This window comes from Lissotriton vulgaris, chromosome 8, assembly GCF_964263255.1.
Source record: "Lissotriton vulgaris chromosome 8, aLisVul1.2, whole genome shotgun sequence".
Taxonomy (NCBI): Eukaryota; Metazoa; Chordata; class Amphibia; order Caudata; family Salamandridae; genus Lissotriton; species Lissotriton vulgaris.
The window spans coordinates 397,929,657-398,001,745 of record NC_141696.1 but is presented as its reverse complement, the minus strand read 5'-3'; positions in this window follow the sequence as shown (position 1 = coordinate 398,001,745).

The window sequence follows — 72,089 nt, the reverse complement described above, 5'->3', positions numbered from 1 at the left end:
CTGGCCATGTGGTGGGGGTCAAGGCTCAAGGGGCCATTTTGGACCCAGGCAGTGTGCTCAGGCCTGCACCCAGTTTGCCTTGCTTTCATCCATTATACCCCGGGATACTCAGTGGTGCATGGACCAAGTCTTTCTGTGGGGTCTCTTGAATTTAAACATCATTGAGGGCATGGATGGCATTGGATTGTGGTGATTATTATGTGTTTTCCGACTTTTTGGTGGTGTTGTTGGGATCTGGCCATGTGGGTGGGGGCCATTTTGAGGCCTGGTCCAGGCAGGGCCTGGCCATGTGGTGGGGGTCAAGGCTCAAGGGGCCATTTTGAAGCCAGGCAGTGTGCTCAGGCCTGCATCTAGGTTGCCTTGCTTTCATCCATTATGCCCAGGGTTACTCAGTGGTGCATGGACCAAGTCTTTCTGTGGGGTATCTTGAATTTAAACATCATTGAGGACATGGATGGCATTGGATTGTGGTGATTTCTGTGTGTTTATCGACTTTTTGGGGTGTTGTTGGGGCCTGGCCATGTGGGTGGGGGCCATTTTGAGCCTGGTACAGGCAGGGCCTGGCCATGTGGTGGGGGTCAAGGCTCAAAGGGCTATTTTGAAGCCAGGCAGTGTGCTCTGGCCTGCACCCAGTTTGCCTTGCTTTCATCCATTATGCCCCGGGATACTCAGTGGTGCATGGACCAAGTCTTTCTGTGGGGTCTCTTGAATTTAAACATTATTGAGGGCATGGATAGCATTGGATTGTGGTGATTTTTGTGTGGTTTCCGACTTTTTGAGGTGTTGTTGGGGCCTGGCCATGTGGGTGGGGGCCATTTTGAGGCCTGGTACAGGCGGGGCCTGGCCATGTGGTTGGGGTCAAGGGGCCATTTTGAAGCCAGACAGTGTGCTCAGGCCTGCACCCAGTTTGCTTTGCTTTGAACCATTATGCCCAGGGGTACTCAGTGGTGCATAGGCCTAGTCTTTCTGTGGGGTGTCTTGAATTTAAACATCATTGAGGGCATGGATGGCATTGGATTGGGGTGATTTTTGTGTGTTTTTCGACTTTTTGGGTGCTGTTGGGGCCTGGCCATGTGGGTGGGGGCCATTTTGAGGCCTGGTCCAGGCAGGGACTGGCCATGTGGCTGGGGGACAAGGGGTCATTTTGAAGCCAGGCAGTGTGCTTTGAGCCATAGGCCTGTGACCAGCCTGCCCTGCTTTAACCCATTATGCCCAGGGGTAGTGAGCGGTGCATGGACCAAGGCTTTGTGTGGGGCCTCTTGAATTTAAACATCATTGAGGGCATGGATGGCATTGGATTGTGGTGAATTGTGTGTGTTTTTCGACTTTTTGGGTGCTGTTGGGGCCTGGCCATGTGGGTGGGGGCCATTTTGAGGCCTTGTCCAGGCAGGGCCTGGCCATGTGGTAGTGGCCAAGGGGCCATTTTGAAGCCAGGCAGTGTGCTCTAGCCTGTACCAAGTTTGCCTTGCTTTCAACCATTATGCCCAGGGGTACTCAGTGGTGCATGGGCCTAGTCTTTCTGTGGGGTGTCTTGAATTTAAACATCATTGAGGGCATGGATGGCATTGGATTGGGGTAATTTTTGTGTGTTTTCTGACTTTTTGGGGTGTTTAACTGATGTTCCTCTTTCTTCCTTTGCTTTTAGGTGCACAAGAGAACCACCAGTGCCAGGAAGAAGTCCTGAAGCGGTGTGTGCAGCACAATGTCACGTGATGTCACGTGTGGCCACAGACACCTCTGCAACTCGTGCAACTGCGGCCTGCTGTTCTGACATCTGAAGAAGATGAGCCCAAAGAAAGGTGGCCGTAGCTCCTCTTTGAAGAAAGTTGCACTGCCAGTAAGAAGGAGCAGAAGAAGCAAGTGGTGCCACTTACAAAGGAGACTGGTGTGCCCAGAGACCCTTTTTTCAGGGAAAAAAAAACAACGCCTGCAGCAGCGGAGTCCGCCGGGGACCAAGCTGGGAGCAGCACCTCCGCTTCATTGGGCTCAGTGCCACCACACCAAGTTAGGTCCAAGTCCATGAGTGCTGCAGAGGCAGCCACTTTGGTTGTTCAACCACCATCAACCAGTGATGTTGGCTCATCGCAACAAAGCAGCACCCAATCAACGCACGGTGTAACTCAGCTGACGATTGTTCAACAACCACAGCCGCAACGACAACCTCAGGTGCAACTAGTACAAGCGCAAGTACATGCGCAAGGAGAGGCGCAAGTAAATGCGCAAGGAGAGGCGTAAGTAGAGGCGCAAGTAGAGGTGCAAGTAGAGGCGCAAGTAGAGGCGCAAGGAGTGGCGCAAGGAGAGGCGCAAGGAGAGGCGCAAAAAGAGGCGCAACTAGAGGCGCTGGAGCGGCACAACTGCCCACAATGCTTGTTCCTCCAGAACTAGGGGCACGTCAGGAAATCGAGATTCAAGGGGAGGTATCATCCGAGGAAGCCGCTCCTCCTGAGGATGATCCATTGTCTTCCAGATCCCCAGCAAGAAAAAGGTAAAGGAAGTCCACTACAAGTTCTTCTTCAAGCCCCCTTCCTTCTGATGACCTTGATCTTGATTGGAACCAGTAATGCAGTCTGAGAGGGAGGCACGCCACGAGCCGACAAAGGTAGCTAAGCCTAAAAGGAAGGTTCCCGCAAGGCTTTCACTTATGGCTGATGATGACGAAGAGCAAGAAGTGGTGTATGCTGCTGATGAACAGTCTGACGACGACCCAGTCACCACAGACGTCACTCTAGCCCCAGCGGGCATGCAGCAGACAGACATTTTTACCCTATCCCGAATTGCTGCTGAGCGGGATGTGGACGGCGTGGCACTGGTACCACCACCAACGCATTTAACTAGTACACCAACACAACCTACAGCTTCCATATTTTCTCTTCAGAAGGGCCGGCAGGGACCTCCATCCAGCTCGACCTCCATTACCTCAAGTAGTGGTGCTGTAAGTGCACAACAGAGTCGAATTCAGCCACGCCCATCCTCCGCTTTATCTGGCATTGAAACTAAAAGTAGCACCTCCACCACCAGCAGACATTTCCAGTCCCGAGTTTGGGACTCCTTTAGTGTTAGCCAAAAGGCAGAAAACATGGCCTTTTATTCGATTTGTAGAACTGTAGTTAGTCGGGGTAAGCTTGGTACCAACTATGGTACCGGGGGCCAGAGAGGTCATCTCCAAAAACACCGCACTCTCATTTGGGAGGCGCACCTAAGGAAGATCCAGGGAGCCAAAAGTACAACAAATCCAAATGTATCCATTCATATTGCATCTGATGATGACTAGGGGCTGATCATGCAGGGGGGAAGTGAAGAAGCGACAGACATTTTTTCTGGTACACCCAGTACTACTGGCAGCAGCACTGCAGTGGTAGCGCCCACACCCTCTACCCCTGCAACATGTATGAGGCACACTAAGAGTCTGAGAGAGACACCAATGCGAAAAAGTACATCAATGAGCCTAACTGGTTTGAAGAAGTCTGCATCATCATCATCACGTAAAATGGTCCAGACCACCATTAACAGAATGTTTTGGTCGGATGCGCCATTTGAACGCAACAACCCAACGGTACGTTTGTATAACGCAAAGCTGGCTAAAATGCTAGCACTGGACCTTCTCCCTTTTTCTTTCGTGGAAGGGGTGGGTTTTCTAGAATTTGTGGCAACAGTCTCCCCTAATTGGAAGGTTCCTAGCAGGTCCTATTTTGCCAGGGTTGCTGTCCCAGCACTAAATCAAGATGTGCTGGAGGTGATTGGCGCAGCTATTCAGAAGAGTGCTGTTCACACTATCCACCTGACAACAGACATGTGGACCAGTTGCCAAGCCCTTGATTACATGTACATCACTGCACACTGGGTCTCTTTTGCAGAGGTTAAAAACAAGTTAAAAGTAGGTGTTGACACAGACACAGTTTTTCAAGCTACTCGGAAACATGCAACAATAGCCATGTTTTCCATGGAGAAAACTCATACTGCACCTAACCTTTTGGAGGAGTTTAATAGGAATGTCAATGAAAGGCTGCCTCCAAGAAATCACATAATTGGTTATGTTTCCACAGATAATGGCAGTGATATAGTTAAGGCCATGCAAGATGGTAACTACTTCAGAGTGCCGTGCTTGGCGCACAGTATTAACATGTGGTGCAAGATTTCTTGAAAAAAGAAAACACAGTCAGCAAGTTACTGACCACTTGCCGAAGAATCTGCACACATTTCAGCCATTCTTTTAAGACCCGGAAGCAGCTGAGGAGCATTCAACATTAACGTAGACTCCCAGTCAAAGGACTCATCCAGGAAGTGGCAACACGTTGGAACTCAACCTTTTACATGCTTGAGCGTCTGTCTGAGCAGTGGGGGGTAATAAATGAGTATGTCTATAAACTGGGTTCTACTATGAAAGACATGAGGCTAGAGTTGGAGGAATGAAAGCTAGTTGCAAGCCTGACAGACATGCTTCGTCCTTTTGAGGTCTTCACGCGTGAAGTCAGTAGGGAGGACTGTTCTTTAGGCAAAGCTATCCCATTGTTGCGCATGCTAGAGCTCCAACTGAAGGCGGTGTCTTCAACGTTCCGAGATGATGCTGAAAACCAAGACGCATATCAGTTGGCGGAGAGGTTATTAAGCCGCCTAGTTGCCAACGAAGGCTTCAAAACATACATGCAGAACAACATTACATTTGTGCCACTATTCTGGATCCACGGTACAAAAAGGCAGTGTCCAGCAAAGCATTCATTCCTTTTGATGAAGCAGATGTTTCAAAGTACAAACATTGGCTATCTGTGTCAGCCACTCGGTTCGAAAAAGAGCGGCAGAAAATTGATGGAGCTGGCAGAAGTACAACTGAATCAGCAGGCCATCCAGCGTCAAGTTCCACTTCTGAATCTGTGGCCGAAGGGAGTCACTTTCCCTCACAGCCGTTAACGACACCAGCAACCGCATCATCATCCTCAACTGCACCAGGCCCAGCCATAATATTGTCGGAAGCGGATTGGCTAACTCATCAAGGGTTTGCTCGTTCCAGTGATGCAAAGGCCACAGATGGTACGCAAAGTGGAGCAACCCTCGAGAACCTTCAGTCGATGGTGCAGGCCTATCTGGATGACCCAACAGAGGTCTTTGTTAATCAGAACCCATTGCTGTATTGGTATCGGAAAAGGCCTCATTGGCGACTGATCACGAACCTGGCTCTAAATTATTTGTCTTGCCCACTCGCAAGAGTGTCTTTTGAACGTGTTTTCAGTGCTGCTGTGCCATTGTAACTTCAAAAAGGACCCGCCTCTCACCCAAAAATGTGGAGAGGTTAACACTGATCAAGATGAATCAGCACTTCATACCACCAGATTACAAAATACGTGAATGCACGCAGGAAGAAGAGGACACTGAATTAGGTGACAGAAGTTCTTCTCTGTTACCTGACCTACTCCAGTCTCAATTCATAGAGTATGAGGACGAGCTCTACTTACCTGACACTGAGGCCTGAAAATTACTTCCTTTTTTTTCGTCCTTATTCACTTTTATTCCTGTGTGTCTTTCTTTGTTTTGCAACTTTTACTGCAACAAAACTCTAATCACCTAATCACAACAAGTCCATCAGCAGCACTGTCTTCATCTTCTTTCCTTATTGATTTGAAGGTGCCGCACTCTGCATTCCTGAGGTTCACAAGTTCACAACTCAATCATGTTCCTGCAACCTCCTCCTCCAGACTCCCCCTTTCCATTTCCATCAAGGCAGATGGTTGGATTATGCAGAATAAAGAAACTCTGTCTTCGTACTCGTATACGAGTCCCCTCAAGTGGGACTGGAATTACTGACTACATGCTTGCTGATTGCTGACAATTACTTCTGAAATTGATTGACAGGAGAGGCTGCCCTGTGGTCCCGCACTTTCAGAAGAAGATGCAGACAAAAAGTGGAACAGGTAATTAATTATGAAAAGAAGATGGTATGCAGTGGACATCAATGGCTGTCTGGCTCTGATGAAAGCAATTGCTGTTTGTTTGTTGTGCATGAAATGAATCATATTTCTTCTGTTATTATTTAATCTTTTACACACTAAATGTAACTCAAGTCTACTATGCTTTTTTTACCTTGTTTAATTCAAATTGTACTTCAACTGCAGGGGCCACTACGTTGCATTTTCCAATATGCAAAATGTCCTTGAACTTACTGTCTGCGAATATACCATGATGATGGATTAAATATTATATATTTTTTCTTTACAGTCACTCACTGGGATGGGTGGATCATCAGCGTCGGTTTAGAGAAGAACTATGGCCAATTTGTGAGTGTCAAACAGGCAAACCAGTCTACAACAACTACTACACCAGAACTACATGTCTGTCTAGTCGTGGTATGGAGTGGTCGAGGCAGTGTAGTGTTGTTATGTCAGGCAGATTACAGAGTACAGCAGTTAATGTAAAATTGGGGCTATGTGGCATGCTGCATATAATTAGATATGCTTTGTCTGTCTGTATCAAAGAACCTAGGTATGCTACATCAGATTGCTTCACTCAGTGGTGCCTGCCTTGACCGTCTGCATGGCCCTGCCGCAAGCATGGCCCAAAAATCTGTTACGCTCAAGAGTTTGCGAATTTTCTGCAATTTCGCGAGATTCTCGAATTGTGAATTTGCCGACGAAAAACAGTAAATTTCGCGAGCGGAACTGATTTTTGTTTTTGGCCCATGCTTGCGGCAGGGCCATGCAGACGGTCAAAGCAGGCACCACTGAGTGAGCAACCTGGTGTAGCATACCTAGGCTCTTTGACACAGACAGACAAAGCATATCTAGGGTTTAGGGTTCAGTACAGTTTACTAGGGTTTTTGGGTCTAATTAATAATTTGGTAGGGTTCCCGGAGTCTGGGGCTCAGGGCCCGATACAGGCTCGTTCATAATGATGTTGGCAAGGTTTTAAGGGGGTTTGGCGTATTTTCAGAATTGGCCAAATTTTGGCCTTTTTTGGTGTTTTGTGGGAGCGTGTGTTTGGGTGAACTAGTTGTACACCTTACAGTGGAACAATTTTGTTCTGCCTTGCTGAGATTCTTGGGAATCACTGGAACAAGTGTCCTGGTAAGTTTCAAGAGGATCGAAGTAGTGGAAGTGCTGAAAACAGCACTTTTTTGTCAAGGCGCGATTTGCGATTTCCCATGTTTTGGGGACATCAGTATTGCATGTTTTTGGGGGGCTTCTTAGGCAGGTTCTAGATGTTTGGGGGTGTGTTAAGGGGTCTGGAAGCACTGCTGGGAAGGACTAATTTTGATTGCAAGTGGTTTGAAGAAAATCCATGGTGGGAAAGGGGGGTTTTGGACTAGTTGCAGACAGCGTTTTGGCACAATTTACACTGAGGCCTAGCAGTATTGCATGCTTTTGAGGGGCTGCTTGGGGGTTCTAGATGTTTGGGGGTGGGTTGAGGGGTCTAGGAGCACTGTTGGGAAGGTCTAATTCTGATTGCAAGTGGTTTGAAGAAAATCAATGCTGGAAAAGGAGGGTTAGGGCCTAGCTGCAGAGGGCGTTTGGAGCGATTTTCAGGTAGGCCTCTGTAGATTTTCTAAGTGTGCCATTTTCCATTTTTGCTTTTGGCCTGTTTGGGGGTGTTCTACTTTTTGGGGGGTGAGTTGAGGGGTCTGGGGGCACTGCTGGGAAGGTCTAATATTGGATGCAAGTGGTTTGGAGAAAATCCATGGTGAAAAAGGTTTTATTTTTTAGCTCACTTGCGTGTTTTTGGGGGGCTGTTTGGGGGTGTTCTAGGTTTTTGGGGGTGGGTTGAGGGGTCTGGGAGCATTTCTGGGAATGTCTAATTTTGATTTGCAAGTGGTTTGAAGGAAATCCATGGTGGAAAAGGGGGGTTAGGGCCTAGTTGCAGAGCGTGTTTGGCACGATTTAAGGGTAGGCCTCGCTGAGGATAACACTCCTGCGTGTTTTGGGGGGCTGTTTGGGGGTGTTCTCCATTTCTGGGGGTGGGTTGAGGGCTCTGGGAGCACTGCTGGGAAGTCTAATTTTGATTGCAAGTGGTTTTAAGGAAATCCATGGTGGAAAAGGGGGGTTTGGGCCTAGTTGCAGACAGCATTTTGGCACAATTTAAACTGAGGCTAGCAGTATTGAATGTTTTTGGGGGGCTGCTTGGAGGGGTTCTAGTTGTTTGGGTTTGGGTTGAGGGGTCTGGGGGCACTGCTGGGAAGGTCTAATTTTGATTGCAAGTGGTTTGAAGAAAATCCATGGTTGAAAAGGTGGGGTTAGGGCCTAGCTGCAGAGCTCATTTGAAGCGATTTTCAGATAGGCCTCTGTAGATTTTCTAAGTGTGGCATTTTCCATTTTTGCTTTTGGCTTGTTTGGGGGTGTTCTACTTTTTTGGGGGTGGGTTGAGAGGTCTGGGGGACTGCTGGGAAGGTCTACCATTGGATGCAAGCGGTTTGGAGAAAATCCATGGTGAGAAAGTTTTTATTTTTTAGCTCACTTGCGTGTTTTTGGGGGGCTGTTTGGGGGTGTTCTTCATTTCTGGGGGTGGGTTGAGGGCTCTGGGAGCACTGCTGGGTCGGTCTAATTTTGATTGCAGTAATTTGAAGAAAACCCATGGTAGAAAAGGGGGGTTAGGGCCTAGCTGCAAAGCGCGTTTGGAGTGATTTTCAGGTAGGCCTCTGTAGAATTTCTAAGTGTAGCATTTTCCATTTTTGCTTTTGGCCTGTTTGGGGGTGTTCTACTTTTTTGGGGGTGGGTTGAGGGGTCTGGGGGCACTGCTGGTGAGGTGCCGGGTTTTTAGGAACCCGGTGGTGCCAGGGGATAACACCCAAGGACCTCTGAGTTCTCCCTGTTCCGGACCACAGAAACCAAGAGTCTTCTAGGTGAAGTCAGAGATCGAGTTTTATTGGCTGCAACCAAGTAACAAGTGTCCTAGAATTACAACAGCACGGGTCGTAAGTTCTCAGGAGACTGTTCGTTTTTACAGAACCAGCCTTTTCCTTTTATACAAGAATAACAGCTGCAGGCAAGAATTCTTTAGTTTACAATACGGTCATATACATATTTCCAAAATAAGGCAAAAAGCACAGTCATGTCGGCCAACCCATATTTTAGATGTCCAGTTTGTGATAGATGGCCCAGCCCGGCCCAGAACTAACATCAGATATCGATGAAACCCCAATAAAATCGGGCACCTCCTCGTCGTAAAACTGGCCATAAACAAGAAACATGGACAGGTGTATGTGTGTAGAAAACATGGTCTGTATGTAGTGAATGGTTTATGGCATGTTGTGCCTTGATGCTATCTTACTCGGCCACTGGGCGAGGGGCTGCCCAAACAGGTTTGGCTGGAGGCAGTGGAGTCAGTTCGGCCAGGTCATGGAGAAGTCAGCTAAGGTGGACGTGTCCGTTCAGATCAAAACTCGGCCTTAATCAATTGACTATATGAGGGCAAGCCACAAGATGGATGCCGTTCACAAAATGGAGTCTGAGGGTTCGGGATGGTAACCACGATTTAAAGGTGATAGCATCACTCAATCACGACGCAAATGCATAGGGATAGTGCCCTAATCATTACCGGTCTGTAGACACCAAATTCGTCATGGTACGATGATATTTTGTAACACGAATGTTGGACCTCGGTACCATATTACAGCAGGGTCCAGAATTTCAGAACCACAGACGCTCCTTTTGCCCTCGTATTTGGCAATAACTCATGCTAATCTGAGTCCAAATCTGTATTCATGAAGTCACGGAGATGCTGCTGTAGCATCATTCTGTTGCTCAATTCGTCCCTTGACACAGGCTTCCTTACACATGAAGTAGCGCAGAGGCCACATATTGCAGGTGCGCACTGCACAAACAGGCAGAACATAAACAGAATGGCTAAGATCATCCCAATGAAGATCAGAGTTTTCCATCCCCAGGTAGAGATCAGTTCCCAGAACCACCCTAGCAGGGACCAATCCCCTTTATCCACGTGAAGGGAATCGGAGATTTTGTGCAGTTTGGAGATGGCCTGGTACACTGTCGGAGCATTATCAGGGATGAAAATGCAACAACTGGATTGGATCACTCGACATACACCACCACGGTCTGCAAGTATGACATCTAGGGCAACCCTGTTCTGAAGAGTCATGAGTCGGTCCAACTGGAGCTCAGCTGTCAAGTTACTAAGGGCACCGGCCGTTTTGGTCACGGTGGATTCAACAACCCTCGTTAACTGGCGAATGTTCCTGCTGTTCACCATGGGCCCCCAAAACGGCAGAAAACCCTTTGCGAAGTCTCCAAACTCCTGACCCGCAGTGTCGTCTTGACTCACGACACCCCTAACTGTCCTTGTCCGATGGTAATCTGCCCCGGCCGTGTAGGTGGGTGGCAGCAGAAACGAGATGAAACACGTGCCCGAGAAGTCAGGGGGCAACCATGTGTATGCTTTGTCATGACAGACGAAGTAGGTACCCTTAGCCGCTAAGAATGGAGGGGAAGTTCGGGATGCAAACACGTACGTACCCGTGCATATGCTCTTCCCCAACTGTGCTTTGGGATCCCTGCCAATACCTTGCAGACATAGGTGACCTCGGTGAGGTACTATCCAATCCGGGGAGGATTTCTTTGTTTTCTTGTTCTCACTCAAGGAAATCCCATACTTAGTGATGTTCCATCTACTGTACGGGGTAAACTCATCTTTGGGAATCACTCGATACGTGTCGATATCCCTGCTCAGATTCCTTATTCCTGCCACTAGGGCCTTGTTGCTGGAATTGCTCCCTGTGGGACGCGGGGGATATGGTTCTATGGCAAACAGGAACATCGTCTGGAAAGCCCACAGAGAACCATAGTAACTGAACGGCAGGACGAAGTAAGGGATGCCCTTATCTGTTGTGTGTGGCATAAGTCCACAGATCCAACAGTTTGAGGTGTTCATTATAGACTGGTGCTGGTGTAGGAGCTGGATGAATGAGTTATTTACAAATTCTAGTCTTCTGGCAGACTCGTGTTCAGGTAGAGGGTGAAAGGAGTGTGGAGGAACGGTAGGAGGAGGTGTGGGCTGAGTGTTATTTACAAAGGTAACTTGAAATGTGAAAAAAGTATAGCCAACCATGAACATCATTATGCTACACAACATTAAAATACTTATTATCAAGAATCTTTTTCTGGCCATCACAGTGCATATTTTCTTTTTAAAGTTCGTGGATCTAGCAGGTCTCTCTACCCTTGGAAACTCCATCCTCTAGTTGCTGCCCGCGGTGGGAGATTGATTCTGCCAAAGAGTGCTTTCTGTTTAGCCCAGGGTAATTCCCTCGGGCCAAACAGAACCGTTGACCTAAACTTATCCAGCTGCACTCCCCAGACTGTCAACCGCGACCCTAGCTGCAGAACCGGATGGCGGTTCGAAAATCAAAAATGAGCAAGGTCCCTGGGCGAGAGAGCTGTAAAATCAAAAATAGTTCTTGGGGGAAATAGTTCTTATTAGTTCGTTGTCATTAGTTTGTTTCTATTGGCCTTAGACTATACCGTTGTTTCCCAGGTACGGTGTGGTCTTCAAACAATGTTTCAGGTTCTGTAGTGTCCAACTGCATTGACGGTGGCACAAATCCTTGCAGAATGTGATCACTCTCCTTTTCTGAACCAGTTCCTTTCAATCGTGCATCGCTGAAGGGTGCAAAGCGTGGTACGGACTTGGTCTCAGAGTCAGCAATTCCCTCCTGGACCCACAGGTCATATGGAAGAGGCAGATTGACCCGTTTACAATGGATCCCGTGGATCCAGTTCTTCTTCCCTTCCACCCGAACGGCTGATCTTGTGGATAGAAGGTCGAGGTATGGGCCTGTCCACCTGGGCTGTTCGTTTTTCGTTCTCTGAAAGTTTTTCACCAAGACCCAGGTGCCAGGTTCAATCGCGTGACCTGGATCATCAGATGCTGGCGGAGAGGAACTGTGAACCTGTTGGTGTAAAACACGCAATTTAGTTGTCAATTCGCACAAATAGTCAAACAGTACAGGGTGCTCTATCTCACTTAGTTTCTTGGGCCTTGGCACTCCCCATATGTTTGCTGGGCGCCCAAACACTATTTCGTGGGGGCTAAGTCCCAGTCTAGAGTGGACAGTCATTCTGGTAGACAGGAGTGCTAAAGGCAAGGCGTCAGGCCATTTAAGACCTGTGCTGGCTTGGATCGTGGCCAATTTAAATTTTAACGTGCCGTTGTAGCACTCTACTAGTCCCGCTGATTGGGGGTGATTTGCAGCGTGGAACTTCTGGTGTATGCCTAGACATTCGCACACTCTCTTCATCACTCGTCCCACGAATTCACTTCCATTATCACTCCAGACCATTCTAGGCATACCAAATCTAGGGAAGATTTCCTTGACAAGGGCTTTGGCAGTTGACAAGGCAGTGTTGTCCTTAAGGGGATACGCTTCCACCCATCTGGAGAAGGCGCAAACAACAACGAGCACGTATTTCAGATTGTTGCACCTTTCCATGTGGATGAAATCGAGCTGCAAAACCTCGAACGGATACGTTGGAGGCGCAAAATGACCAGCTGGAGTTGGGGTTCCCCTACCGGGATTGTACTTCAAACACACCATACAGTTCCTGACCAAATTCTCTGCGCATTTCGGGACACCACTATTCTGCCATACTGGGGCCAACAACTTACAGATTCCTTTTGCACTAAGGTGAGCCATTCCATGGGCCATTGTCACCACTGCAAGCACATATGCATCGGGTAACAGCCATCGCTGATGCTCTGACAATTCGATCCAACAACCATTCGCATCCAATCTACCCTTGCTTTCTCTCCATTCATTCACCTCTTTTTCAGTGGCATCAGTTTGTATAGACTTCACACTTTCAATAGTGTCCACACACATACCCACGTCGGCAATCCATCTCGCAGGGCCTACAACATACATCCGACTCATGGTATTCCTTGCAGTCTCTTTCGCAACTTCATCTGCAAATGCATTCCCACGACCAACATCATCTTGAATCTTTCTGTGTGCACTGCATTTTATAATCGCAACTTGTAGTGGCAAGGTCAGTGACTCAAGAAGCTCGTTAACTAGCTGACCATGTTGGATTCTTGCACCATGTGACGTCAGGAACCCACGTTCACGCCACAATCTTCCAAAACTATGGGCCACGCCAAAGGTGTATTGGCTATCAGTATACACATTCACTCGCTTTCCTTTTGCCAACACACACGCTCTCGTAAGTGCAACTAACTCGGCTGCTTGCGCGGAATTGTGGGGAATGCGCGCGGCCTCTACAATCGTGTGCAATGTCGTTACAGCATTTGCTGCAGTCGTATCGCCGTTTGGCAACTTGAAGCATGAACCATCAACCCATAAAGTATCATTACATTCAGGAAGGGGAGTGTCCTGCAAGTCTACTCTCCCTTTTGTCTCTTCTTCTGTCCTAAAGCAGCAATCATGTTTTTCAACCTCATCTGTCTCTGCCGCAATGGGCAACAACGTAGCGGGGTTGAGTGTATCACACCTTTTTATGTGTATGTGACTCGCTAATAGCGTCAGCTCATAACTGGACAGTCGAGCACTAGTTAAATGCTGTGTTTTCGTTCTGTTTAGTAAAATGTCTACTGCATGTGGGACCATAACGATCAGAGTATTATTCATCACTAACCCAGCAGACTGTCGAATACAGACAGCTGCTGCAGCGGTGACCCTCAGACAACTTGGTAATGCCTTAGCTACAGGATCTAGAGTCGCTGAGAAATACGCGCATGGGCGTTGTTTGTTCCCAAAGTATTGTGTCAGGACTGATAATGCGCAACCTTCCTTCTCGTGGACATATAATGTAAAAGGCTTACTGTAGTCGGGGTCGCCCAACACAGGAGCCGAACATAATGCATCGCGCAACTCGTGGAAACTTGTCTGACAATCTCCAGACCAAGGCATAGGATCGGGTGTGTCTTTACAGATTAGTGCCAGCAAAGGTTTAGCCAATAGTGAGAAATTCGGTATCCATTGTCTACAGTATGATGTAATGCCCAAGAAAGTACGTACTTCTCTTTGTGTCCTTGGGGCACTCAATCTTGCAATTGCCTGTATTCTCTCTGGGGTCAGTCTCCTTCCCTCCTTCGATAAGATGTGACCTAAGTAGGTCACTTCTTGTCGACAAAATTGCAGTTTTGAAAGAGAGACTTTGTGCTTCATGTCACATAAATGACGCAACAACGACAATGTGGCTTGCTTGCAAATTTCTTCAGTATCTGCAGCGATCAGCAGATCGTCTAAATACTGAATCAGAGTAGCACTATCATGTAGAACAATCGTGTCAAGTTGTGATTTCAGAGCCTGACTGAATATCGATGGGCTTTCGCAGTAGCCCTGAGGAGCGTGTTTGAAGCGGAAGCTTCGTCCTCCTAAATTGAAGCCAAAAATATCTCTGCTTTCCTCAGCAATCGGGATGCTGAAGAAGGCGTTCTTTAGGTCAATCACCGAAAACCAAGTGGCTGAAGCTGGAACCATTGTCGATAAGGCAGTAATGTCGGGGACAACTGGAAACTGTGGCACAACGATTTTATTCACTTCTCTGAGATCAATCACAAATCTGTACACAGGGGGCTGTGAAGGATCAGTACGCTTTAAGACTGGCAAAACAGGACTGTTACAAATGTTGCCTGTTGTCTCTTCAATGACATCTTTCTCGATCAGATCGTAAACGATCGTTAACAAAGCCTTTTCACATTCGTTGGAGATGTTGTATTGGGGAATACGTGGCAACCTAATGTTGGCTCGCAATGTAATGACATATGGCGCTATCTCCAAAAGACCCACATCATTAGAACCAGTAGCCCAAAGTATATCTGGGAGAGATGACAATTCGGTTGGAATATTCTCCCTTGATAGCTACATCGGAGAAATCACTTTCTTACCAAGGGTAAGTTGTACTCCCGAAGGAGAACAGTACAAAGTTGCGTATAATCTTTTTAACAAATCCAAACCTAACAAATTTTCACCACAACCTGTTGTAAGAATGAGGGGTGCTTCTAATTCACATGGGCCAACAGAAAGGGGCATAGGACTAGAGATCGGGTTTCTAACCGGGGTGCCAGAAAAACCTACTGAAACATTCATTTCGCCAGACAAAGGTGCGCCAGGAAGTTTTGAGTGCATAATAGAACTTTTCGTAGCACCAGTATCCAGCAGAAAAGGTTCTGACACACCTGATGTAATCACCTCGACATAAGGTCCATTCTGATATACTGGAACTGAAACAACTCCCTCTCTTTGTCCATGGCTGTCCTAGCAATTATTACCCTCATTCTCGTTTTCTGCGTAGTAGTCGTCAGCATAGTACTGAGCTGATCTAGAAGACGCGTTATTCTGTTGATCAAAGCTGTTCATAGAATTCTGAGGCGGAAAAAAAGTGGTATTCTGGGGGAAATTTCCACGGCCCCTACCCCTAGGAGCCTGTTGAACACCTCTACCTCTTGCACTGGAAACACCATTTAGACGTCGCGCCAGAGCTGGACAATTATTCTTGAAATGACCCTCTTCCTTGCAGTATGCACACTGATTCGGACCATACGGTAAACGCTGATGAGAAAACTCGTTTCCTTGCGAGTTTCTCGAATACTGCTGTGGTTGCTGATAATTGGGCTGACTAGGAGTGCGAGGCGGATAGGCTTGCTGGAGAAGAACTTTAGTTTTTAAATCTTTTGTCTTTTTGTCTGCCTTATCTAGCTCGTCTTTGCGCCTATTTTCGTAGTACTGGGCTGTGGCTTAAATCTTCGCTGACGTGGAAACAGCCCAAGCACTCTCTGAGTCTTTCAATTTATTACATAGTTCAGGAAGCAAATTATGTACAAATTTGTCTACAAACAATCTTTGGCCACCCTCGGTAGCCATATCCTGACCACTGTGATCGACGAAAGTCTCTTCAAACCTTGTGAAAAAGTCAGACACATTCTCGTCTTTCTTCGGCTTACACGCAGACAACTTGTCCCAATTTACGCGCAATTCAGGCATTAGAGTCTTCATGTACGTGATAATTCTACCAGGAAGTTCAGCTACTAAAGGCTCAGGTTTGGACCCACCAATTTGTCTAGCATCTGCAGCAGTAATATTAGCCCACGTGTCACCCAATTCTTGATCATGATCTGTATGACGAATCTTACTCCATAAGGGCTGCGGAACAACATTCCCAAACAACAGGTCTACATCTGCTAAATTCATTATACAAGAGCTGGCAGTTTGTGACAACTCCTTATAATACCCTGCAGGATTTTTACGAGGATCAGGTAATGTCTGCTTAAGTGCTAAAACTTCGGATCTTTTCCAGGGGACATGTACCCATACATGCTGGAAATGCGGTGGAATGGGTGGGTTTGCATTCGCATCACCTTCCCTCCAAACTGGAGGAACTTCTCTCATAGGGTACTGTCGCGCCTTTTTCCTACATGACATGTCATTCTCATATAGTGATCTGTAAACGTTTCCCTTACTCCTATAGGACAACAGCAAGTCTATTGCTCTTTCAACATCGGCACCTACAATCATGCCTTCATAGAATTTGAATCGCATACGAAATAATTCTTGCATTTTGCGTTTGGGATCATTTGTCTCCAAATCTTCGCAAAGATATACGCACATTTCTTCGAACACATATCTCTGAGTGGGTGCATCCAATTGTCAGAAGACTTCCATTACAGACTGAACATCGTATCTAACAGTATCGGTAACCCATTTGCGTGCTAACTCATTCAACACTTCTCTTTCCTGATAATCAGGCAGTTGACTACGCAACTGTCTACGTCCTGTTTTAGGGGTCGTTTTAGGTGACCCAAAGAAAGGTGAGAACAGACCAGTGACAGTACTTGCCACTCTCTGTCGAACAGAAGGAGAAGCTTGCGGAGAGGCAGATGTGCCGGAAAAGACAGGCTGATGAAAAGAGGAAGTTGAGGCAATAGCAGAGGAAGTCGAGGCAGTGGCAGAAGTAGTATCAGGATAAACAGTTGGAGCAGTAGGCAAAGTTGTAGAAGAAGTAGATGGAGTATGTAGCAAAGGCGGCGGCCCTTGAGAAGGCTGCGCCGGAGAAGTAGGAACCAGCTGAAGAGGAGCTGGTGCTTGTGCAAGAACTGCATTTCGTGCGCCGGGGCGCGGTATAACGAAACGCTTCGGGGGTCCAGTAATACTCGGTGTGTATGGGGGTGGTGAATTCAATAAATGGGACATTAGTGGATCTTTCTCGGATGTTCCCTTTGAGTCTTGTCCTTCATGGGGCAACATCGGGTAGCATTTATCTACTGCTAATTTCTTGCTTCTGAGCATTTGCTCACTTTCCTGCTCTTCCTCATTATCCCTGTATGCAATGGCAGCTTGCACCATTGACATACCCCTTTTATTTTTCTTTGCTAATTTCATTTCTTTCTGTTTGGCTTCTTTTCGCCATAAGCGGAAAGAGTCAAACATCGCCGGCCGGGCTTTCTTCTTAAACAATTTGACCTCGAGGTTATCTAAAATTTCTGCGTCAAAGCTACCATATTGGGGCCATTTTAAAACACCATGGGTCTCATTTATGAGGCCTTGCGTCAGTTTTGCGCTGCTGATGCGTCACTTTTTGTGACGCATCGGTGGCGTAAAACATGCGCCTTGTTGCGCCATATTTAAAAAGTGATGCATCTAGGTAGATGCGTCACTTTTTAAACCCCTGCGCCACATTATACCTGCGTCAGGTATAATGTATGCAGAGGGGGCGTTCCCCCGCAAAAAGCCTCGTAATAGTGACGCAGTGAAATCTATGAGATTTCACTGCGTCACTTTTAGGACGCTCTTGCGTCAAAATCTTGCGCCTGCCTCACAGCAGGCGTAAGACTGACGCAAGCCCTTTCACATGGCGCATTCCCCATGTGAAAGGACGCATTGCTGGAGTTGCGTCACTTTTGTGACACACTCCAGCAATGCGTCACTTTTGCGCTTACAGATACGTCAGAAATACTGACATATCTGTAACTCCTTGCGACATGATGCGTCACTTTTCATAAATAAGGCCCCATCTTTTCTGGTGTACTTTATCCATACCTCATTATATGTGATAGGGCCTACTCCGTGCTTTATATAAAGTTCATATGTTGGAGTTCCAATCAGAGGAACCGGACACAAATCCTCTAATCGGGAGTCCTTACTACAACCAAGACAAAACAAGTTTCCAAGTCTGCTAAGACCAGGCATCTTTGCTCACTAGTCTAGCTTCAAACTAAAAGGGATTATCGATTACGATATTTTCGTGGATACACAAATCCCTCGGTTTTGGCGCTTGCAAGTTCCAAACAAGGTGTATCTCAAAGATACCAAAACTAAGAACAAAACTAAGGACTGGGAGACGCTCCACTTATACTTAACTGAAGTATTGAAGATCGGTGACGTCACTAGAAGACTCGTCTATCGTTTCGCTCTACCAAGGATCACTGGGTCCAAAACAGGGAGATAGTCAGGGCAGCAGTCCTTCGTATCCGTCGGGACGCGGGGAACCTCGCAGCAAAGACCTTCGGAACCACGTCGACATACAGGGTTCGCTGAGGTGGCTGGCTGTCCTCCGGAATTTTCACACGAAGCTCCTCACGAACTTGTGGCTTGGACCGTCACCGCTTGATACCGCCCCGAGTTGGGCGCCAACTGAGGTGCCGTTTTTTTAGGAACCCGGTGGTACCAGGGGATAACACCCAAGGACCTCTGAGTTCTCCCTGTTCCGGACCACAGAAACCAAGAGTCTTCTAGGTGAAGTCAGAGATCAAGTTTTATTGGCTGCAACCAAGTAGCAAGCGTCCTAGAATTACAACAACACAGGTCGTAAGTTCTCAGGAGACTGTTCGTTTTTACAGAACCAGCCTTTTCCTTTTATACAAGAATAACAGCTGCAGGCAAGAATTCTTTAGTTTACAATACGGTCATATACATATTTCCAAAATAAGGCAAAAAGCACAGTCATGTCGGCCAACCCATATTTTAGATGTCCAGTTTGTGATAGATGGCCCAGCCCGGCCCAGAACTACCATCAGATATCGATGAAACCCCAATAAAATCGGGCACCTCCTCGTCGTAAAACTGGCCATAAACAAGAAACATGGACAGGTGTATGTGTGTAGAAAACATGGTCTGTATGTAGTGAATGGTTTATGGCATGTTGTGCCTTGATGCTATCTTACTTGGCCACTGGGCGAGGGGCTGCCCAAACAGGTTTGGCTGGAGGTAGTGGAGTCAGTTCGGCCAGGTCATGGGGAAGTCAGCTAAGGTGGACGTGTCCTTTCAGATAAAAACTCGGCCTTAATCAATTGACTATATGAGGGCAAGCCACAAGATGGATGCCGTTCACAAAATGGAGTCTGAGGGTTCGGGACGGAAACCACGATTTAAAGGTGATAGCATCACTCAATCACGATGCAAATGCATAGGGATAGTGCCCTAATCATTACCGGTCTGTAGACACCAAATTCGTCATGGTACGATGATATTTTGTAACACGAATGTTGGACCTTGGTACCATATTACAGCAGGGTCCAGAATTTCAGAACCACACTGGGAAGGTCTAATTTTGTTCTAAAATCGCAGTTTACACTTTACACCTAGCTTGAGGGGAAAGATCCGCAAATTTTGCCCACACTTATTTATCCTTGAAAAGGAGACTCAGAGTAAGCACTTTCAAAATGATGCTTGTATGTATTGTAATACTGTTGACTCTGAAACTGAAAGTGTTATTTTTGCACTACACAGCGTACCTTATATTTTTTCCTCTGTGGTGTTTTAATATCACTTCCTGTTTTTCCATCAACAATTACAGGCCGGATTTTACCCTATGCAATGGGAAAAAGCATGAACTCTGGCCGACCATTAGTGAGCCCCAATTCAGTATCTGCCAGGCAGGCAGTGGACAAGGTGTCTTATGGTCCCCAACATTGATCGATGGAGCGTCAGATGGAATTGAGGAGTACCGCGAAAAAGAGGAATGGCTGTGTGTATGGAACTTCCCAAATTCAACAGAACAACTACAACAACATACAGTTACAGTATCTAACTTCATTTCTAATTATCTTTTAAGTAATGTTATTGCTGTGAACTTCTATGAGTGTGGCTTCAAGTCATACCTCCAGCCATTGTATACAGTTTTTTGTTTGCTATTTTTTAAACTAATTTAACGTACTAAGTGGTTCTTCTCTCTGAGGGCAGATAGGCAAGTGAAATTGCGTAATTACTGCAGCCCTGTACTGTCACATTGTTTCTTCCTATTTAGTACATTGTTGAAAGTACTATTTACTTTTCAGTAACCTATCCATTTTGCAAGCAACTTCATGCATGCAATAGTGCATGCACTTCCTTTATGTCCCTTAAAATATTTATGGATAGCTTTGTATCCAAAGATTTGTTTATCTTCATTTGTTATTTGTCCATGCTGTGTCTTTTTTCCTCTCTCTACAAAACTTTCCCCACAAACCCCATTCCCATCCAAGTTTCAAACCCTAACCCTCTTCCCCTGGGCTGTGTGGTTTTCATTGAGGTGTGAGTAAATTACAACAATAATTCCACACACTTGCTGAGGAGGATAAGGTACAAGCAACCTCCTCAAATCAATTTTAAGGCAGGTAGGTGAATCCTAGGATATTGTAATTCTGATTAAAAAAACAACAATGAGTATTTTAAAATAAATTCAGAATTTCATGCCCACCATCGATTGGATCCATCATCAACATCATCCTCCTACATGTCAAGAAGACTTGTTACGCTGCTGTGCCACTGTTCTTGTTGTAGCCATAATCATCCATGCAATTCTTTTTCCCCATACTTATCTTCAGCATTGCTTAGGCTACTGTTCCTTCTAATACTCCTCTCAGGCCACTCAATGTATAATTTTTTTTACTTTGTTTTTCATATGCTGCTACTGCTAGTGTGGTACCACAACAACGGAATTTCGGTCCGGGATGGCGCAATCGCCATTTGCCATGCAGCCAGCGTTGTGCCTAGCTCTTTTCTCAAACATGAATCACAGGTAAGATAAGCATTTTGGGGAGGTAGAATAATGGGCTAGGACACGGAGGAGAGACTGACAGTAGTACTAGTAAAGTACTAGTAGGCCAATTCAATTCACTAACTCAATTCAATTCAATTCAATTAAGAAAGCTTTATTCGGGTCTTTAAAAATAACCATAAAAGCATATGCATACAACATCAATATCAATTCTCATTACATTCATATTAGGTTAGTGGCACTTTTGAACATTTCTGGACGTTTTAGATCATTCATGCTGGTAAGTTTGAGGAAACCAAACGTGCTGTAACCCCACAAAATAACATCAACGCGTACACTATGTTGAAGTATGTAAAATAAATAATTATATATTTATCCTAACAAAAATAAACTAGTCCCACCCCTCCCTAACCCAAACAATTGTCCATTTCAAATAGTCCTCTGAAAAGTCCCAAATAATCCCCAACTCCCGATTCCCAACCCACCAACAGTCTTTAAAAAAGGGGCAAGGGACACAGTCACTTCCGGCGGTGTTTGGACAGGTGGTCCCGCCGCTCCTTGCAGAGGTCCCGGAGCTGTTTCTCAAGATTGATCACCTTGCGCTCCAGGTAGTCCACTCTTAGGCGTAGGAGGCGCATGCGTGCCATCCAGGCTCTGGGGGGGCCAGCTGCTATCGTTCATGCAGCTGAGCGGCGGCGGGAGGCTGTCCGAGCACGGCACCGTGCTGGAGGCTGCTGGCTGGTGGACACGGGGGCAGTGCTGGAGGAGGTTGTTGATGTTGACACCCCCTCCTCCAATTACCGAGCCCACAGCCGGCGATATTCCACACAAATGTCCTCCAGCTTGCGGGCCCTGGCCCGGACAGCCATCTCCTGTCTGGTAAGCTTTTTGGGAGCATCTATATGAAGAAAGAAAGAGAAATAATGTAACCAATACTCTTTAACAATAACACAAATTAATTCAACAGAAAGTTGTCTCACAGTAACACTAGCAATTTGCAAGCACAGTATAACATTTTGGGATGTATCTTTCCGCCGTCTTTGTAGGGCTGTAACAGTGGGAGTTTCAGGAATTCTACTACCAGGCAGCACTATGGACTCAATACATAGTCAGAGAGTCTGAGAGTACACCAGTATTCTTCTTTTTTTCTCTAGTTTTGTGAAAGAAATTACTTGTACGTGAACTTGTGTTAGCCGGCATAATGCCAGCTCAGTCAGCTTGCACCCAAGAAAAAGAGACGCAGACTTGCATGCATTACTTTAAGCAGTACATGCAGGTGGGGATAGGGAAGCTCTTAATTTTATATAGGGGTGGCACTGGCCATACTCGGTTACATCTAGGGCTAGTGCTCAATGTAATTTATATTTCGCACTGCCCCCCCTGGGCCTTAAGTACTACAAAAGGAAAATGAAGGTTATTCATTTCTAATCATGGATCCAGCCGATCACATGATCTCTTTGTTATATGATGGATGACTTTAGGTGCTTTGTTGTGATAGAGTGAGTGAACAACAGCGATAGTCCACCCATGATTAACACAGCAGAAAGAAAATTAGGAACATAGGGAGTGAGTGTGGTAACCATAATTGCCGGAGGAAGGGACTTGACTTGATATAATTGGCAACTATACAATACATACACAATATATGCTGTGCTTGCAAAGTAAACTACTGTACTGTTACTTTAGGCAAGGGAGAGTTTCTGAACAATCACAAATTGTAGTATTTGGATTTCCTCTGCTTTGCTACTCTGGCACGGACATGCTGTTTGAAGAAAGTAACACTCTACTGAGCGTCTGCTCTACATACACCTCTGCTATGTATGAGGAAGAAGATACCATCCAGGCTTCCAAAGAAAACGTCTATCATTCTTCTTAATGTCTCAACTGTACCAACTTTATTTTTTCTCAACAACCAAATAACACCCTTTTCATTTTATTTGGTAAACCACCGTCTTGACTTGCATTTGAGTTGCACCCAAATGATATATTGCAATGCACACCACACATGAATTTTCTGATTCACCCACACAGGCAGTCATTTTTTCTTTCTCCTCCAATCAACCTTGCTTCAAGCAGCCATGCATCTGATTCCTGCCTATCAGCCACCTCTGCCTGCATTCTAAAACATGTATCATTCTTTACAGTCATAAATGTTACGACTCGCTCGTCCTTCCATTGAGCCTAAGTTCTTTCCCTTTTCGTTCATCACATCCCTCAAGTTCATCTGATATGACTTGGCTTCACGATAAAAGTTTCCCAGCTGATTTGAAGTCAAATAGCGGAGGCCATTGCTTACTCGAGAACTGCCACCGCTAATGCTATTGCTAAGACAAGGGTGACTGTCTTCTCCGTGATTGGCTAAAATGTAGTTCTAAATGAGTAACTTATCTTAACAGTACAGTGTACTTGTAGTAGTGTACTGTCTACTGTGCAGTACATCATACACTCTTTTGCAAGCCTACTCTAAAATGTCAATAAGTAAGGAGTATAATAATAACTTACCACCGTCCACCGCTGCTGAGCCATCCCCCTCAGCTCCTCCTGGTGGCACTTGTGGCGCCGCCGCATCCACCGCTTGAGTGGACCCCTCTGCGCTGCTGGCCCCCGGCACTGGTGGTGGCAAGTGCTGTATCCGATGTTGTGACGCCTAGAAAAAAACATGTCATATTTGTAGATGCCATACACCACCCCCTACTTCGTCTCAGAATGGAAGAGAAAATGGTAAACATTTTTTTTATAATTGGGACTGAAAAGAAGTCACTGTGTTGGGGAGGGTGTTAACTTATATGCTAAGCCATAACATGCAACTCTTTTTGGCACAACTGATGAATGCTTGCTCTTTAACGTGCAACATTTTTATAATTACAGACAGAACCAACTACTCCTCATCACCATCAGGAGGACTTGAAGTTCCATCAAGGTGAGGGCTCCCAAGTCCCGCACAGTTACTTCTGACTGAGGTATGCGAAACGTCGAACTGCACACATCATCAACAATGTCCAATTTCTCTTGTCCATACTTCTGTATGTGCAGAATAGTCCCTGAAACACTAGCGGTATGGTATGTGCTACTATCAAATCGAAAAAAGCCAACTACTAGCTTATTCTCGGTGGACATTGACATTTTGTTGTTGGAAATTGTCAAAGCACTAACATTAAGAAGACTGGAATAGACAGCAAGGGCAACCTAGAGGACTGCACTGAGCGCCTCTAGAGCTATTGCTGGATCAGAGCTTTGTTTAACACCGTTTGCCGACTGGGCAAGCTTACCTACCTACACAGACCGACTCATAAATAATAGTAAATAGTAGTAGCACAGAGAGTGATGTTGAAGAGACAGGATAAGAATGTAGACACAGTCTACAAGAAGATCAAAGACTTTTGTAAAAAATGGAATTAGGAAACAGTTTGGAATGAATATAATTATATTAACAACAGAACAACTTACTGGGGCCAGCAGAAGAGCCTGCAGAGGACCATTCCTGCCCACTCTGTTCCACCTGAGTCTGGGGTATTGCTTCCTTCTTGCCCCTGGGAGGGGCTGATGATCATGAAATAAACACAAACATGGATGATTGTTCTTTGGAAATATTTGATTTCTTTGACCACAATCTAAAATTATCTTTGGGAAACAAATTAGCAACAATTGCACTACATGTATTGACCTATCTGATCTGGTCAACTAGGAGGATACTAGTACAGTATTGCCGGATTCGCAGACCGTCTACTTGGAAAGTTATGTAAATCACTAACTAAACCAACAACAAAAAAGTTCTACTACGACTGCCAACACTCAGCAGCACGCGACGTGACAGACACAGTCTGTCATCATGATTGCAGACCACTAAAAAATGTCCTACTACTAATAACAAGTCATAATATACTCAACCTATCAATCCATCACTAACTCTTCTTCTTAATGGCAGCAGGAGTACAAAGGAAGGACTAGACTTGAGTCTCTAGTCTCTCTAGCATTACGCAATTCTGTAAAGTACTACACTCATACATATTCAGGCCAAATGAGCACAAAGTTGCAAACAAGTAAGCATAGTAGCAACGCCACTGAGGAGGCGAGCACCTGCAATCACAGAAGCTATTGAAACATTATTCAACCTGCAATGTAACCGAATAGGCAGCATTCTTTCTCTTCGGGGAAAACATATATTAGCAATATAACACAGAGCAGAAGAAAACAAAGTAGTTATTAAATAACTACTCACCAAGGCCAGGGATTTCCACACCTAGCAGGTGGAGCAGGTCCTGTTCCCGGTCGAGGATGTCGGCCCACCGGTGCGTCGCTTGGTCATGGGTGCGCCGGACCCCCGACTCCGTCCGCATGTCCCGGCGCACCTTATCCCACCGCTGGCGACACTCCTGGAGTCATACTCTTGCCTGGGCCACCCCCTGCTGCCACGGTGTTAGGGAGGTGGCGCAGAACAAAAAATATAGGAGCGGCCACCTCCGCCGTGCCGAAAATCTCCCTGGCCACTACTTGCTCCCCCTCAATCACCCGCATGGGAGCCGGGTGCGGGGTGCAGGAGCCTTCCCCTTGCTCCTCCCGGCTCCCTTTGCCATGGTCCTGGACAGCTGAAGAAAAAAAATAGGAAAGAATAAGGACAAAGTAAAGAAAAGAAAAGAGTTTAAAAAGGTAGCTTTAAAAGTAACCAAAAGTAGAAAAAAACACTAAATATAGATGTAGAAAAAGAGAGGGATAGATAATGAGTAAAAAAGATTTTAAAAAAAGTTCAAAGAACAAAGGATTGCAAGGATTAGTGGAGGATTGAAAAAAGCATGCCCAGAACCATAGCAATGAATGAAAAACAAGATGGCCACGCCCATTGAGGACCGCGTTGGTAAGTTCACGCAATATTTCTCCCGCGAGCACGCAAAAACACACGCGAACATGTAATCGCGCCCCGCACACAACGCGAGCTTGCAAATAGCACCCGGAAACGGAAATACACAATGCACACAAGATGGTGGCGCCCATGTACGACCGCATGGGTAACTTCGCAGTCTGTGCGCAGCAAGCAGCTCGTGAATACGCAAAAAACCTAGCGAACACGCAAAAAAAATCTGCAAATTTGCACACATTCGCGGATTTTGCGGATTGCAAATTCGCTTTCGCACAAATTTGCGTACCTCGAATTCGCGCATTTCGCCCATACTTAATGATTACCTACTTTGCCCAGACCTATAGTATGTAAACTTCTAGAGTCTGTTTTTGGTAGAAAGGGGGAATGCACCCCAGATTTTAGAGTTACGCGTGGAATACGGCAAGGTTGTGTTTTAGCGCCTCTTTTATTTTCTATATACATCAACAATGTAGATTCCTTTCTAAAACATCTTAATGTTGACACCCCACAGGTTAAGACACGCCCAATTCCTGTTCTCCTTTATGCAGACGATGCTGTCCTGCTATCAAGTACAGAAAACAGACTACATTGCATAATAGATAACATCGCACTGTTCATTTCTGAAAAAGATCTCCAAATAAGTCTGAAGAAAACATTTGTTATGTCATGTGGGAGATCTAAACAAAAGAACAGGCAGCATCATGTGGGCAGGGTGACCATTGACAGAGTTTCTACTTTTTCATACTTAGGTTTGATCATTAATCAGAACGGATCATGGAATACACACAAGGAATCGTGCATGCTGAAATTTCTAAGAAACACTGAAGGTATTATGAGGTGTTCTGCAAAAAAAGGTAATAAACCAATTAGAGAGATTTTGACCCTGTACCGCAGCAAGTGCATGACTGGCATTTGCTATGGGGTTGCTTTGTGGGGGAGAGCGAACATTGCCCTGCTACAAATTTATGAAAATAATTTCCTAAGAAGATTATTGGCTGTTCCTGTTTCAACTGCAAACCTCATTACACACCAAGAACTCTATGTTCCGTATCTAACTGATTTAATTAACATGGCGGCCTTACCTTCTGGCGCGGTCTATGGGTAAAAGATGAGACCAAATTTACAAAAGATCTAATTGTAGATTGTCTTTCTCTAGACCAGAGCAGTAAGATTCACTGGCTGGTGTATATAAAAAATCTCTTGGGACGCTCCGGGTTATGTATGGATAGGAAGAATCCCTCATCAATTTTAAAATTTACTGAAAGCGACTTGAATATGCACTATCTGAGGGCTATGGAAGACGCCAGAGAGTATGAATCAAGTGAGAAAAATAGTGTAAAAACGTACTATGAATTTCCATCAGTCAGGGGCCTGTAATATTATTTAATACAGGTGAGAAACACGCAATATAGATTTTACCTGACCAGATTAAGGCTTGGTACCCTACACTATTTAACGTCTTTTCCAAAACAAGACATGTGGTGTCATAAATTGTCTAAATGCCTATGTGATGGAAAATCCCCCAATCCACGCTGCATCTTATACTTTTTTGTAGATTTTATATAGATATCCGGAAAAGGATTTTAAAACCATTGTTTTTATCCAATTCACTTTTCCATTACAAACATGCTTTTAATTTAGTACGTAGTATGGAAACCCTGGAATCTATAAACGCAATTATTATGTATTTACTCCCCCATGAAGGGACGAAAGAACTATGCACACTTGGACATCTTGTCATATGAGCAACAGGATGATTGGAAGAGTGTAGTATCGTCTACACTTTATAATTGATTAGAAGGAATGCTGCTTAGAAAGTTTTACTTGTATAATTTAAGCACACAGTACCTTATGCCTATGAATTGATGGTTGCATATTTTTGATTGAACATTATTAAATGGACTGTTATACCGCAATTTTTAAACAGACGTCTTGTAATTCAATTGTACAATTAAGCTCTGTAATCTGAAATTTTAAAGAGCTTTTTATGTTTAGAATACTTTTATGGTGTCATTGTGTTCACCGAATAAAGCTGATTTGATTTGATTTGACTACTTGCCACAACTCTGACACCTTCCTCTCTGAGCTTTACTTTTGCAGCGAATATTGCTCTCACTATACCATTACACCTGACCTCTCAGAGATCAATGAATGCAGCTGAGAAAAGAGACAGAACACAACACTAACAGGGATATAACAAAGATATTATGATAATGGGTGGACTAAATGTATATATATATTTTTGGTCTCCTGAACCAGCACATTTGACCAAATCCACATGTGTGGACAGAAAAAGTATAATAGCAGGATGAATCAAGCAATTACGCACAGATCGCTCTGGGATTCCCATGGCCAACAGCTGCAATCACTCCATCTAACACTGCTAAACCTGCTGATTGCTTCGGTCATGCTGACGGGCTCCAACTCATTCTGATAAGATGCACATTGGCCCATCAGAGTGACCAGAATATTAAGATCTGGTCAAAGGTCAACAAATCAAGGTCGCTCTTTTCAGCTTACATTTCATTCTCTTCTCTATCTCTTTCCCTTTCCTATTAGTTTTAACTTTGTTTTTTTCATCCTTTTCTCTTACTCTCAACATACTCATGCTCTTCATTCACACATACCACTCTCTCTCACCCTGTTGTATCACAACTTAATCTACTGGTCATATTTTCCATCACTCTCTTTTCAGGTTTCCCACTCTCCTAACTCCTGCACTTTCACCTTTACCTTTTAGTTCATTCTCTTTGCTACTAACTCCCTCTGCTGATCCTAGGTCTAACTTACTGATTTTTGCCATCCTACTTCGAGGTACATTTTTCTGTAAAACTCACTCTAGCAATAGGGTCACATTTCCTTCCTGTACTTGTAATATGAGAAATATAGTCATGGGGTTGGAACCTTAAACTGCAGCAAGGTTGGAACAACCGAGTCTTGCCTGAATAAATTAGAACAATTACTTACTGGAAAGATCAAGACAATTAATTTGCATGATCATATTGGTTATTCATGAACTCATTAGATGAATTAGTATAGAAATCGCTCATATATCATGCACAGCATGAACTTTTCATGACAAAACATAGTTCAATATTTATAATCCACACATTATTCACAGAACTCGATTTGTGCTGTACATACACCACTATGTGCTAAAATAAAAATGTTAATGCAGCAACATAAGCGTAATGCATTGCAGTTCAATTCAATACAACATAAGATGATGGTATGGTCAAATGTCCAAGTTGCAATTTTAATATCTGTACTCAATTTTTGAGTAAAGGAGGGGTTAAAATTAGTACCTTGCCAAGGAAATACCCCGTGCTTGTGGGAGTTCACTCCTTATAGAGTTTGTTTTCAATCAATGCCCTTCTGGCAAATATGAATGTATTTTTATATATTTTATCTTAGGATTTAAGAAAATGGCCCTCTCTGAAGGGTAATTTCAAACTTTTTGCCTTCCACCTTCTCAAAATCTTTCCTCACTTGTATTGGCTTTAGGACTCCTAGCATGTTATCACTGCTAATCAATACTAAAGTGCATTCACTCTCTCCTCTAAATATGGTTATTTATTTATTTAAAAAGTTTTAGATAGCAGACACATGACCCTTGGGGGTATCAGAACGCTTTACAAATGTTCAGAGAGAAGAGACATAAAGAACCAATAATATCCTAGTCGAGAATAATAAGACACATTTAATTTACCAATATGCCCCTAGTAAAGTGCACTACACGTGCCCTGTAAATTAAATGCTACTAGTAGGCCTGCAGCCCTGATTGCGTCACCCACCATAATAGTGCTTTAAACATGTCTCAGGCCTGCCACATCAGAACCTGTGTTGCAGTCTACACTGCTATGTCGATTGGGCATTTAAAACCTCTTGTCAAGCCCTAAACTGCCCATGTATTGAATATGAGGCATGCCTAAAATAGGACCTAGGTAGCCTATGTGGTAGGGTGCTGTGTACTCAAAAGGTAGGACATATATATTTAAGTTTTACATGATGTTGTAGTGAAAAACTCCTAAAATAATTTTTTACTACAGAGAGGCCTACCACTCTTATAGATTTACATTTGGGATTCCTCATTACACTTAATACACTGTTATCCTAATTGAGAGAATGTAGAATTGTCATGTTTAGTACCTCTGCAAAGGCAATAACAAATTCTCTTGAATGGTTAATTTGGATTTGTAGTTACCATTCTGAAATGGCAACTTTTGGAAAGTTGGACATTTTCCTGCTCTTAGCCATTTGGTGTCTCCTACCTGTGTCTGTTTACTGGCTGAGTTGGGTGACAGTTCACTTTGTGTATTCCAACTAGACAGCCCCACCCAAAGGAATGCTGGGTGTGACTTCATGAATCTATTGAGAGGAAGAGGGGTAGGAGTTCAGCATAGTCTCACACTTATACCTAAATAGGCGGGACCCTGTCCACACACAAAAGTCTACCCCTGTAGTGAGTCTGGAGCTTGAGCAGGAAGAAAGGCCCTGTGTGCACTACAAACAACCTTCTTTGAAGTCACCCCCATTTCAAAGGGACAACTGAGTATAAGTAATCTACCTCTGACCCTACCAGCTCAGACACTACTGGATCCATGAAGAAACTCAGCCTGGAGAAATAACTACTGTGCTAATACAAGGACTGCCACGCTGTAAGAACTGCTTTTTCTGTTGTACTGCCCTTTTGCCTGCTACCATCTGCCCTGCTGAGGAAGAACTAGACTACCTATTTGAACCTAGAATGATCTCAGGGCATGCTGGCTTGCCTCCTGTTCTAAAACTCATGGATATCAAAGTCTTAACCCCTGCACATGTGCCTGGTCCATTGGAAGTGGATCCAGGTGCTTGTTCTAGGGGAACCAGTGCATCCATAGCTGCATGAAGCAGAATTAATGTATTGCTGCTGTTGTGGTAACAGAACCTGTGCATCCCAATTGGACCCAGCTCATCACATTTGGAACCGCCACATTGGTGCCCCTGAAGGAGAAACAATAGATGTATCCACTCCACTTCATGGAGACACCCATCACATCACACTTGGAAGAAATACATCTTGGAACCAGCACTTCGACTTTAGAACCGGTGCACTGCCACAGTTGCATGGAGAAAATCAACACATCACCTTGAGTGTGGGATCAACACCTACGCATCACTCGGTTGCACCCTGCAACTCACTGTTGTGACAAGGATCAAGGTACTATTGTTCTGCGGGCTATGTGTGACTCCTGTACCCTGCATGTGCTCCATTTCGACCGGTCCAGTGCGAACAGTTAATCCCTATAGGCGCTTATTGCTTCTAAATCACAATTTTTAATTTTAATCTTTAAACATTCATATCTTGACTTCGGTTTACTGGAGTTTGATTATTTTGGTCTTGTTCTCAATATAAAATCATAGTCTGGGTTTCTTAAACTGGTGTAGAATCTTTTTCTGGAGTTTTTATTGTGTTACTGTTTGAAGTGTTGCACAAATACTTTACATATTGCATCTTGATTTAAGCCTGACTTCATTATTCTAACCTACCAGAGGATGAGCACAGGTTAACTTATGATGTGTATCTAACTTAACCTGACTGAGATTGTTGTTCCTTTTTGGATAGGGTGCATACCTTTGCCAACTAGAAACCCACATTCTAACATTTACCTGATTGCATTGGCAGTTATATAGTAAAATAAATACCAACTTTTCTAGTCAATATGAGGCTTGATGAAACTGTAAAACTGTGTTTTTCATGTATTTTGTGTATAGATGTACACCGATTTTTAGAGCAAGGCACATTCTGTATATGTTGAGTTGAAAAAATACCTTTGGATGGTGGCAGTTGCAGTCGCTTCTTCTTCGCAAATTGCAATTCCCTAAATGTTATGCATTATGCATTTGCAAATTGGCGTTTTCGCAATTTGGAGTCGCAAATACCATCAACTTCAAGTTGATGGTAATTTGCAATTCCTTTGAAAAATGAATTTTTCAAAGTGCATTGTGGTGCATGTGTGTGCACCAGATGTGCATACTTATCTTTTTTGGTGTGCATCAGGGTGGTCTTTTGGCCCCCTTACACCACTAGAATTACACGCGCAATTTGCGACTTCCTATTTAATACTTACAAATTGCGAATGGCAATCCCATTTATTCCTATGGGCCTATAGGCCCATAGGAATGAATGGGAAGCCATTCCTTAATAGCGAATCGCAATTCGCAATTTGCTATTAAGGAATATGTAGGAATCAAAAGTTTTTTTTGCAAAACCTCCATCCATAAGTATTTGCGGCTCCTTAATAGCGACTCCTTAATAATCGCTATTAAGGACTCGCAATCCCTACATTTGATGCATGTGCCCCTTAGTTGTGAAAACGGAATATAATGGAACACATTACAATACAATCGAGTTAATGCTAGTACTTTGGTTTTCCATGTGGTGAGAATTAGCCATGACCGAAAAGGACACTTATCTGTACAGCAGCCCTGGTACAGCTGAAGTATATGTTGGCCAGTTGTATCGTTATACTGGTTACTAAAACTGTTTGTAATCTGTGACCAGTATTTTGGGGTCCTGTAGAGGATTTTGCAAACCGACCTATGCAATAACAGGTCAATTAACAAAACACCCAATTGCATTGGGTTGCAATCTTACCTACCTAAATACTATTCATTATGTAGGTGACAAACTTCGACTCACTCTTATTGGTCACAGTCATTGGGATGGTAACCTGCAGGGGTCAAAACTAACACCACGTCAGTGATTGCTTTTGGGTAAACAAAACCATTTTTGAAAGCATGCAGTTTCCTAAAAAGAAACAGGGGTGCTTTAAAAAAAAATCTTTTTTTAAAGATTTTCTCGGATGCTCCTTCAGATACTTTCTGCACAATTCTCAAAGAGAAAGAGTCCAAAGGGGATCCCTTCCCTTTCGCTTATGGTTTACCATTCCCATTTGGGAGTCTGTAACTTTATAAAACACTGATAGGTATGGAACCGATTTACAATTCAGAAGGGATGCCTACTTTAAGCCCCTTATTAATTTCAATGTGGAAACTAATCCAAATCCCAATTTATGATTCTGTCAAAGCTTACCGACCGCTAAAATGGGATTTATACATACTAATATCCTTTTTTGCAGTTCCAAGTTCTCTTATTTCGCGATTCTGAGCATTTTCAACCACAAGATAGACTCTTAAATCTGACAATTTGCTTCAGGTGAACACACAGGTGCCAGGCTCATCAAAAGAAAATGTAACGTACGTGCTATAGGTACCAACCAATCCTAGCCTTGGTGTTGAACCTTTTCAAAATGCTTAGCACCACCAGTTGATCTATCTTCAACCAATTAGAACTGGTGCTTCTATTCTGACTTTCCTGACTTTCTTCCAGATTGCCTATCAAATTAACGACAAACTGTGTCTACCACACTGGATCATAGTGTTATTTAGGAAGGTGTGCTTAGCTAAAACACAAGTGTGTTTTTTCATGTTGAAGCAGGGAATCTACAATTTTTAATGTTGTTCTGCTTGCAGAGTGAAATGTTTAAGTTGATGCAAAACAATATCTAATTCACAGGATACTCAAAAAGGGAAAATTCAGTCAGCCCATCTTTTTATGTGCACTTTTCACACATCAATAGCTTCACCTAAAAATCATCAGAGTTAATTTCAAGTTTAAATTGTAGACCAACTTTGAACTTCTCAGGACCATGCAATGCAAGTTGACTCGCTATTTGCTCCACCAGGCAGAAAGCATTTGCAGCTTGATTTTCTACGAAAGCATTATACAAATGCCACAGTGAAATACAATCCAATTGCATACTATTTCTGAGACTCACACTGTACCTCAGTCATCAATCTGATAAGTTAAGCACAATGAATGAGCAGTATTAAGTCAAGGATGTCATGTGGAACAGCCAAGAGCTCACATATATCATCCTGAGTGTAAAGAATAGAGTATTAGGTGAGGGGGTGAGAACCTACCTAAACTAATAACCTCAGTTCTTCTCAGGGTGAACCATAAAAGTCACTTATTAAAACTAAGCTTTATCCGCTGGTAGCTTGGCACAAGGCAGTCAGCCTTAACTTAGAAGCAATGTGTAAAATATGTTTGCATTATTCAAATATTAATAAATTGGAAACACAACACAAGAAAACTTTAAAACCAATTTAAAAAATAGAAGGTATTGTGTTAAATAAAATGATACCAATACAACAAAAATCCAGTGCAACCGAAGATATGAATGTTTAAAGTTTGAATTAAAAATAGGGCAAATAATCAAAAAGTACCAGCACCAGTTATCTGGTCACTCTAGACGGGATCAAAGTCAAACTTTAAGGTCGAACACAAAGGAGCTCAGTTCAGATACAAGGACCAGGTGTGTGTCAGTGGAAAGTTTACCTTCTGGCTTAGAGACACTTTTTTAGAGAAAAAGTGGTTGTCAATGAGTCATTGGCAGGAGCAAGCTTGGCGATGATGGATTTCTAAAGATCTGAGTCCTGCGTAGTCGTTGTCAAAGCCGGAAATGATCTGAGTGGTCGAAATCCAAAGTCAATGCCCTTGACGGATTTGGCTTCGACTAGTTACTACGTGGCTTCGCTCCTGATGAACCACTCAACGTTCAAACTTAGAAACTTTTTGGGAAGTCAGATCTCCTTCAGCATTGCAACCAGCAATTTGAATCCAAGCTGCAATTCAATAATGATGGCTTCAGCTCGATGGTGGTCCTGGTCTCCCGCCACTTCTCTGGAGGAATAGTTGCCAAAAAGATACTTCTAAGTCCACGTTTTTGTAGTTTGGTAAAGAGTAATGCACTAGGTCTATAACCTGGGAGGCACCACTTAGGGGCTAGGAATCCCTTCAATTGAGGCTATCAGCAGTTTTCAGGGCAGGTCTAGTTTGAATCAGTCAGATGAAGGAAAAGACCTCTGAAACCTGCTGTGTCTCTGTAGATCAAGCAGGAGGTCAGTGAATTGATCCTTGGGGATCACTTTTAGGGACCTTGGTTCAAGGCAAGCAGGTCCAGCTTTGCTTCAGGATTTACACAGCAGGGCAGTCCATCTTCTGATCTTCACATGTCCAGGAAGAGTTCTCAGGAGTGTCATGGGAGTGCCACATTTATGCACAGTGTCAGTCGGTGAGTGGGGGAAATTCTGGGCAATCCCTAAACAAAACGTTCCCCCGGGTGACTTTGAAGCACTTCCTCTGTATTTTACTATAAGCTACCTGTAAACAATCCCACAGTGCCCCTCACTACCTAAACCAAAATGGCAGAAACCTTTTCCTCTGGTCATGGATCCCTATGCCCAGGCACAGGTGTGGTTAGGAAAATGGGCAAATCCTCCCTTGTACCCACTCCAACTATTTTATGGGGCAGCATTCTCCTACCCAATGGGTTTGGAGTGAAGAAGCGCTAGAAAGCTAAATGGAGGCAGCCCTAGGTGTGACCTGCATCTGCCAGTGACAAAGGTAGATTCCTTCTGAAGCTCAGGACATGGCTTGTCACAGCGCCCCAGACTATCCTGCTCATGATGGAAAAACACATACCCACACCCAAGCCTTTTGTCTACTGTCTGGGAGCATTCCAAATTTCACCACTGGGGAGCTATTCACCATGCAGGTGACACAGGGCCCTTTGGCTTAAACAAGAAAATGACAGCTTTTCAAAAGTGTCCTTTTTAAAATAGTATTATAAAATCCAACTTTACTGTTACATTGCTGTTTAAATGACTATTAAAATGAATCCATAAATGTAGCTGCTTCCAAATTTAAATCAAGCATTATAAGTTGCTAAATGGAACCCAATGTATTTCTGTGTGAGAGCCAACCTTGCCACATCGAAAAAATATATTGAGTTTGTTTCACTGCAAGGGCATGTAAAACATTATTTATACATTTCCTACTTTTCTAATAGCATGCACCCTACCCTATGGGCACTTGGTGCCTAATGTAGGAGTGACTTATGAGTATTAAAACGTAAGGATTACGCCAGGTGGAGAAGTGTGGCTCACTGGTTAGAGGAGGCAGACATGGAAGCAGAGGTCAGCCCGGGACCAGGGTTCAATTCCCCGCCTCGGTGGGTCTTGGGCTCAAAAACTCCACGGGCTTGACAATTCTCGCTCCGGTGCCTACTCGATTCAATGGTTCACACTCTGCGACTCTGGGCAATAACTTCCTTAATCTCCACAACGGCCCCTCGCGGTGGGATGCCTGGCTTTCACCTTGTGGATACCCTGCCGGGGTTATCTCACAGGGGAATACCAGGACGGGTTCCCTAAGCAAGTGTTTAGATACTGGGTCGGTGATTTGCGCTATATAAATACATGTACATTTACATTTAAAAGATTTATTTGGCTAAGTCAAATTGGAAGTTTAAAACTGCATACTCGGACTGCAATCCCTGAGGCATACTTATAGTGCTACTTTAATTGGTGGCATAATGAGTGCTACAGCCGGTTATTAGCGTTTTATTTACAGGCAGAAGGTACATGCTATACCATATATTAGGGACTTATAAGTAAATTAAATGTGACAAATAGGAATATGTCAATTTAACCATGCCTAAATGAAGCGCATAAACACTTTACCACTTGTCAGCAGGAGTAAACTGAGCAGAGTCCTATGGCCAACAAAAATGCGGACAGTAAAAAAACAGACATCCGAGGGAATGCCACAGCAACGCTGGTCATTTCCAACACTGACACACCATTGTCCTCATCAATTGTGCGATCTCTGCATTGCGGCAATGTACATTTACTTCAAAAAATGCACATGTCAATGTTAACGCGTTTCCAATGGATGTATCTTTTTTCCTGTTTGCTTTCCTTTTTATTGTGGAGTTATCAATAAGATATTCTTTGTCCCACAAACATTAAACAACTCTACGATCAACCCAGACAATGCTTGCAGTGTTTACTGTTACTGACAATATGATCACCTTAGAATTTGGCTATCTTTATTGAGTCCTACTTTCATGGTGGCTCAATTTTATCCCCCAGTTAAGCCTCTATTCAGTGGCTCCTCCTGCTCTATGGCAGAAAAGCGTCAACCCACTGCTTTTAAGCAGTGCGTAGTAGAAACATAAAATGATAATAACTTTGAGTTATTATCATTTTATGCTTGTGCTGCTTGTGCTGCTTTGAGGGCGGGTGGGTGTGCGGGCTGTTCCGGTCTAGGAGCAGGGCAGGGTTGGACAGTTTGCCCACTCCTAAGTGCACATGACTGTTTCGCCCGGGCCTCTCGGCCACCCAAAACAGCCATGCGCACTTTCCCTGTTCTCCATGCAGGCTTCATTACAGTCTGTTTGGAGAACATACCCAGACCCCCATTACCTGGTTGAGCATCGAACATGGGCGATGAGACCAATCACAACACTGCATTGCAGCATTGTGATCGGCCAGGGGAGCCTGGGTGCTTACCAATCACAACGCTGCATTCCAGCGTTGGAATTGGTCACTGGGGCCTGACTACGCTTCCTGTTCCTTGAGTTTGATGAGGAGAACAGGAGCAGAGATGTAGGACCCGGCAGCAAGGTAAGTTTATTTATTTTATTTGTTTAAATATTGCTCTCCAACCCGGTGCAAACCACCGCGCCCTCCACTTTCCCAGGTGCCTGCCTCACCACCCATGAGTCATGCTGGCAGCCACAAGCTCTATTAGACTTTACGCTGTGTAATATTCCACATACAAATTGCACCCCTCTGGAAATTAATAACAGAGATTTGTAAATTGGCCCTCCCTGTGCCTCAAAGAGCATTCACATCCTTTCTGCTTTGAATAAGTGGATCCTGAAATGACTGAGAGGCAAACTAAGAGTTAGAATATGATGAAGGGGATCCTTGACAAGTGCACATCATTATGGAGGCGAGGCTCCAGTGGAAATCACCATATATTGAACAGCAGTGACAAACATAAACCGGAAAGGCAGGAGAGGGCTGTGGTGGCAACTTGGCCTGAAATTAGAGGGTATCTGCAAGACCATATATAGCAGGTGGTGAGTGCCTTTTAGTTCTCCTGCCTTAAAAAAGAGTTTTTTAGCACACCAAGCTATAGTACAGGTGCCTTCTCTATATGATGGCAATATGATGTAGTAGGACCAGGCCTGGCAGTTCGGTCTGGACTGTTCCCATGGGGCAAGGGTTCAAGACTGATTTGCATATGGCTGGATCTAAACTTGGACGGCGTAGTGGGCAAAATAACGATGGATTTAAACCAGATCTTTTGACTGGGGAGAATGTTTGCATTGTCAGCATTCCCTCCATCATTTGTTTGCTGTAACACTTTTTGCCCTAAGTGGGATGGGTATGCCCAGATGTGGGTTCCTTGCTCCCTGTGCCACTGGATTCAAGCTAGCCTGGCTGAAGAAGGGTGACATACCCTGAAACCTGTCCCAGGCTGCTTGTTTCCGGTCCATGGAGGACCTGGCCTGGCAGTTCGGTCTAGACTTTTCCCATGGGGCACAGGGTCAAGACTGATTTGCATATGGCTGGGTCCAAACTGGAGTGGCGTAGTGAGCAAAAGAACAAAGGATTCAACCCAGATCTTTTGACTGGGGAGAATGTTTGCATTGTCAGCATTCCGTACATCATTTGTTTGCTGTAACAATATGATGTCAGTGTCAGATGAGGCAACAGATCCATTTTACTTTTTGATTCAATATTAATTGCACTGAATTTCATTAAATATTAATTGTGCTGAATTTCATACATCTAAAATCAAGCATATTTGGTGATTTGCGAAAATATGCAATGTCCGCTAACAAACACATGGTAGAACAGTCATCACAAATTACTCATTATTGAGGTTCCAAAGATTGTCAAGAGCAGTGCCCATCTACACATTGCTTCCATTCACATTAACATCACTAATCTATATTTGTTTTTGTTGTTTTTTTGTCCTCATTTGCCATATTTGTTCCACCTGCAAAATCCAGGCTCTCCTTCTATTTTAGTAGTCTGCTCAACCAGCGAGTCTTTGAGCAACGGTGTCGCAGAGAGATATGGTCTTGACTGCCATGTCTTGTCCCCAAATGGCTATAATCCTCAGACCCAGCCGATAGTTTATCAACTCAAGCGCCCTTAGTTTAGCTTACAAACGACTTCCTTCCATCAATTTCAGCCAGGTAGTCAGTGATCACATAATTAGGCCACCTTTTTGAGGACCTACATTTCAGAACCATCCTGTACACATAGAATATTGAGTCAAGCAATTCTGAGTTTGAGGATGGCGACTGTTGGATCCAATATTTACAAATCTGTCTTCTTCCCAACAGAGTCAAGTAAAAGATTAATTTATTGCAATATACTAAATGATCTCCTGCATCTGATGTTAATCCAAAAATAATTAAATCCATACTTACCTGAATTTTGGTATATAAGAGATCATTCACAAAAATACATACATCTTTCCAGAATTCCAAGAAGTTTAGGTAGCATATAAACATATGAACATCATCCGCACTCTTTAATCCACAATTTTTACAGTAGACCTCATCAGGACCCCGCAGTTTTGCTAACCTTTTTGTTGTCCAATAGGCTCCTTGGAGAGAAAAGAGATGATTACTTCTTAAATATGCTGGTTTGACCACAATATAAAAAATCTGAAAGCACACTTGCCATAATTGATCCAGATGTATATCCTTTATTATTTCTCCCCATAGAGAATTAGGTGTACTTTGCCCTTTCTCTGAGTTTTCCATGAATAAGGCATACTACTTTGCCACCACCTTCTTTTGTTGTGGGTTTTTAAACAGGTGTTTTTTTGGGGTTGTTGGTATCATCCTTATCTTCTTTGAGTGTTTGGGTCCAGCTATGTAGTTAGAGAAATTTAAACTTGAGCACAGATTTATTGGTTATTTGTTGGAACTGTATCCAGGAACAGAGCGTCCCTTCCTGGAGGATATGGCCCCGTTCAGTGATGCCTGCTTCCAGTTCACCACCAGCCTGTATTTTAGATATTCCGGGGATTCTGGTGAATCCCACATCAGTGCATACCTACCGTAGTATGACAAGTTTGTTAGACGCCGAATCTGAGCCCATAATCAAACCGCCGCCTGTAGCAATATCAGCCTGATTTTTTTGAAGAACTTCTGGTCCCCGAATGTATGCATAAATTTGGCCTCACCATTTTCAAATTCATTTAGCGGAACATCCCATAGTTGATCACTCCCTGGCCCACCCTTCTCAGACAGCAAAAACTGAAAACATTTTATTTGAAAATCCCACGCATATAGTTGAAAATCTGACAATGCAATGCCACTTTTATCATACTTCCTCCTCAAATTTCATCTTGCAATTTTCAAACCTTTAGTTGCCCATATGAATTAATCTATTCTAATGTGTAGTTTTCGCTACCAGGTCCTTTTAAAATCAAAGGGGTTCATATTAAAAAGGAATTTAAATTTCAGGAGATTGACATCTTAATTAAGTTGGTCATTTTTTGACCATATGCCACAGATAAAGTGGGTAATCCGCTGTTCCAACCTTATTTTCCCAATGAGGGGTTCAATATACAAATTAAAGAGCAGTGGGGAAAGAGAAGAAACCCTGTCTAGTACCTCTTGTTATCTTAAAACTTGATATAAGATTACCATTCAATAAGATCTTTGCAGAGGGGGGCCTATTAATGCCTTGTATGGCCTTACAGAACTTTTTACCCAGCTTTTAGAGCTATAACATGGTATGCAAAAATTGCCAGTTCACCCTATGGAAAGCTTTGCTGGCGTCTAATGTAATGATCGCAAGTGGCACTTTCCTTTCTGTTTCCAGATCAATCGTCCCTATAAGCTCATGACTTATGTGGTGGATATATCTATCTTTCATAAAAACCTTTTTGGTCTTCTAATAATAGCCCTCCTATTACGCCATTTAGTATTTTGGCTATAATAATAGTATAACATTTATAATAACAATTCAAAAGTGAAATTGGCCTATAGGAATTGCAAGCCATTAGATCTTCCTCTCTCTGGTTTTAAGATTAGGGTAATTACTGCTTCCTCCCAAACTTTTGTCATCAGATTTCCTACCTCCAAGATCTCTGAAAAGAGGTGAGTCATTACTGGACATAATATCACTCAGCTTTTGGTAAAATTAATTAGGGAGCCCGTCTAGCCCAGCTTCTTTGCCTTTTTTATCTATCTTTATCATTAACAGGATCTCGTCCTGGGCGATGACCATCCAGCCACTTATTTACCTGCCCTTCTGAAACAATTTAGTCATCTGTATCCAAGGCTTCAAAACAATCAACCAACGCAAGTTCCATTTCTTGGCTTTCTCTTAATCTATTCCCCGTTCTCCTACACTTCACCTCAGTTATCTCATTTTGTATCCATTCTGTTGTGGTTTTCCATGCCAGGAGCTTACCTGCATTCTCGCTATACTCAAAGTGTTCTATTTTGCTAGCTTCCCAACAAGCTTGAATCATTTCTTCTAAAATAATACTAAGGTTGAGTTTCCGATCTTGGATTTCTCTTCTCCACTTCTCTATTCAATCCTCCTCAGCCAATAGATTTTTCTAGCACCACTGTCTCTGTTTCCGAATCTTCAACCACTTTTCAATATTTCTTACTCTTTTGTGCAGAAAACCGAAGCAGAAAACCCCTTATATAAGCTGTATACGCATCCCAAAATATATCTTCAGCTGCCGATAGTCTAATATTCTCCAAAAATTCAAATGTTTTATTTCGTAAAATATCTATTAAGGCTTGGTCATTTAATAGAGAACGATCCAAAGTCCATCTTCTCTCTTTTTTCCTGATTCTACTTTTAACTCTAAAACCACGTCACATGGTCTGAGAGATGGGCAGGTAAATGCTTCACGCTTTTAACGTTTTTCTATTAGGGATTTGTTCAACAAAAAGTAGTTAATTTTAGAATGATGATTATGGAAGGCATACCCATGCGTACCCCATGTTTCTCTCTCCAAATATCACACAGGCAGAGTTGTTTCATCAGGGATCTAACATAGGCATTCAATATGGAGCACAATATTGATGTACTATTATTAGACCTATCCAGGTGATAGTCACCACATTAAAATCTCCAGGCACAATAATCTATGTTGGGAGCACATCAACTTTTCACCTGCAGTTTGTAGTGACTCTATATCATCTACATTCGGGTCGTAATATCCCACCAAGTGTATATCCTATCATACATTTTCATTGTAGCAATGACCCACCTTCCAATCTAATATGGACACCTTTGCTGGTTTTTTAATCAGGATGACGACTACCCTCATATGACATGTTTGTTCCTAGCATACCAATTTCTGTACCCATTTTTGATTTTTAAAAATATTTAGTCATTCAGCGTTCGATAAGTGTGACTCCTGAAGTATCATAATTTGGGCCGAGCATCCCTCAAATATTGGAAAATGTTTGCTTGGCATTCAAAATCTTCTCTTTGACGGTATAGGTAAAGAAGTTCACTAAAATATTACGTGGTTTTATTTTGTTTGCACTTTTCCTGTAGTGATCTCGATGGACACTCTGAATTTCCAGAGTCAAAGTCTCTGCTGATCCTTCCCAAGCAATACTGCATTGAAGCAAGTCCACTATAAATGTTTTTATATCCTCCATCTCATTTCGTTCTGGTACATTCAGCACTCTGACGATATTTTGCCTTGCGTTGTTCTCTAAAGATTCCAGTTTATTTTGATTTAGCTTGACTTTCAACTTCAGCTTAGTCAATTCTTGCCTGACTTTTGCACCACATGAAAACCCATGTTAACCACCTTCAGGCCACAGGGACTGCAGCCATAGACTGTGCCCCAAAAGGGTGCTTGCGTCATGTTTTCTTGTAATTTTACCACTGAGGTCTCTAATGTGAGTGTTCTTTTTGATAAAGATTCAAACTTCTCCACAAGCCCCTCACAAACTCCCTGGATCTCTTTTTGATTAGTTAACGATATGGCAAACCCATTTTCAACTTCTGCTGCAAGTGATTTCATTACCTGTTCCAAGGGGTTGCCCTAGGGTTCCTGTTCCATGAGGTTTTGTGAGGTTAGCACAGACGTGGATTTCTCCATCAGCCATGTTCTTGTTCTTGGTTCTTGTCCTGATCTGCCAAGATCCTCCAACACCTGACTAACAATGATATTCTCCACCTCTTTCTCACTTTCAACATTTTCAATACCATCTTCTTCTGCTAAGCACTGAAACCGATTAGAGTTAGTCAGGATTTGAGGTACTTTCTTTGTATCTCAAGATTCGTTATCCATTGCAGCAGCCATTGCGAGCTGAGACTAATAGTTAAGACTTGTGAGTGTCAGCCCTTCAGGGCTCTTCCCACGCAACTTAAAATAGGACCAGAGAGATGGGGTAATCTTTAGAGATTTGACCTAAGGGAGTGGGTTTGTTTTACCTGATCTCCATGTCTGAGGCTGCCCAATTAGCCCCTGAAAGTCTAAAGAATGCACACTCCCTTCTACCTGTAGCTCACGTGTATTTTTCTTGCCTTCCCTAGGGGCTTTTGTTTTTATTTTTATAGGGCTCGCCTCCATTGTTTTCTCTTGTGGGGGCCACTTTGTAAATGTATTTGCAGTACCACCATCATCACTGCCACCCCATGCTCCTCAATATGTATTTATCTGGCTTTTGAGCTTTACCCCTCATTAGCCAGGATTCTGTTGATTCCCTACCTAAAACAAATCCAGGATTGGGGTCTCCTCTTCTCTCAGGCAACAAGCCTCTGCCTGCACTGCCAGTATTTCCAATACTCACCTCTTCTCTTTTTTCAGGGAAGCATCTGTCAGCAGAATAGTCTTGTGAAACAAAATCTGAGAGGGCGCTCCTAGTGGAGACACCTCATCCGGCCCAAACAACCCTGGAGGTGAGCCTGTGTGCCTTCCCTAGTTCATGGCAGGAAAAGGAAACAAGGGAGACCCTTCTCACAAGGAACCAGGGTAAAAGTATTGAATATAACAGAAACAGTGATTCTTGTGGAACAATGTAAATAATGATGATACTAGAATGTACAATCGCAGTATATGTAAGGGTTAAGTCAATATCCAAAGGAGAAGAACCTTGTACAACTCGATATTTGGTACAAACAATATTTGTTTATGTAAATATAAATGCAATTTTACTGAAAAACAGTGCAATGTGTCCCCAGTGAACATGGAACCTAAAAAAGTAGTGACTTATTTATTATTATATAAATTTGTATCGCGCTACTAAGCCCCAGGGGCATCAAGGCGCCTAACCAAAAATCTAGCAGGAAGTAGAATGCGATGATTACAAGTAGGCCTTGATGAACAACCAAGTTTTGAGCGCCTTTTTAAAAAGCAACATGGATGGTTGAGCTTTAATCTCTAGAGGGAGGGAGTTCCATAGTCTCGGAGCCACATTAGAGAATGCTCTACTGCCCCAGCGAACTTTCTTAATTCTGGGGACCACCAGCAAATCAAGTTCAGATGATCTAAGAGTCCTGCAAGGTATATGACGGGTTATCAAAGAGCCCAAAGGGCTAGAAGAATCATTCGAGAGAGCTCTGAAAGTCAAACACAGGATCTTAAAAGAGATCCTTTGTTGTATCGGAAGCCAGTGGAGGCTTTTTCTGGCTGTCGTGGCAGAAGATACATTGGGTAGAGCTAAGACAAAGTGCGCAGCAGCGTTCTGGACAACCTGAAGGCGCTGCGTGAGTCCCTTGTTGACACCTGCATAAAGAGCATTGCAGTAATCTAACCTGGAACTCACTAACGCAACCACTATCTGGTGGCGTGCTTGAGGGGAAAGATAGTGCACGATTTTTTTCAGGATCTTAATTACTCCCCAGCACGTGGCCACTGTTCGGTTAACCTGTAAGGTCATGGACAAGGAGGTATCAAACAGAACGCCGAGATTTTTGGCTGATTGGGAAGGAGATGGACACGTTCCCAAAGATGGAGGCCACCACTCACTCGACCAAATATCCTGGTCCTTGCCAAAGACCAGGATCTCGGTTTTATCGCCGTTCAACCTTAAGGAGTTCTGAATCATCCACTCCGAGAGACCATCTGCATACAGGTCCTAAAGTTGACGGCGGAAGTGGTGACCGAGTGGGCCAAAGGCACCATGATTTGCGTGTCATCGGCGTATGAGACGACCTCCATCCCCTGCGATTTTACTAACCTGGCCAGGGGTGCCACGTAAATGTTAAATAGGGTCGGGCTCAGAGCCGACCCTTGTGGCACCCCATACTGCAAGGATTTAGCAGGGGAGAGGAACTCTCCAAGCATGACCCTCTGCTCTCTCAGATGAAGAAAAGAGTGCAGAAGGCTCAGGGCCGACCCTGTAATCCCCGCCTCCCTCAGACGAGATGTTAACGTAGAGGGAGACAGGGTATCAAACGCTGCTGTGAGGTCAAGCAATACCAACACAGTGGTTTGGCCCGAGTCCACCTTCATCCTGATATTATTCACAACCATAGTCAGGGCAGATTCCGTGCTATGGGCCTTTCTGAATCCATGCTGGGAACTATCTAAGAAACCAGAGGAATCAATAAAGGCAGATAAATGTGCATTCAGGTGAGACTCGAGCATTTTTGCAGGAGCTGGCAGCAGGGATATGGGCCTGAAGTTCTTAAGCTGTTCTGGGTCCAGGGTGGGTTTCTTCAGGAGGGGCTTCACTATAGCCTTTTTCCACACCAAGGGAAAAATGCCTTGGGTCATGGCCCCGTTCATCACTTCCAGCAGAGGCGGCAAAAGCGTCTGCCTATACACTTTCAGAGTCTTCAGGGGACAGGGATCCAAGGGCGAGGCTGATTTTGTCCGCTCCAACAGGAGATCTAACCCCTCAAGAGAGAGTGGGGGAAACTGAGAGAAGATCCGTGCAGGATCACTGGACCAGGCTTCTAGGTTAGCTAGGGTTTGGGCAGAAGAGTCCCCCAAGGTATTCCTCTGTATCTCCAGGGCAACATAGATGTCCTCAATCTTTTTGTGGAAAAAGTCGGATATATTGTTGCACAGCTCTTGCGAGGTCACAACAGGATCAGGCATTTGCAGAGAGCAAAGAGAATCAACGATTTTGAAGAGTTCTCTAGCCGAAGATAGAGAGGTAGTGAGATTCGCAAAGAACTCCTGTTTTTCTTTAATTACCCTAGACTTATATTCTTTCAGCAACTGCTTATGCATATCTCTTTCTAAAGGGTCCCATGTCTTTCTCCATCTCCTCTCCTGTCTTCTGCACCTCTGTCTTAAGAGTCTCAATGGCTCTGAGAACCAGGGGGCAGAGGGTTTACGTCTTGCTGAGTACCTGAATGATAAATGAGCGAGTTCATCAACGGCCTTAGCAATGGAGTGAGCAAGATTTTGAGCGGCATCATTAGCTTCCCTCAAAGAAGAATAATCACAGGCTTTTAGATACGGGGCAAGGGCTTCATTAGTGATGTTTTTGAAGGACCTTTTGGGGCCTCCAGTATGAACTCTCCGATCTTGCAGCTCGATAGCACCAGCTGCTAGCTCGAGGGGTACAGCTAGATGATCAGACCAAACTAAGGGCACCGCAGGGTCCACAGATAGTCTAGGATCATTAGAAAACACCCCATCTAAGATGTGGCCTGCCCGATGTGTGGGGCTGTGGACCAGTTGGATACAGCCACACGCTCCAAGTACACCAATCAGCGTGACAGTATCAGGGTCCACCAAATTATCCAAATGAAAGTTCATGTCCCCCAATATGGTAATATGGGATTTACCAAAGTAGGGTTCAAGAATCCTCAACAGGTCACTACTAAAATTGGTCCTAGGGCCAGGAGGCCGATAAATGAGGATACCTGAGAAAGAGTCAGAGGGCGCACATAGAATAGAAAAGTACAAAGCCTCAAAAGGGTCCGAGACAACCGAGAGGGCTGTAATAGTACAGGACATCGAAGTTTTACATAGGATAGCTAGCCCACCCCCTCTGCGTTTAGGTCTATCCTGCCTCAACAAATTATAACCCTCAGGGATAGCAAGAAGCAGATCATGACCTGACGACTCGGTGGCCCACGTTTCCGTGACGAACACCCAGTCAGGTAGTCTGTTTGCCACAAACTCGTGAAAAGCAATGTTGTTTTTAACAATTGACCTGGCGTTTATCAAAATACCCTTCCTAGAAGGAGAGGGCGTAGGTGGAGTTGATAGACTCTGAGAGCTTCTCTCACTCTCAGCTAGAGGCAGAAGAGTCAGTTTACAGGTATGACAAATTGTAGAATGTAAGATTCCCTCTGGAGAGAATCTATTATGGCAAGGCAAAGATGAAGGTCTATGGGCCAATAACTCCAAAGGAGTAACGCTACGAAATACCTGCTCAGTAAAACACAAGAGTCCAGCGTCCAGCCCGTCCTCAGCGCGGACGGGCGCAGACGGGCTGAACTCTGGCGTAACTCCGGCGGAAATCCGGCATCCCCGCTGCGCGTAACCGCTGCGCGTCAGCATGACCGTCCTTTTCAAGGCGTCTAGCGTCCTTATGACGATTCGAGCGTCCAACCTAGTGATTGCGCCGGCAGGCGTGCAGAACTACGCCCAATATGGCCGCCACGAAAACGATCCTGATCGGGAAGAGGGCCCGCCCAACAGCGGTGAGTTTCACCAAAGTTATAGTGGAAGTAGGGGGCAGGAATTTAAAAACAGTAGATAATACCAAATAGAAATAAAAATATCACGAGTACATAACTACAAGTTAAAATAGCATGAATGGCCACTTTCCAGTCAGGGACCACTCGTATCTCGCATGCAGCTTACTGTGTCAGCTAGAAGGAGTGACCACCTGATTTTTCCTCCTTTTCAAGGCGTCTAGCGTCCTTATGACGACTAGAGCATCCAACCTAGTGAATGGCGCCGGCAGGAGTGCAGAACTACGCCCTATATGGCCGCCACGAAAACGATCCTGATCGGGAAGAGGGCCCGCCCAACAGCTGTGAGTTTCACCAAAGTTATAGTGCAAGTAGGGGGCAGGGATTTTAAAAACAGTAGATAATACCAAATAGAAATAAAAATATCACGAGTACATAACTACAAGTTAAAATAGCATGAATGGCCACTTTCCAGTCAGGGACCACTCGTATCTCGCATGCAGCTTACTGTGTCAGCTAGAAGGAGTGAGCGCCTGATTTTTCCTCCTTTTCAAGGCATCTAGCGCCCTTATGATGACTAGAGCGTCCAACCTAGTGAATTTCGCCGGCAGGCGTGCAGAACTACGCCCAATATGGCCACCACGAAAACGATCCTGATCGGGAAGAGGACCCGCCCAACAGCGGTGAGTTTCACCAAAGTTATAGTGCAAGTAGGGGGCAGGAATTTTAAAAACAGTAGATAATACCAAATAGAAATAAAAATATCACGAGTACATAACTACAAGTTAAAATAGCATGAATGGCCACTTTCCAGTCAGGGACCACTCGTATCTCGCATGCAGCTTACTGTGTCAGCTAGAAGGAGTGAGCGCCTGATTTTTCCTCCTTTTCAAGGCGTCTAGCGTCCTTATGACGATTAGAGCGTCCAACCTAGTGAATGGCGCTGGCAGGCGTGCAGAACTGCGCCCAATATGGCTGCCACGAAAACGATCCTGATCGGGAAGAGGGCCCGCCCAACAGCGGTGAGTTTCACCGAAGTTATAGTGCAAGTAGGGGGCAGGAATTTTAAAAACAGTAGATAATACCAAATAGAAATAAAAATATCACGAGTACATAACTACAAGTTAAAATAGCATGAATGGCCACTTTCCAGTCAGGGACCACTCGTATCTCGCATGCAGCTTACTGTGTCAGCTGCATGCGAAATGTAAACTTGGTTTCCAACTTTTAGAAAAGTTGACCTTCACTGGTAATGAGTAATACAGGCAGTGTCCTTATATGATAATAGGTGCTGATGGATGGTCCGCTTAGTTTATGTCAACAGAGTTTCAACCCCTATAAAATGAGGGGTCTCTTCAGGACCTATTGGTATAGGGACATCTATAATAAGGAAGAAAAGAGAGTGGTCAGGGTGAGCCGTGAAGGCAACAGCTTAGCTGTAATAGAGAGTATGGGGGCAGTCCATAGCTGAAATGAAGGGAGATCTTCCAGCGTGACTGATGTGCTCCTCAGGGAAGTGAAAAGTGAAAAAAACAGTAGTCACATGGGTCCCAGCCGGGGGTATACACCTGTTACAACGCATTTCTTACAACGCAATACTGTTACAACGCTACTTTTACAACGCATACCATTACAACGCATTGCGCTGGGGGGCGCTCTAGGATAGGGAATAAGTGGAATTTACTATCCAACACCTTCCCTAGGGTCCACGGGGACTGGAGTTAGAATAGTAAATTATACTTACCACTATCCAGCACCTCAAAGCGCTATGCGTTGTAATGGTATGCGTTGTAATGGTCGCGTTGTAACAGTAGGTAGTTGTAATGGTATGCGTTGTAACATGGTACATCCCAGCCGGGCACTGGAAAATGTGGTAGAAGGAATAAAACCAAAGGAAAATGAGACAACAATCTAAATAGAACTTGCAGCATGGTTACAAACATATGTAACTGACCGAAAAAGTCATAAACTTACCCCACACTGAGGAGGGAAGCTGACAGGGAAGAAAGGTATGCCAGATGGTGAAGCTGTGTAAACAGGAAGCTGGAGACACGACAATCTGTGTTGTCTAGTCAGGCTTCTGTGGAGGACAAGTGATTGTTTCTAATCTCCTAGAATGCCAACATGTTGCATGACATATGGTAAAGCAAAACAAATTTACGCAGAAACAAATTTAGCAAGAATCCAGGGTATTGGGAATTATAATAGCTCCGAATCGCGGTACCAGATACTTGGCACTAGTATGGGAGCTGTTTTTGCTCCAAATCTAGTGAACATCTACATGGATTGCCCCGAACAGACCTTTGCCCTAAATACTACAAACAGGTACTGCTCCAACATTTTATGTTAGACGAGGTATATTGATGACATTTTTCTGATTTTCACTATCTAGTGTCATCATTATTTACATTGTTCCACAGGAACCACTGTTTCTGTTATATACAGTCCCCCAGTTCATGGGCCACCCTCCTCCAACGATAGACCTCCAGGATGTCTCCCACGTTTCCCAATCTCTCCTCGGCCGTCACAGGACACACCCTGTCCACCATGTTCTCCCCCATCCCACAACTTCCCTCCACTAATATATATTTGTTGAAGGCAATACTTGTACAGGGTTTACTAATGAAATATCGATGTAAAAATAAAGATGTAAAAAATATTGATGCAAAAATATGGAATGCAAAAATATCGACTCCCTATACTTAACCCCTTCGAGGCTGATGACGAGCTGGGCTCGTCATGGTGTAGCCTCCTCAAACACTGATGACGAGCCCAGCTCGTCATGAACAATGGGAAATGGGAAGATCCAGCACAGGAGAAAAATAACCACAGCAGCAATGTGGTTAAATAGGTAGGTACAAAAATATTAAAAAAACAATATTGATGTATAAAAGATAGTTGTACAAAATATTGAATTGTATATATATATATATATATATATATATATATATATATATATATATATATATATATATATATATATTTCCATCAAGAGTTGTCCCCCAGGTGAGAGCTCACATAACAGACAGGCGAGTGCCACAATTTTCAACAGCACCCTTTATTTCGTTTTACCCGGCATCTCTTTGCTTGTCAAGATGTGCAGCCCAACGCGTTTCAGCGCCACCTGCGCCTTGATCACGGGCTCTGTTTAATGTCTGTGGGCGGAGAAAGGGAGAAAGCAGACCACAATTCTTTTTGTTCTCTGGTGAACTCCCTCCAGTGGGAATGCTGGGACTCTTGGTTTAGCTCTCCCTATTTAATGATCCTCGAGTGGATTCCGCCACCAAAATTGCACAAATGAACCTCCTCGGTGAGTAACAAGTAAAGTGTCCAGTTTATTGAGGTGAATCCTGCACTGTCCTGAAGTCTCCCACACTGCCAGTCAGCATATGACAGCCCGCCTCTGTTTCAGCGGGAGTGCAGCTCTCTTGACCGGGACCGGCCGAATAACATTTCCATCAAGAGTTGCCCCCCAGGTGAGAGCGCACATAACAGACAGGCGAGTGCCACAATTTTCAACAGCACCCTTTATTTCGTTTTACCCGGCATCTCTTTGCTTGTCAAGATGTGCAGCCCAACGCTCTCACCTGGGAGACAACTCTTGATGGAAATGTTATTCGGCCGGTCCCGGTCGAGAGAGATGCACTCCCGCTGAAACAGAGGCGGGCTGTCTCATGCTGACTGGCAGTGTGGGAGACTTCAGGACAGTGCAAGATTCACCTCAATAAACCGGACACTTGACTTGTTACTCACCGAGGAGGTTCATTTGTGCAATTTTGGTGGCGGAATCCATTCGAGGATCATTAAATAAGGAGAGCTAAACTACGAGTCCCAGCATTCCCACTGGAGGGAGTTCACCAGAGAACAAAAAGACTTGTGGTCTGCTTTCTCCCTTTCTCCGCCCACAGACATTAAACAGAGCCCGTGATCAAGGCGCAGGTGGCACTGAAACGCATTGGGCTGCACATCTTGACAAGCAAAGAGATGCCGGGTAAAACGAAATAAAGGGTGCTGTTGAAAATTGTGGCACTCGCCTGTCTGTTATGTGCGCTCTCACCTGGGGGACAACTCTTGATGGAAATGTTATTCGGCCGGTCCCGGTCGAGAGAGCTGCACTCCCGCTGAAACAGAGGCGGGCTGTCTCATGCTGACTGGCAGTCTGGGAGACTTCAGGACAGTGCAGGATTCACCTCAATAAACCAGGAGCGGGCGGCCGTGGACATTCTCAGGTTATGGATGTGCGCCTACCACCACCTTCCTGCATCCAGCAAAAGCCTACCGCGCATCTTACTCCTCCACACCACCCACCCGGATTGGCCGCCACAATGCATTCTGGAAAGGGGCGACCATTCGGTCCCCCCGAACGTATGGTGGAGTACCACGATCCCCCCGGGAAGCCATCTTGGGCGGGAGGCGAGCCTCGGCTGGTATGCCCGAAGCGGCGTAGCCGGGGCGCGCCTTTTTCCCGCCCTGGAGTGGGCTGGCCTAGACACTGACGCGGCCGGCCACGCCCTTTGGGGCAGGCAGGGGCGGGTGTACGCCCGCCCTGAAGACGGATAAAAGGAGCAACAAGCCAAGAGAGCATCCTCTTGTTCCTGTGCTCTGAAGCTGCACCTCCTCGCTGCACGTGAGCTCGAGACGGAACGAAGAGCCAATTTTGAGCGTTGTAATCTTTCTTGTTTGTTTTACAGGTACTCTGTTGGAGAATGCCTAAAAAGGCGGGAAAGAGAATGACTACCGAGCAGATGCTGCGTGTTCTCATGAAGGAGGTGACCGACCTAAAAAAGCGAATGGCGGATAAAGACGAGGAAGGGGGGCCGAAACGGCCTTTGGCAGGAACAGCTCCAGGTGGAAAAGGCAAGAGGCCCAGAAGGGGAGCAACGGGGGGAGACGTCCCAGTTCCCTGTAACCCACGTGAGGCACCCATTCCTGTGCCGGAGGAAGGGAATCCGATTCCCGTAGTGGTCACCCCCGTGTCCGGGGAAGATATGCCGCCCGAACTGGCAGCACAATTAGCAGCATGGTTGGGTAAAGGTAGCAAGGGCGCCACGGCTGACGACGCACGGGTGTTGATGAGGCAGCTGCGGGAAACAAGGGAAGCGACGAAGGCGCCATTGCCGGCTGCGGCAGTCGCAGATACAGCTTCCAGTTCAGGTAAGCGGCCTTTGCCGGTTGCGAGGGATGAGTCGGCACCCTCTCGAAGGGAAAAGTTGGGTCAACATGTCCCTCTAGCTATCAAAGAGAAGATATGGGCAGAGGAGTATATAAACATCTTCTCGTTGCTTACCGATCATTATGAGATGGAGCATGTTAAGAGCCAGAAGGAGCTCATGCATCCGAGTGTTTGGCGCGCAAAGATGGCCGCCTTCAAGGTAAATGAAAACATTGGCAATTGGGGCAAAGCATGGGGGGTTTTTACATCCATCTTGGGTGAACGGAGGCCCGAATTACTGCCTGAATTGCCGATTTATCAGTCACGGATCATGGGGTATTCTGTATCACACGAGGGCAATCATTGGTTCTGTTACGATAATATTTTCAGAAAAGCGAAAGAGCATGATAGAAACTTAACTTGGGATTGTTATGATTCTGTGTCCTGGTCCAAAATGGAGGACTCTGGTATGTTGAAAGTGCCATTAGTAGGGAGTAATGTTGTTGAATCCTCCCGCCAATATGCGGGGACGCCCTTTCGATCAGGTACGGGTAACGAAAATCACTCAAGGCCAATCGGAAACACAGGTAAAAGGGGGGTATGTTGGAACTTTAACAGGGGAAAATGTACTAGGCCCCAGGGGTCATGCAAATTTAGGCACGAGTGTAGTGGGTGTGGGCAATCATCCCATCCTGAGTCCATGTGCAGAGCCAAAAATGGTGATAACGGGGGTAGAGGAGGCGCCAAACAGGTCTGACATAGTCCGTGGGGCGCCTTTACCTACTCCAATTGATACCATGGCAATGATTCCCTGGCTCAACGAATACCCGGATCACGCTTCCGCTCGGGTGTTGCGGAACGGGTTTTCACATGGTTTCCGCATCCCAGTGGGGGATTTTCAGGGTATAGCAAAATGTAAAAACCAGATATCGGTCCTGCAGCATACGACCGTGGTACAAGAAAAGATCGGGAAAGAGGTGGCTCGAGGTCGAGTCGCCGGTCCATTTAATGTACCACCAGTGGCTAACTTTGTTTGTTCCCCTTTAGGGGTGGTCCCCAAGAAGGACCCGGGTGAGTTTCGGCTGATACATAATTTATCAGCCCCACGTGGTCTTTCCGTAAACGATGCGATAGACCCGGAAGTGTGTTCGGTGCGGTACGCATCCTTCGATGAGGCCGTAGCCATATTGAATCGCCTGGGGCCCGGGGCGCTGATGGCAAAATCTGATATCGAGTCAGCGTTCCGGTTGCTCCCGGTACATCCAGACGATCAGCGTCTTCTTGGTTTCATGTTTCAGGGTCATTATTACATGGATAAGTGTATGCCGATGGGGTGCTCTATATCTTGCGCCTATTTCGAAATGTTCAGTTGCTTCCTGCAATGGGTCTTCACAAAGAAGACGGGGTTTCACCATGTTATGCATTATCTCGATGACTTTTTGTTTCTGGGGGCAGCCGGGGATCCGGAATGTGGGCAGGCTTTGTCTGCATTTTGTGTCTTGATGAATCAGTTTGGCGTGCCACTGGCGCCAGGTAAGACGATGGGTCCCTCGACTTGCCTCGAGTTTCTGGGGATCGAGCTCGATTCCAAAGAAGGTTGTTTTCGTTTACCAGGAGACAAGGTGTTAAGATTCAGGGCATCTCTGCAAATGTGTATAAGTGAGTCTAAGGTTAAGCTACATCAGTTACAGCAATTGGTGGGACAATTGAACTTTGCCCTAAGAGTTATACCGATGGCCCGCCCCTTTTCTCGCTCGATCGCTCAAGCCATGGTCGGCCTGAGGGAGGGTCATCATCGCACAAGGCTCTCGGCAGAGGTTCGCCAGGACATGCGCATTTGGTTGGCATTTCTGGCGGATTTCAATGGTCGCATTGTCTGGAACAAACCAGCCGTGTCCTCTGAGGAGCTGGGGCTGTGGACAGATTCGGCTGGGAGCATTGGTTTTGGTGCCATATTCGGCACGCAGTGGTCGGCACAAAAATGGCCGTCGTGGTGGCATGATAATGGACTGACAAGTAACATTGCTTTCCTAGAACTTTTTCCCATTCTGGTGGCCCTGAGAACTTGGCCTGAGGGATTCAGGGATCACTCTGTGGTATTCTGGTCTGATAACATGACCGTGGTTGAGTGTATCAATAGCCAGGCAGCACGATGCAAATGGATTCTGAGATTGCTCAAGGAAATCGTATTACTATGTATGCAATTGAATGTACTATTTAGGGCAAGACATGTCCCGGGGGTAATGAACAAAGCGGCTGATGCGCTTTCTCGTTTTCATATGCAGGCCTTCTGGGGTTTTCTGCCCACAGCGGACCCGGTGGTGGCACCCTTTCCCGAAGCTCTCTGGTCTCTCGGTGCCCCGAACTTCGTAACCTCGTGGGAGAGAGTTTAGCACCCAGGACGAAAAAGGCATATGAAGGGGCGTTCCGATCCTATTGGGCCTTTTTGGGGGCTGCTAGGGGGGAGCTTTGGGGCCAGGAAGAGTCTGTAGTAAACTTTTTGCTGTCTTTACATCAGGCAGGCAAATCAGTGGCTACGGCCCAGAGGCATCGGGCCGCCATTTCCTTTGTGGCTAGGGCTCATGGGATCCTGGACCCGACAGCGTCTTTCGTGGTGCAAAAAGCGCTACGTGGGTGGCAACGCCTTGAGGGTCGCAAAGTAGATGAAAGGCGCCCGATAGGTTTGGATAGGTTGGCCCTGTTATTATCCAGACTCCCTGCAACATGTTCATCCCAGTTTGAAACAGTGTTATTCCGAGCCGCTTTTACGCTGGCATTCCATGGGGCCATGCGGGTGAGCGAACTAGTGGCGAGGAACAAGCAGGATGTGATGGGGGGACTGTGCCGAGAGCACGTTCAGATCAGAGGGGAGACAATGACTGTCTCGTTTTTCAGGTCCAAGACCGATCAGGGTGCGATGGGTGATTGCATAATCATACAAAGGATTCCCGGGTCCTCCATGTGCCCGGTGAGTTGTGTAGAGACATATTTAACACAAAGGGTGGCATCATGGGGGGGGACCTTGTTGAGACACGCTGACGCCACCCCACTGACGAGGTTTCAGTTTCAGCGGGTGCTTGCGATGTCAATTACTGCTGCGGGCTTGAACCCGGGCGAGTTTGGGACCCATTCCTTTCGGATAGGGGCTGCTACAGAGGCTACAGCCAGGGGTCTGGATGTTGAACAAGTTAAACGTGTGGGGCGTTGGTCCTCCAATTGTTATAAAAGGTATGTGCGGTTGCACATGTTGTGAAGCTGTAATGATGTACTCACGCTTCTTGTTTTTGTTTGGTTTCAGTTGCGCAAGCCTACGAGGCGGGGCGGACTATGCAGTCGACCCAACACCGGGCCAGCGGTCAGACATCACCGGCTGTGAAAGAGGAGGTGTGGGTCGTGGGCCACTCATACGTGAGGCGTGCCGCGGACGTATTCAAAGCAGGTGACATGATTCACGTGGCTGGGGAATACGGGTACAGGGTGTCCTTCTACGGAAGGGGCGGACTCTGTATTGACCAGTTTCAATCATTTTTCGAGGGTTTGCTAGGGCGGATGAGGTCACCGCCGTCTATAGTCATAGTACATCTTGGGGGCAATGATTTGGTCACCACTGGTAGACGACTTCTTCTTGAGGCGATGCTTTCCACTGTAAGTTGGTTGGCGAGGAGAGTTCCAGGGTGCACGATTGCTTGGTCCCATATGATCCCACGAAAAGTATGGCGGGGGGCTATTTCTGTTTCTGCTCTGAATCATTCAGTAAGGAAAATTAATAACAAAGTGAGTAGGTTGTTCCGTTCCAATACACTGCATTCTATTTCGCATGGTTGTATTACTGGTGACAGTATGTATCTGGGGGATGGTGTTCATTTGTCCCGGGTGGGGAACGAGTTACTCATAGGGGACTGTATAGCTTGGCTACAGACCTTAAGACATGACCTTTAGGTAGGAGTGTTGTGGGGGGGCCGGATAGCCGGTCAACTATCCGGCCTGTGGCGGTAAGGTCATGATCGGTGAGCACTAATTGGTAGATCCCTATGAGTGGGCGTCACCCATTACGGATGGGAGCGCTCGAGGGAGGTGGCCATTGGCCCCTCAACGGGGAGGCGGTTCCTTCTAAGGATGGGCCGCCGAAAGGAAAGGAAAGGCGGTCAAGGCCCCTTCCTGGGTAGGAGGGGTTACAGCCCCCTCCTGGAGAATTTCCTGGGGCCAGGTCATCTGCGACGGCAGATGTGGTAAGTTGTGTGGGGTTTGGGAGGGGGGTCTACGCTACCTTCTAGATACCTCACACGAGTCCTCGAACGACCTTTAAGTGGCGTCGAGTTTAATGGGGCCCCCGTCAAGTCAAGGGAAATTGGTAGTGGCACTTGAGGTACGCCTCTGTGCGGTCGCCCCTCACAAGTGAGGGGGTCATTTCTGGTTTAGGGATCTTGACACCGGTTACGACCTTGCCGTTGGCCCTTAAACGTTAGGATGTACAATTTCAAATTACAAGTTAATATTTTGTAGGATGTTAGTTCGGCTAGGAGAACCTTTGTATTAGAGCATATGTTAAGGTTAGCCAAACATCGCAAATGTGGAAATGAAATTGTACATAATATGAAACTGTTATTTTCATGTTTTAATTTTGTTTCATATTTTAATAAATACGGCCGGGAGGGTCACTCCCTCCCGTCTTCCAAAAGTTCAGAACTGTTTCCGGTTTCCCATCCTTGGGGATTGTGTTGCGAGGGGGTGGCGGGTATCTCGGCCATATGGAAAGGGGCGACCATTCGGTCCCCCCGAACGTATGGTGGAGTACCACGATCCCCCCGGGAAGCCATCTTGGGCGGGAGGCGAGCCTCGGCTGGTATGCCCGAAGCGGCGTAGCCGGGGCGCGCCTTTTTCCCGCCCTGGAGTGGGCTGGCCTAGACACTGACGCGGCCGGCCACGCCCTTTGGGGCAGGCAGGGGCGGGTGTACGCCCGCCCTGAAGACGGATAAAAGGAGCAACAAGCCAAGAGAGCATCCTCTTGTTCCTGTGCTCTGAAGCTGCACCTCCTCGCTGCACGTGAGCTCGAGACGGAACGAAGAGCCAATTTTGACCCACCCACCAGCCCCTGAGGACAGCTACTTGTTGTGAATAAAGTTTTTGATGTGGTGACTCTATTTTCTTTCAGGTTGTGACGATTGTCGTGATATTTTGAATCTGCAATAAAGATGGTCATGTATTGGATATTTTCAAATAAAGTATTTGCACTAGTGTTGATCAATAATCATGCTTATAATATATAATTCTTTAGTAATTTAGTTTTAGATAGTTTGTCGTATTTATTGTCGGGCGGTAAGGTCATGATCGGTGAGCACTAATTGGTAGATCCCTATGAGTGGGCGTCACCCATTACGGATGGGAGCGCTCGAGGGAGGTGGCCATTGGCCCCTCAACGGGGAGGCGGTTCCTTCTAAGGATGGGCCGCCGAAAGGAAAGGAAAGGCGGTCAAGGCCCCTTCCTGGGTAGGAGGGGTTACAGCCCCCTCCTGGAGAATTTCCCGGGGCCAGGTCATCTGCGACGGCAGATGTGGTAAGTTGTGTGGGGTTTGGGAGGGGGGTCTACGCTACCTTCTAGATACCTCACACGAGTCCTCGAACGACCTTTAAGTGGCGTCGAGTTTAATGGGGCCCCCGTCAAGTCAAGGGAAATTGGTAGTGGCACTTGAGGTACGCCTCTGTGCGGTCGCCCCTCACAAGTGAGGGGGTCATTTCTGGTTTAGGGATCTTGACACCGGTTACGACCTTGCCGTTGGCCCTTAAACGTTAGGATGTACAATTTCAAATTACAAGTTAATATTTTGTAGGATGTTCGTTCGGCTAGGAGAACCTTTGTATTAGAGCATATGTTAAGGTTAGCCAAACATCGCAAATGTGGAAATGAAATTGTACATAATATGAAACTGTTATTTTCATGTTTTAATTTTGTTTCATATTTTAATAAATACGGCCGGGAGGGTCACTCCCTCCCGTCTTCCAAAAGTTCAGAACTGTTTCCGGTTTCCCATCCTTGGGGATTGTGTTGCGAGGGGGTGGCGGGTATCTCGGCCATATGGATTATGTGGTTCAAGACTGTGGGTGAGCCGACTGCTTCAAGGGGGAGGGGACTCACACGCTGGAAGATATTGTAAACAGGAAGATGACCATTGGGGGAGGACATGCCACAGTGATTGGGCGCTGAGGAAGGCCATTAGAGCCAAAATGCATTCGCCGCCACTACATACCTGTGAATAAAAACGAGCTGTATGTCCTGCAATCCCTCTGGCCTCTGAGTTCTTCATTTTGGAGTGCTTCTTCGTCATATTTTCTGCGCCTGCCTGACGACGCAGTACAGTTGGCCCCGCTGCACCCAAGTGTCTCATCAGCAAGTCTGGCAACACGCTGCTTGCAGCACTTCATTTATCGAGGGATTGATAGCTGTTGAGACCGCCAGAACACATGCGGCACCAGTGGGGAGTTTCTGGTATTTTACCGATGTGGGATCACAGTCCGCATTGACTGTCCCGGCTCATTGGATTCATCGCGTGTTGTTTCTGGTTGCAGCGGTACGAGGGACCAGGAGCGGGCGGCCGTGGACATTCTCAGGTTATGGATGTGCGCCTACCACCACCTTCCTGCATCCAGCAAAAGCCTACCACGCATCTTACTCCTCCACACCACCCACCCGGATTGTCCGCCACAATGCATTCAGGATTATGTGGTTCAAGACTGTGGGTGAGCCGACTTCTTCAAGGGGGAGGGGACTCACACGCTGGAAGATATTTTAAACAGGAAGATGACCATTGGGGGAGGACATGCCACAGTGATTGGGCGCTGAGGAAGGCCATTAGAGCCGAAATGCATTCGCCGCCACTGCTTACCTGTGAATAAAAACGAGCTGTATGTCCTGCAATCCCTCTGGCCTCTGAGTTCTTCATTTTGGAGTGCTTCTTCGTCATATTTTCTGCGCCTGCCTGACGACGCAGTACAGTTGGCCCTGCTGCACCCAAGTGTCTCATCAGCAAGTCTGGCAACACGCTGCTTGCAGCACTTCATTTATCGAGGGATCGATAGCTGTTGAGACCGCCAGAACACATGCGGCACAAGTGGGGAGTTTCTGGTATTTTACCGATGTGGGATCACAGTCCGCATTGACTGTCCCGGCTCATTGGATTCATCGCGTGTTGTTTCTGGTTGCAGCGGTACGAGGGACCAGGAGCGGGCGGCCGTGGACATTCTCAGGTTATGGATGTGCGCCTACCACCACCTTCCTGAATCCAGTAAAAGCCTACCGCTTATCTTACTCCTCCACACCACCCACCCGGATTGGCCGCCACAATGCATTCTGGATTATGTGGTTCAGGACTGTGGGTGAGCCGACTGCTTCAAGGGGGAGGGGACTCACACGCTGGAAGATATTTTAAACAGGAAGATGACCATTGGGGGAGGACATGCCACAGTGATTGGGCGCTGAGGAAGGCCATTAGAGCCGAAATGCATTCGCCGCCACTACTTACCTGTGAATAAAAACGAGCTGTATGTCCTGCAATCCCTCTGGCCTCTGATTTCTTCATTTTGGAGTGCTTCTTCGTCATATATATATATATATATATATATATATATATATATATATATATATATATATATATATATATATATATATATATATATATTCCATCAAGAGTTGTCCCCCAGGTGAGAGCTCACATAACAGACAGGCGAGTGCCACAATTTTCAACAGCACCCTTTATTTCGTTTTACCCAGCATCTCTTTGCTTGTCAAGATGTGCAGCCCAACGCGTTTCAGCGCCACCTGCGCCTTGATCACGGGCTCTGTTTAATGTCTGTGGGCGGAGAAAGGGAGAAAGCAGACCACAATTCTTTTTGTTCTCTGGTGAACTCCCTCCAGTGGGAATGCTGGGACTCTTGGTTTAGCTCTCCTTATTTAATGATCCTCGAGTGGATTCCGCCACCAAAATTGCACAAATGAACGTCCTCGGTGAGTAACAAGTAAAGTGTCCAGTTTATTGAGGTGAATCCTGCACTGTCCTGAAGTCTCCCACACTGCCAGTCAGCATGAGTGCAGCTCTCTTGAACGGGACCGGCCGAATAACATTTCCATTAAGAGTTGCCCCCCAGGTGAGAGCGCACATAACAGACAGGCGAGTGCCACAATTTTCAACAGCATCCTTTATTTCGTTTTACCCGGCATCTCTTTGCTTGTCAAGATGTGCAGCCCAACGCTCTCACCTGGGAGACAACTCTTGATGGAAATGTTATTCGGCCGGTCCCGGTCGAGAGAGCTGCACTCCCGCTGAAACAGAGGCGGGCTGTCTCATGCTGACTGGCAGTGTGGGAGACTTCAGGACAGTGCAAGATTCACCTCAATAAACCGGACACTTTACTTGTTACTCACCGAGGAGGTTAATTTGTGCAATTTTGGTGGCGGAATCCATTCGAGGATCATTAAATAAGGAGAGCTAAACTACGGGTCCCTGTCTGTCTGCCTGTCTGTTATGTGCGCTCTCACCTGGGGGACAACTCTTGATGGAAGTATATATATATATATATATATATATATATATATATATATATATATATATATATATATAATAAATTATAAATATTAAATGTTAAATAATCAAATTAATATAAAAATATAAACTATATTTAATATAAATGGAAAAAATAAACATAATCAAATAAAGTTAAATGCACATACATGAATTCTTTTTATATTTGTTTACTTTAAAACAATTAATAAACTATTCATTTTAATTTATTTTATTATTTAAAAATTATACAAAATGTACATTTATATTTATTGATATATCTAACATCACAAGGAGTGGTCCGTACCTGGGAAGCTGCAGCAGTAATCTGTGGAAGCCGGGATCTTGTTGATATATATATATTCACTGAAAAAACCTTAAGTTTTAAAAACGTTTTAGTTAGAAGTTAGAATTAAAAAAAACTTCGAAAATTACTGAAAAAACCATAGGTTTTAGGAACATTATAGTTAGTTGAACATTTAACTTGTACAAAACCAGAAAAATGTGTCCGTCATAGTTAGTTCAGCTAACTATAACTCGCGCCCCTGCAATGCACTGCTGATTATGTCACATATTACAACATTAATGACATGGTCAGTGACATCACTGATGACATCACAGATGGCATCTCAAATAACATCGCTGATGATATAACTGATGACATCATTCAGTGACTGTGTTTATATTTAAAGTTTAAATATGTTTTATATATATGCCATGGTGTATTGAAGAATGAATGGGTGTATAAATGGATGGAGGATTTAGTACGTGCATGACTGACTGTATAAGTGAGTGATTAAATGTGTCTTAGTGAATGCATGGGTTAGTGACTAAACTGTGTGAATATCTGTATCAGTTTTTTGTTGTTGTGTAACATGCTGCATGGGATGTCAGTAGCTACATGAGTGTCTATGTGGTTTAATAATTGGTTGCCTGAGTATTTGTATGGGAAACTGAGTGTGTGTGTGTGTGGGTGGAAGGTGTGTGACTCTGTGCATAGATGTGTGAGTGATTGATTCACTCAGTGTATGGGTTCAAGAGTGCATGTAGAAACAGCTGTATGGTGGGTGAGTGTGTGTATGGGTGTGTTGGTGAGTGAATGGATGTCTCAGTGGTACATTTGTGAGTAACTGCATATGTGAATGGCAGTGTGTGTGAGAGTTGGAGTATATAAATGACTATACATGAGAGTCAGTGGTTGTGAGAGTGGTTGTATGGATGAGTGTGTACTTGTATCAGTGATTGTATAAGAGAGTAATTAAGTGTTAGTATCTGTTTGAAAAAGTGATGTTGTGTATATAACTGTATAGGTCAGTAAATAGAAATATGATTGATTCTTTACAAGACTGACTAGGTGTATGAGTAACTCTGGATAAGTGGTGGTGTGCAAGTGTCTGTATAGGTGTATGAGTTCATATGATAGTGTTGTATTGATAAGTGACTGCACGCATGAGTGATTGTATGGGTGAATGAGTGGATGGGTGTGTAGTCCTAGGAATCAGTGCGTGCATATGTAGTAACTGGTATGGATGTGTCGATGGTTTCAAAAATGGTAGTCTGTACTTTACAGTGGGTGTATTAAAGTTTATATTAGAGTGGGAGGAGGTGCATCAGATTTTCACTTGGATGATGTCATCAGTGATGTCATCAGTGATGTGATTTGAGATGTCATCAGTGATATCACTAACCATGTCACGAATGATGTATTATGTGATGTCATCAGGGGTGCAATGCAGGGGCGCGAGTTAAAATTAGCTGAACTAACAATAACAACCAAATTTTTCTGGTTTTGTACGAGTGAAATGTCCAACTAACTATAACATGCCTGAAACCGGTGGTTTTTTCTGTGAATTTCTTTGTTTTTTTAAATGCTAATTAATAGCTATAACATTTTTAAAACCTATGTTTTTTTCAGTGAATTTCTAAGGTTTTTTAAATGCTAATTTCTAACTATAACGTTTTTAAAACCTATGGTTTTTTCAGTGAATTTCAAAATTACAAATTTCTGAAAAGTGCATAAGTTTTGTAGTGAAAAACTAACTAACTGTAACAGTAGTCTGTTATAAGTGTGGAAAAAGTGTGATGCAGCAGCTGTGATACCTGACTTCGAACAACATCGTTCACAGTTCGATTCCCGGCTCCAGTGGCACGTTAGCCCACCACTATGTCACTGTGGGCAATACTTAGCTTAATCTTCCCGACAACCCTGAGCGCCGGGACACTACTTGGAGGTAGCTGTACGCTTAACAAATACTGGCCTTTTTTTAATTTAAAACCATAGTGATGAGAAATATTAGTACATATTTTTTTTTCTTCTATTCTGAATGATAGTTTTTTATATCTTCTATTTACGATTACGGCAAGAGATGTTTTTAGTCACGCGAAAGGAAATGACACGGTTTGCCGGGTAACAGTTTTTAAGCTCTCCAATGTATATACATATTAAGGAGCTTATTTGTGTGAGGATCAAAATCGAAATCTTTACCGCTTCACATTTTGTAACTTTTCCCAACATGTGCACAAGTTAAACAGTGAAAACGTGAGCATGTGTCAACTGTAAAATGTGACATCTAAATGGGTGGAGCCTCATGTTCCTTCCATAGACTACTCAATAACCAAAAAGTTTATAAACCACAAACGTTGATCGATTACTTTTGTTTTTGCGAGTTATTTACGCATGTCCATTCTGTGATGCAGGTTCCGTTTTCTAGCTTCGGATTCTTCTTTTGTGACAACAAAACATATTACAGAGTTGTAAGTTGTTTGATTATGGCATACCAGATATTTATAATACGTAGCTATTTGTCAATATTTGAAGATTTGTATTTATAAAAAAGTGTTATTGATTGTTTTTGCCATTTATATGTAACGTTAGCAGCTTGTATTCAGAAACAGACAGATTATAGAAAACAATGTTCCTTTTCTCACTCCTTTGAGCTCATATAGTGTGACTTTGTATATTATAATATTGACACTATACTTGACCGCAGAGGTATTGGTGACCCGTGGGCGCGAAGACTAAAGATTTATATGTAACGTCAGCAGCTTCTGGTTCTTACTCTGTTTTCCCCCTGGGATCATATAGTGTGAGTATGTATATTATAATATTCACATTCATACTGACCTCAGTGGAGTTCATGACCCGTCGATGCAAAGATGAAGACTTCAAAGTCCTGGAGAAAAGAAGCTTTGAACATATTCACAGCTGGAAAATAATTTGTTATTCATCTTGTTTTGTGTTCATAACTTTATTTTCCTTTTCCTATTGTCTGGCATCAGTGACACTCTGTACACAGTGTTATTTTTTCAGACAACAAGAGTTAGAGATTTGTTGGTGCCAGGAGTAAACCATCTGAAATACAACTTACTGACCTTTATAACTTACTCGATCAGAATTGTTTACAGTGAGAATATTTTTCGGAATTGCACTTTAAAAAAAGATTGTTTACATAGATACTTTCCTACTGAATGCCTTTGATAAACCCTACATTTCTGAATAATATTTAGGTATTTCTCTTTTTCTCTGTTGTGGTTCCAATTCTCCTTCACCCTGTACAATATATACCAATAGTAGTGTATATTATACTACTATCCTATATGTTCTTAAAGGAGTACGTGATCTCTTAGCTGAGCAGTGGGTGACCTCTAAGCACAACAACAGAACTTTCCCGAGTTCTACAGAATAGAAATTGTAAAAAATTGGATTTTTTTTGTTGTGCTCCTCATTCTTGATCTCCTGTGGAATACTATAAACTCACCCTGTACATTTTAATACTGTAACTATAGTAATTTAAAGGGGTTGGAGATCTATCTGTGCGAGAAATTAACAACATATACTAGTTATTTCTGTTGATAACATACTACCTCACAGTTTGTAACATTGCTAATGTTTTATGAAATAGTAGTTGCTAAAAAAATAAATTATGCATAGTGCCTCATTTAATATTTTGATAAAGCGTACATTTGTATGTAATATGACGTCATTTGTGTTTAACAGTTTCTTAGTTCTTATTGTTGTTGTGAACTGGGAGGATGTAGTGCAGGAGTGTTTCTTGTAGCACTTCTTCTCTACTTTATCTACAAGTAACTGATGCCCTTTTATATTAACAAGAACCACACCAGGGTGGTTGCCGGAAAATGTTTCGGAATAATGACCAGGGTGGTCAATAATGTTTCAGAATAATGAAGGTCCTCCAGAAGACACTAGATGTGCTCCCTGCAGCCACCAGAAAAACGCTGGTCCATGCACTGGTGACATCATGTCTGGACTACAGGAATGCACTGTACCTTGGGGCAAATAGGAGGTGTGTTCAGAGACTGCAAGGCATTCAAAATGCTGCAGCTCGCCTTGTTCTGAGGCTACCCAGGAGAGCTCCATCCAAAAACGCTCTCACAACACTACACTTGCTCCCTGATCTCCTTTGGAATACTATAAACTCACCCTGTACATTTTAATACTGTAACTATAGTAGTTCAAAGGGGTTGGAGATCTATCTGTGCGAGAAATTAACAACATATACTAGTTATTTCTGTTGATAACATACTACCTCACAGTTTGTAACACTGCTAATGTTTTATAAAATAGTAGTTGCTAAAAGAAAAATTGCATGCATAGTGCGTCAATCAATATTTTGATAAAGCGTACATTTCTATGTAATATGACGTCATTTGTGTTTAACAGTTTTTTACTTCTTATTGTTGTTGTGACCTGAGATGATGTAGTGCAGGAGTGTTTCTTGTAGCACTTCTTCTCTACTTTATCTATAAGTACCTGATGCCCTTTTATATTAACAAGAACCACACCAGGGTGGTTGCCGGAAAATGTTCCGGAATAATGACCAGGGTGGTCATAAATGTTTCAGAATAATGAAGGTCCTCCGGAAGACACTAGATGTGCTTTCTGCAGCGCCAGAAAAACGCTGCTCCATGCACTGGTGACATCGCGCCTGGACTACTGGAATGCACTGTACCTTGGGGCAAATAGGTTGTGTGTTCAGAGACTGCAAGGCATTCAAAATGCGGCAGCTCGCCTTGTTCTGACGCTACCCCGAAGAGCTCCATCCAAGAACGCTCTCGCAACGCTACACTGGCTCCCAGTTAGGGAGAGAATTGTGTTCAAAATATTATGAATTAGTCACCATATCCTGCAGGGAGAGGGCCCTAGCTACCTCCACAATCTACTGACCCCTTACATACCTACTAGGGCTCTGAGATCTGTGAGAACAGGAAGGGTAGAACTACCAGTTATCAAAAAAGCGCGGATGGGAGGTAAAATCTTTCAGATGGCTGGCTGCTAAACTCTGGAATGAACTTCCGAAGTCACTCAAGTCTGAACCATCGCAGGGGATCTTCTGAAAAAAATTAAAAACATGGCTCTTCCCCATATAATGCCTCTGTGAGGTACTGTTTTCGTCCTTCGTGACCTGTACAGGGACTGGTAACTAGCTACAGGCGCGGGGACATACTGGGTAGTATATTCATGCACTTTAGAAACTCATTTATTATTTATCATTTATATGGGGCAACAGTTTTACAAACTATAGGCAACAAAAAAAAGGCAGGACGTTGTCACGCTTAAGGAATATTTTATGAATTGCGTTTTTATTTGTCACCCCTCTGATATATACAGCTTCACTTTCCTGAGAAAGTATATTTGTGATTGCTTAATAAAAACAGTTTCAAACCTAGACTAAAATTTTTGCAACACAAATAAAGGATAAGGATAATTACGCACTTATATAGCGCACGACTACCCGGAGGCATCTTAGCGCTTGTACGAATACCACTGAGGAACCCTTCCTGGCTTTTCCCTGGGAGGAGCCCACTCCTGGGCAACCCCAAGGTGAAGTTAGGCATCCTCAGCGTAGTTGGGGCCGTTGTAGAGATTAAGCAAGCTATTTCCCAGAGGTGCAGAGTGGGGCTCAAGATCAGAATAGGCACCGAGGCGAGAATTATCAGGTCCAAGGAAATTGAGCCCGAGACCCGCTGAGGCGGGAATTGAACCCTGGTCCTGGCCTGACTACTGCATCAGGGTCTGCCGCTCTAACCGTTGAGCCACACTTCTCTACAACCTCACCTCCAGTTCAGAAAAGTAAACACCACATTCTAAGTAAATAGTGCCCCCGGGAAGTATCACACTCGCGGACTTAATAAAAATAAGACCACATCACACTCTGTTATTTTCCTGCGGGTGATTTGTAGGCCCACGCAAATTATAGAAATGACCCTTAAAATCCTGAGGTGCCCTGGGGACCAACTAGCCCACCAGGTACCTCCAGTAAGTACCACAGAGCTGTGTTGCAGAGTGGTGTAAAAAGGGGCGTGGCCTCTGAACACCTCTCTGCAACACAGGTCCCTGGCGCATACTGGAGGTACCGGCTGGGCTAGTTGGCCCCCAGGGGACCTCAGGATTGAAGAGGAATTAATTCCCCATTTTAAAACGCGCCACAGGGCGTGTTTGCACACATGTCACCTCAGGCCCCGCCCCCTTCCTTTACCATTGTGAAAACATGCCCTGTGGTGCGTTTTAAGTTGAGGAATTAATTCCTCTTTAATCTTGAGGGTCCCTGGGGGCCAACTAGCCCAACAGGTACCTCCAGTATGCAAGTCTTTTACAAGAAAAAAACGTGCAGAACGCGCAACCTGTCTTACCTCTGTAATCTGATCAAATTTAACTTTCAAGAATTCAATTCCATTTCTTTTTTGATATTTCTCAAAATCAACAACTTTCCCCATTGCCCCATTCACTAAACCTTCTTCTACATTCAGATTATGCCTCAAAATTACCCAACAGTTTAAACATAAATCTAAATTTTTTTCTAAGTGAGCAGTTTTTGATACAGACTTTTCCAAAGAATCCAATTTAGTCTGTAGTTTTTCTGAAAGAAGAATTGTTATTCCGTGATGCTTGATTTTATCAATAGCTTCAATGTAAACTATTTCTTCATTCTCCAATTTCATAAGCTCTCTATTAAATGTATAGCACTTTTCCACTGTAGGCATTAAGCAAACAATACACTTTTTTTTCTTTCATTTTCTTGTACATTACTTCTGCTGGTGTGTTTTCATTTGTAAACAAGTTCTTTAGTAGATGCCTTTACGAACCTTGTTTACCATGTTTGCTTAGAACACCAATTCTTAAATCTTTTAGAATATTTGCATAATCTTCATCTCTTGCTTGTTGCATATTCTGAGTAAGTTCTTCATATTCAAAATGTAACCACAGATTCACATTTCCAATACTTCACAAAGACTTCTTAGTGTCTTCATGTAGAAGAGGTTTAGACACTGGGTCTCCTTTTACAGGGGTTAGTTGTAGCAGATCTTCAAATTCAATTAAATGTTTTCCTCCAAAGAGAATGTCGTAATCTGTTTTTGACACCTGTTGCATTCTTAAGTGTACAAAAGCAAACATTAAGTTTGAGACCATGCTCACCTCATCAATAATTAAAAGTTTCCTTTTCTTCAGCACTCTTGACACTTCATAAGAAGCTTCTCCAGAGAACTTCTGATATTCTAATTTATTATCATGCTCAACTGGTAACATCTGCAATCTATGCAAAGTAACTCCTTTAACATTGTGTGCAGCTAATCCAGTTGAAGCTGTTACCACACAACATAAATGCGAACCAGTAGTTTTTTGAAGATAACTGGTCAAAACTTTAATTAAAAAACTTTTACCTGTCTCAGCTTGACCACTGATGTACATCAGAAGAGGTTTAAAAGATGAACACACACATTCCTTTTTTTCATGCAGCAAACCTTGTTCTATCTGTTCTCTCACTTGTATATATATTTCTTTCTGTTCAACATGTACTTGTTCTTCTAAGTTTTCCAATGTAATATTCTCCTTGTGTGCTTGTTGCATTGCAATTTCGACTTCATGCATAGCAATCACTGCTTCATTTTCCAGTATTGGTTGTCCAAGAGGATCTTGACTACATGGACCACTACTTTGACTATCTTGAGAACTTTCATTAACTATTCCAGTTGTAATAGTCTTTTCCTGTTCAACGTCATCATTCAACATTTTGAAATATGTAGGGAAAATTGTACATGCAATGCTATCTTTACATGCATTTAAGGAACCTTCATAGCAATTAAAGTCTCCAAGTAATTCACTTTCGCTATGCCATGGTTTCAGAATAAGTTCCAAATTTAGGTGCATCCTTGATCCATTGTAGCATATGTATATGAGCTGCACCTCTTGCATGGTACTCCTTTCTCCAAAAGAAATCGGTAACTTCTTCAAGAGGTGGATTCTTGATATATGATACTGGAGGTCGGTGTTCAGGATGGTTTTACACTTCCAAAAGATGAAATGGTTGATAAAAGTGCAGAAGAGTTAATAGCTGAAGAAGTGCAAGTGAAATGTACACAAGCTCCTGTGTACCAGTGAGGTTGATTTAGACCATGCCCCTACTAGGAAAGCCCACACCCCTTTAAGAGGTTTGCCCCGCCCCTTTAAGAACACCCCTAGTTTTTTCCCCACTTAAAGCCCTGACTGCAGCATAGTAACAAAGAAATGGTCCAAGCTTCCATTTAAATCTACAATGGCACCAAGTTTCATAATTTGCCATCAACGCTGGCAGCCTTCTACCACAGTGCAAGAGTGTCTATCAGCATGAAGATATGTTATCCACAGAAATGTTGTGTGATTTGCGTAGCTGTCTGCTGGAACACTCATCACCAAAACGTATTAAAACATGCAAATTTGCAAGTAAAACATATACCATACCATAAAGCAGTTCATAAATGGGCCCACTGCCACTACACCACCCTCATCACCATCCTTGCTTAACCTTACGAAATCAAAGAAAGAGCCCCAGCAAACCTGGTAGAGCCACTATAGCAATACAGTCTGCCGGAACGCTAAGCAACAAAAGGTATTAAAACATGCAAATACCCACCTCCCCCACCCCTGCCTAACCTTACCAAATCAAACAACAAGCCCCATCCCTCCTGTAAGCGCCACTATAGCCATACATAGACTTAATTTCAACAGGTGTCTGCCAGAACGCTCATCAGTAAAAGGTATTGAAACCTGCATTTTTGCAAGTAAAACATACACCATACTATAAGGCAGTTTATAAATAGTCCCAGTACAACTACATCACCTCCACACCACCCCTTGCTTAACTTTACGCAATAAAACAAAGAGCCCCTGCAAACCTGGAAGCACCACTATAACCATACAGAGGCTTAATTTCAACAGATGTGTAAATCCAGTACTTGTATAGCACACAAATCACCCCCGAAGAGATATCTCGGTGCTGGGGGCCGTTGGGAAGATTAAGAGAGCTATTGCCCAGAGTTGCATGGTGCTGGGCAGACACCTGCCACCGGATCCGGGGACCGAACCGTGATCCCCAGCGTCCAGCGGCAGTCGCCCTGGCCGTGGCACCACACCTCTTCCCTCTCACGAAAGGCTCATCAGCAAAACGTATTAAAACATGCAAATTTGCAGGTAAAACGTATACCATACCTTAGGGTGCTTTATAAATGGTCCCAGTGGTACTACATCACCTTTAGAAGCTAGACATCTGCACGTTACTAAAGTCTGTGTTTTAATCACCAACATACCCACCTCCTCCACCCCACCCCGCCCTTGCTTAACCATACGAAATCAAACGGAAACTTCCACCATTCCTAGTAGCGCCACTATACCCATACACTGGAATAATTTTAACAGGTGTCTGCCGGAACGTTTATCAGCAAAAAGTCTTCAAACATGCAAATTGGCGGGTAAAACATAAACCATCCCATAGCATGGTTTATAGATGGGCCCAGTGGCACCACACCACCTTTACTAGCTAGACATCTGTATGTTACTAAGGTCGTTTAAACACTCTGTAGAGTGTATAGCAGGGGATGGGGAGATTAAACAAAGTTGTAATTTCCTAACTTTTGATATACCGCCCCTTTACTGTATGTATATTAAGGACGTTAAATGGAATGAAAAAATTGACGAGTGTCTCAAAAGGTATAGTGAAGTTGAGCACCGGTAAAACCCGGACCACTTAAACACCTATGTATATTCAGCACAGGGACACAGCCTGACAATTAGTATCACTTATAATCACATGTAGTTTACTATTGTCAAGAAAGTCATACAGAAAATATACCGAACATTTTAATTTCCTTTTTATCTCTCACACATTCATAAAAATCTCTTCTAAAGAAACACTCCCCAACCACTTCTATTTCATAAGAACAGACAATCATTAATACTTTTACTACCATATATTTTAGTATATCTACCTTTTTATTATTAACTAGTCAGAAACTATTAAAACTTTTACTTATACCCAAATGCAAACCAGAAACCATGTTCATATTATATCTCAACCTATGATCAAATGATTCAAACTATGCGTACATATAAAAGGAGCAAACTTTTACTATCTCCATCTCCTCTCCATGTAATCTCCAAACACTGTAGATAGCCTCACAGTACAACAACCTACCATGACTTATATTCAAATCTACCTCTCGTTGTCTAAAATGAGACCACAACATGTCTACATAACATTTCTGGGTTTGGTTTTATCGATTTTAACTTAATAACACATACATCTCCTACCCTTCCCTTCCCCACTATTTCCACAAAAAATATCATTTGCAAATGTGGGACAATACGTTTATCTCGCCTGAATACATTAGCAATCCAAAATTAACGCTGTACCTCATTTTCAACAAAATACAGTCCTTTAAAGATGACAAACTACACTTTTCTTTGTGAAAAATTCCTAAACATATATAAAGTAATTATTTAACAACATGTCAATTTTTATGCATATTTTATAACTAGTATGAAACACCACACTTTACTAACAGTATATTATTTTGAAATAAAAAAAACTTTCAAACTTAAAAATATCACATCAAATACTTAATCACTACTACAGAACACATAACACACCTTGTTCATTTCTACTTCACCTTTGTAGTTGGTATGTAGATTTCAAATGTCACACATGCATAGAATTCGTTCTTTATCACACAGTACATGTAATGCACCGCTTTCATCAAGAATAGAACCAGTTTTGGCACAATTTCTCTGTCGCTCCACATATAAATACATGTAAAGAA